Raw genomic sequence first — 72,089 nt, 5'->3', positions numbered from 1 at the left:
ATATTGCTGTATATTCGAATGAATGAGATGAATAATTATTTATCATATATAAATGCACACACCTACACATATATTGTATTAAAATTAAGATGGCAGTGGTAGCAATCGGCGATTGCCAGCTGTTCTACTAGGCATAGCAGCCTGAAGTGGTGTCATGAGATATTGTGAAGGCCTGACTCCAGAATAGACTATGCATTACTCACAAATTTGTATTGGCAGTGACGACATGCAAATCGTAAAACTGACAAATCAGCGAAATGTCTGACGTACCTAAATGAAAATCCATCCCGAAGGGAAAATTATGGCGCCGTCTATACATACTTTACAATTATATTATAATCCAACACCATGTCATTATGACGAAAAGCTGTCTGCAAGACTTAGCGAGACAGACTGGCGAGAGCCAGCTGGCTCAGCTAGTAAATATAAATAATCTGAAAGAAATCTGAAACTAAGAATACTCCGACAAGCGAACACGACAGACGCGTCAGTATGAGCACTCTATAGAGAACAATGACAGGTCATCTATAGACAATGGAAGGGCGTGGGAAATGTAGGACCAGTCGTGAATGTTTCAATGTCAAGTTCAAGTCGGCAATGGTTTGACAGTTTGAGGCTATGAGACTTTGTTTGCAAGTGGGTTTCAGTGGGTGATCGGTTTATGAGTTCAATCAGCAGTTTTATGTCCATTTTGCTTAGGTACAGTGTTGCCATGTCTACTGAAATTTCAGTAGATCTACTGAAATTTTGGTCAGGAAAAGAAGAAATTATGACATTTGAGATGAATGAAAGTCACTTTTTACATGATTTTTTAAAAGACACTTTTGATATTATGTCAGTGTTGTCAACTAAAATTTTCAAAATTTAGTAGATTTTTTGATTTTTTCTTCAAAATATCAGTAGATTGACAAAAATATATGAAAGTCAACGATGGTGTTTGGTGAAAGCGTGCTTATTGACATAATCTTATTCTCACAAGTGTCTTTTAAAAAACCATGTAAAAGGTGACTTTTATTCATCATTAAATATGGGGGCCCGGGCTCAGGAGGGGCCCGGCGAGGCGAGACGACCGGATAAATAAGATAAACACAGATCACAAATTTGCTTCACTAGTAAAAAAGTCGCCTGCGGCGCTATGTTTTTTCAATTATATTATTTTTAAATTATTTGGTTGTATGATACAATTTTTATTTGCTTATCAATACTCAACAACTCCATAATTTAAATGGAAGTATTAAAACATAGGTAGGTACCTACACATTAATTTTACCGCGTACACCATTTGGAAAACGCTACCGTAGAGCGTCACACTGCTTTTATCCTTAGCGATAAATAGGGGGGCCCGCCACAGATCCTAGCCTGGGCGCCCGCTTCAGGATGTAGGGGCCATGGCCCATACAACACATTTTCTTAGATATTGGAGTCATGAAAGGATGATAAGAATAGTGTAAAAAAATGGAGCGGCATATTGGCGCTGCTTAGGGGCGGCATTTTGTCTAGGGACGTCACTGATAGTTATTATTGATAGTTTAATGTCAGCTTTATGCGAAGCTCCGTTTTCCAGCAATGTTGCGGCAATAGGTAATACAATAATAGCAAGGTAATGCTAAATTATCACCTAGGTACTGTCTTAATATTATTTTATTATAAAAGATTTCTTAATAATATTAGGTACTACCTATGTACTTAGGTACCTACCTACTTATTTGAAAGTTAAACTATTCTTGTATAATTTTCCGTTGTCATGTCACTAAAAAAAAACTTTTAAACCCACGCAGTCAGGTTAACTTAAAAATTAAATATCGCTCTGAATATAGGTGAACAAGCAATTGTGCACTAACGTTCACTACCGACGCACAAGTGTTTACAACTTTTTTTTTTTTTTAATCCAAGTTTAGTGACACAAAGTATCCACCCAAATTGAAATTTTAATAACCCCCTTAATGTGCGTGCACAAACGTTCACCAACGATACACAAATAAACGCACTAGGTAAATGGACCTGAAAATTTAGCATTTCTTTCATCCATCGAGCTTATTTTTTTTCACCCTACTGGCATATTTTTGTGAATAACAGTTTGCAACACTGCCAGTATATTAATTATTAGTCTATGGCTCGGGATTAGTGCAGCCAACTGTACTATAATTATAGTATTTTGGAGGTACTATAATTTTGGTCCGCCTGCTATGTACGATAATATAAAACAGGTATAGTACGCCCAGTATACTATAATTTTGAATATCGGAAGAAATATTATGTAAAAATTACTAAAATTTCGATATTTCCGTTCGATAAATTGGTGCTAAGTACCTACCTACTATAATTTCGCAATATTTGGAGAACTTTGAAAAAAAAAATGCTTGAAAAACGTAAAAAAATCCCCCGACTTTGGTTTAAAATGAAATTTCATGAATTCTTCGGTAGCATTTATGGTCGGAAGAGGTAGATACCTAAATAAAAAGAGGTCTCGGAGTTTCTCAAATTCTCCATTATTGTTTTCAACGGAACAAGTAAACCAAAAACTTATAGAAAAGAATACTCAATTAAATTTTTTCAATTTATTTATTTTACATATTGTGGACATTACAAATTATAATTTTAAGACGTTCACAACATGACATGAAACCGTAGGTATCATAAAGAAAATAGAAAAGCAATAAAAGGGATAAAAATGAAAATATAAAAAGAGAACATAATAATATAAACATACAAACGCAGTGAAAATACAATTATACGTCTATAGCATACTCACCCTCACGCAAGTGGAATATATCAACAACCGAAGCAATTTGGTTGAACATAGTTGTCGCCCTCCCAATTATTAGCATTACCAGTGGCAGGTTGGTTCTGCACCTTGGGAGAATATACAACATATGCTCCCCATTTCTATGATAGATATTAGGGACACACAGGTCAACACTGCACAGAATGGCAGAGTTCTCATTTATACCTCGTATAAGTCGAAAAAAATCGTAGACGTAATATGACAATACGACGTACTATGATAAACGCGTACTATATTTTCCACCCAAATAGTATAATTTTGGAGGCTCTGTACTATAATAAAATTCTACTTTGAAAAGATGGCCACACTGCTCGGAATTTTAATGGTCATTACAAAAGTAATTAGTCAATGGTCATTCGTCCTTACCTAGTCTATGGTCCTTACAAAGTATATTAGTCTATGGTCCTTACAACTTGGTAGTTTGGTGTGATGACACGCGTTTGTGGTTTCCAATTTCAAGAGAGCCGATTTATATTGTTAACAATCCACATTACTGGTAAATCTCAACGATTTTTCCTGCCAAGGCTTCAAAATACACGTAAGTACATCCATTACGATGCTACATTTGTATTAAATAATATGATTACCTACATACTATGGCCCGTTTCAGACGGGACACCGGTGTCGCGCTTGATATAATATAGGAGGCCTTTGTATTCGAATAAAGGGCCTTTGTATTATGGTTATGAACGCCCCAGATCTAATGAGTCTACGCATAATTTCGCGTTATAAATTAGAACATAAAACTGGCTGAGGTAATAAAGACAAGTGTATCGGCGGCTTGAGAATGTAGAGGCTGACGGAAAAGTGTACCGGACACGCGTTGACTCATTAGCTCTGGGGCGTTCATAAACATAATACAAAGGCCCTTTATTCAAATACAAAGGCCTCTTATATTATATCGACCTATTGCCCACTGAAGAAGAAAGCCGATACATTACACGACTGGTCCTTCTTTTCGTCCCCTCCCGTTGTCTATGGATGTCCTGTCATTGTCTATAGAGTGCTCATAATGACGCATCTGTCTTGTTCACTTGTTGGAGTATTCTTTCAGATTATTTTAACGTATCTTGGAGACCTTGGAGTTCATCTGATTTAGTGGTTATATTAATAATTGGAAGTGACGATCAAAGTACGTATACTTATTCTATGTATAATAATATCATAATACACTAGGACGTTTGTCAATGTGACAGTCGATTCTAAACGACAATAACTAATAACTTATTTATACTCTTCAGTCATTATAGAATACCAAACTCTGCTTGCAAGTACGTTATCAATTAAGAATATGGCAGTTGACCATTAAAAAAGTTGTGCTCAGGCTTTATTAATCTAAAGATGGCGGTGATCAAATGCGACACCGGTGTCCCGTCTGAAACGGGCCTATGTCGTCCAAAGTATATTATTATTCAGTGACGTCATTTCTTAATCCACATAAAAGACATTAGTAGGTGCAGAAGACAACTATAATAGTCTTTGGTGTTTATTTATTTTTATTAGTCACATATAATATTTTACAGTGTTAATAATAAGTATGGTTCCATAATGTTGTCGAATTGAATATCTACTCCGCTATGTGTGTTTTCGCAGAATTTGCAGAATGTTATTGTGACATGTTTAAGAAACATGCCGCCTGCCGTGTGGAGTCGATAATAATAATTTATATTTGCCCAATGACATTAATATGGACGAAGCATCTGGAAAATGATATTACAGAAGAAATCAACAAGAGATGCGAATAAATGCTACTTTGGTCTGTTAAGACATTTTAAGTCCCGCTTACTACCTCGCCGAACTAAAAGCACTCTTTACAAGACACTTATAAAGCCAGTGCTCACCTACGGATCGGAAACCTGAACATTAACTCTGCAAAATAAACGAGCCCTGAACATCTTTGAAAGAAAAATTCTCCGCCGTATATATGGACCGATCAGGGATGGCACCAATTGAAGGAGAAGATATAATGCTGAGCTCTACGGGCTGTACGAAGATTGCAGCGCAGTTCAATCAATTAAGATTGGGAGACTGCGATGGCTAGGTCATGTGCACCGTATGAATGACAATGAACCGGCAAAGAGAGTGATGTCCAGCAATCCAATAGGACGTAGAAGAAGAGGGAGGCCAAAGATTCGCTGGTTGGATGGAGCTGCCAGTGACTGCCGTATTCTGGGGGTACCAAATTGGAAAGCGGCCACACTGGATAGGGACAGGTGGAGGGAGCTGTTGGAGGAGGCCAGGACCCACACCGGGTTGTCGCGCTCATGATGATGACGTTTGTCGGGTTTGACGAATGGTTCGGCTCGAACGGGTTCGCTCAAATGAACATTGACACTAGAAACACTGTTCTAACGCCATTACAATAAAGGTGATATTGCTATAAATTCCTGATGCGTGATATCGCATAATGGAAATTGCGTGACGTCTACCTATATGTGGGAATGTCGCTATGCGCGAATTTACTTGCTAGCTACTGTATTGAGTGCGTTGTCCATTAATAATGTCATTGTATTTGCCACGTCAAATAATGGTTGTTTGTTCTGTACCAGCGCCATCTTTAGATTAATAAAGCCTGAGCATATTTATCTTTTAGCACAAGCAACAAATGGTCCATTGTTCAGCTGTCAAAATCTGATCCCAGATTGATTTACATATTGATTCGCCCTTTCTCGTTTCGAATTGAATTATAAAAAATTCTCAAATCAAATACAGGTATTAATAAATTATAAACGTTCCTATTATTCATCAGCTGTCAAAGTTAGACTAGGCATTCATACAAAAACCGGTGGTAATGTCGATTTTCAAAAAATATGTAGCATTGATCTATGCATTACATTTGTAGAAGGTGTGTTAATGATAGTGTATTATTTATCACGTAACTCATATTATGATCTAAGTATAAATAATCTGAAACTACGAATACTCCGACAAGTGAACACGACAGACGCCTCAGTATGAGCACTCTATAGAAAAAATGACAGGTCATCCATAGATAACGGGAGGGGCGTAAAAGGAAGGACCAGTCGTGAATGTTTCGGCTTCTCTTGAGTCGGCAATGTCTGTACTCATGAATCATTCATTACGGCCTTCTTTTAATAAACATGGCGTCTGCCGTGTCGAGTTGATACTATTTTATATTTGCCACGTCAAATATGAAATAATAGATGTTTGCTCTGTACTCAAGAATCATTCATTACGTCCTACTTTTGAAAGGTTTGCATGTAATTTTGTCGGCCTATAGCGTCGTGGGTCCCAGGCTCGAATCCATATTATGCATAATATGTATTGTTTTTCAATTTGTGTTTGAGCACCGCTATCTTTAGATTAATAAAGCCTGAGCATAACTTTTTGCACAAGCAACGAGTGGTCCACTGTCATACTATTTATTGATAACGTACTTGCAAGCAGAGTTTGGTATTCTATAATGACTGAAGAGTATAAATAAGTTATTAGTTATTGTCGTTTAGAATCTACTATCACATTGACAAACATCCTAGTGTATTATGATATTATTATACTTGCACAGAATAAGTTTACTTACGTTGATCATACATTGATGTTACATGTCACACGCCAAAAATACACTCTGATCTGATTTCCCAAACGTGCCAAAAGTATAACTTTAAAAAATATTGATATTTTTTCAGAAGTTTCCACAGAAAACTAGGTAATGGCTGACTGATAATGATGATGATGATGTTCAGTTTATAGCTATTTTTGTCTCGGAATCGTCACATAAAAAGTTGGCAACCCAAACTCTGACTCAAACCATTGCCCACTGAAGAAGGAAGTCGATACATTACACGACTGGTCTTACCTTTTCCGCCTCTCCCGTTGTCTATGGATGACCTGTCATTGCCTATCATTGTCTATAGAGTGCTCATACTGACGCGTCTGTCGTGTTCACTTGTCGGAGTATTCTTAGTTTCAGATTATTTTAAGGTACCTATCTCGGAGACCTTGGAGTTCATCTGATTAAGTGGTTCTGTATTATGTTACTTGGCCTAATAGAATCTCCGACTTGCTTATGTGGCGAATTGCAGGATGCCGATCACATCCTCTGGGAGTGTCCCCATATTATGTCGGTTGAAATGAAAGAGCTTCTCAAGTCGGTCCGACTCTCAGTTGGACTGGTCATTGCGACTTGGTATCTACGAGGGAAAACTTCTCAGCCTTTAAAAAGTTTACGGCGAGTGAAAGGGTCTTTTCACATCGAGAATTTACCGTAATACATTATAATTATCGAAGGAGGAATCACGCACTTTCTAGTGCAAGTCAATCAAGGTCATGGAAAGGTGTTTCTGGGACACTTTACGCCACGGTATACGCTTGCATAACGGGTGTGGAGATGTGGCGGGTGTTGGAGGAAAAGCAAGTCTAAATTTAATGAAAACAATTACGTAGACTGATAACATTTAGTGTAGGTACACTATTTATGTCGGATCCAACCTACCTCCACCTTTCGCCACTGGTACAATATAATATATCTAATCTTTGTTATTTGTGAATTTTAATATTAATTGTCTTCTGTTTTTTTTTTTATAGATTTCTCCGAATTTTGAAGACCTGGAAATCTCCATTCGTAGAAAAAAAGAGTATTGCTACTTATATGGCAAATATGGAACCTTCAGGACATACCATGCATATCAGCGATTTACCACGTGAAATATTGTTTGAAATATTCACATATCTACCGTTTAAGTCTATTATGAACATACGAAAAACATGTTCTGTCTGGAGAGAGCTTTCGGAGAGCCGCGCAATATGGGACCGGTTAAGGATTGTTTTGTTTTGTACTAAAGAGGATACGTTATCGAGTTATGATCATTTATACGAAATTTTCAACTGTATACGATACATTACGTTCAATTTTATTGAGGTGGATGAAATATTTAAATACTTCTTAGACAATTGCCCGAATATCAGTAGATTACATTTGATAGAGTGTGATGTCAGATTAATCAAACGTATCAGATGTCTTGGCGGTTTAGAAAAACTGAAATTGTCAGCAAGCAAAAGCTCCGTGTTGAATTTTGACAATTTTGTTGACATTAATTTTAACTTCCATCCTTTATTGAACACTTTAGAAATATCAAATGTCATCTTCAGTGACGATCAATTTGATGGACTTCTCACGTGTCAAAAGCTTGAACATTTAACAATCAAAGGATTGCACTATTTGTCACAGGAAAACTTTATAAAATTAATACGTCAACAAAAGGACAAATTGAAGACACTGTCTTTCTTTGGCGGAGAGGAATACGATGATAACATTTTGAAGTACATTTCAGAATGTCCGAATATTTCTACTTTAGAGATCACGAATTGTGTTAATCTAACAAGTATCGGTCTGAAATATCTGCAAAAAAACCATAATATACAGGACTTTTCATTGGGAATAAACGATAATTTATCCGCCAGCGATTTGATGAAGTTTTTTAAAAATACCAATTTTGACAAGTTAACGTCCCTCGAAATGAGGCATATTAGAAATGTCACTATGCCATTATTGGAACTTATCGCCAATAAGTATCCTGACATTGAGAGGGTTTGTCTTGCAAATTGTCCATTTTTGAAAAGGGATGATACATTTAAAAAAATCCCAGAATTATTTACAAAGTTAATGTTTTGTTAAAATGTTATTCATCGACCAGGGTCGATTCACTGCCGGATGAAGGTATTTACTAGCCCCTTCCATTCTTATCAGTGAACAGCAACTTCTTTTTGAGATGCGAAATCCGTCATAACACTTTGAGGAATAGAGCTGTCTGATTGGTTAGAAAAGTCAAAACTCACATTATTTTTTGAATTATGTGAGTTTTGACTCCAACAGTGAACTTTGTCAACGATTTTCACATAGTTTAAAGTGACTTCTGATACCCAACTATTTTCTGTGTATAGATTTAATGCATATAGAATCACTTGGCATATTTAACTGAAAAATGACAAAATTGCAAAATGTCAATTTGCTCAATTGTTCACTCCAAAATCACAACGGGAGGACAATTATTATTATGCACAGTTCATCATACCATCGTTGTTTACATGTAAATTGTACCTACGTATTACATTTCACCATATGACAGTTCACCGTAACCTGTCTGACATTTTTAATAGCTACCTACACAATTATTGTAAAAATATCTCTTTGACTATTTTCATATTGTATAATCGGTTGTAAAAACATATTAAAACTTATATCGTTAAACTAACGGTACATAAACACCTAGATTTTTTAATAAAAATATATTTTGTATAAAAACCATTATGTATCATTTTATTAAAATGAATATTTCCATTCCTTAAGGGAGAGAGGCATGTCAGCAGAGAACCTAGCGGAAAAATACGAAGCTTGCAATTTGAGATTTTTTTTCGATAATTTATAATTTTAACATTAAAAAGATTTTTTATTTTTTTTAAATTCAAAGATAAAATTAAAATTGTAAAAAATGTAATAAAATGTTTATTCGTTGCAGGCTCACATCGTATTATTAGATCATATTTATTATTAAAAGTTAGTTTATTAAGCTTTCAATTTTTCGTCGTGTAGATTTTTGACTAATTCGTTTAACTATTTTTTATATTTAAATAAGTATTTTAAAAAACATCGATTATTGTCGATATTGACACGCAATATTGTCTGTTGAAGTAGGTATGGCATTTAAATTAGATTTAGTGTTATTTAGTAATGTATCCATACAACACATTTCTTAGATATAAGTGTCATGAAAAGATGATAAAAAATGGGGCGGCATTTTGGCACTGCTTAGGGGCGGCATTTTGTCTAGGGACGTCACTGCATACCATTCATTTCTTATGTGACAGATGGGACGATAAATACAGTAAAGTTAATAATGATACATAGTGGTTAAAAACAATACCAATGGGAAGATTGCTGATGTAAATGTTCGCTTTTCGACAATTTAAAAATACATAAAACATCAGATCAAAGTGATCCAGTGGGTATGATTTCGGTCACAACGTACGTAAACAATTCACCGCAGACACTTATTCGTGCGCCGCAGTACGTGAAACGTAAGTTCGTGTAACGTTTTTTAATCAAAATGACTAGGTAGTTCTTCATTGAAAATTTCACCGTGGAGTATATTTTGTACGTATGCTACAACATGTGGCGAATTTTATGAGATGTCTTTACTAGGTTAGGTTATGGTTAATCTAATTGGAACAGTAGGTACTATTTGCAAACTATCGCCGCATTTTGTAAGATACGTACAAATGTATTCCACGGTGAAATGTTCAACGAAGAACACTCATTTGATAAAATGTTGTACGAACTCATGTTTCACGTACTGCGGCGCACGAATAAGACGTGTCCCACGATGAACTGCATACGTACAACTTACATGTAACCTACATCCTAACCCTGAAGCGGGCTCCTGGGCTAAGATCTTTAGTAGGCCCCTTTATCTATCGCTTAAGTTAATGGCAGTGTTATCCAAATTGTATTCCACGGAGCCCCAGCGTAATTTTTATCTCTCACAGATCTCCACAGTCTTATAGCCAGTCAGTTTAGCTCTGAACTTTTTGATCACCATGTCCTCTATTTTACCACTGTTTCTTAGCTCGTATTCTTGTTTGTCCGGTGGTTGTTTATCCAGTACAAATCTTGCAATCGATTTTAAACTATATTATAATGTTTGAGGCTTTCACGGTTGTTTTTTATCGTGGTAGATTTTTGGGTTTCCACCGTGTGTCCTTCCTTATTTACTCGACGTTTCGGGCTCGTTGCAGAGGCCATTATCAAGATATCATCTCTTGAAGCCTCCTCTGCAACGAGCCCGAAACGTCGAGTAAATAAGGAAGGACACACGGTGGAAACCCAAAAATCTACTACGATTTTAACTAACTTCCCAACTAGCTAGACATTTGAAACTGTTAGAATATATCAGAACACGATGCCAATGCATTCTTTTAAATACTTTTAGCCATCTTTAAGTAGAATTGAATTCATTTTCAGTTAATTCTGTTTTGTATGAAAAGTTATTTCGGAAGAAATCCGTAATCCAATCCACTATTATTGGTTGCTAAGGGGGTGGTCATAGCAACTAAATTATTAGGTAATATGTACGTGCGTTACTATGGAAATCAAAATGACATTTCAGTATTCTATATTTGTTTGCTTGTTGCAAAATAGCAAAAAATTGATTTGTTGACAATTATCTTATTTGTCCTAAAACATACAATTGTCAAGTTTATATGATTCAACAGAAATTTTAAAAACGTGGTAAGTATATAAAAAGTTATTTTTATCTTGTAATTATTAGGACTAAGCACCTTACACTATCGAGATTAGTGTCTAGTGATAAGTGTGGTATCTATTTGTCAAATGTGATACCTACCGACCTGAACTGAACTAAACATTTGGCAAGTTCATATGGTGATTTAGTCGAGCGAGTCATCTTATCTTGTTAATCTGTTTTCGCATACCTACGGTTTGAAGTATTCTCTGTTCATCATCATCAGCCTGAATCTATCCACTGCTGGATGAAGGCCTCTTCAAGCTGCTTCCACTTCTCTCGGTCCTGTGCGTTGCGTTGCCACGTACTTCCGCAGAACTTTATCATTTCATCGATCCAGCGGCCTCTAGGTCTACCTTGCAGACGTTTTGTACTTCTTGGATACCACTGGATGACTAGATTTGTCCAACGATTGTCTCTTCTTCGAGCTATGTGTCCAGCCCATCTCCATCTAAGGCTTTTAATAAACTCTATTACATCGCAAACCCTTGTCTGCTTCATTATCCACTCATTCCTCTTTTTGTCCTTTCGCGTTATGCCCAGCATGCACCTCTCCATACCACGTTGTGCTACTCTAAGTTTCTGGATCTCTCCTGGATTTGGTATTCTCTGTTATTGTTGTGTATATATCTCTGTTAACTCGAAATAAATACTAAAGCCGGAAATGTTTCTATTTTATAAATACTATAATTGACGACCAACGTAGGCTCAAAATATTGTTTCTATGTTATACTAAAATAAATAAAAACCACATATGTATAACGGAACAATTATTGTTGCGTGAAAATTCATAAGCTTCTGAACTTTTTTGATTCACGTATCAATTTGGACGATAAGACGTGTTAACACGTGCATCAGTAAATCCATGCACGTGTAAACGGGGTATAAGGGCAATAATTCAGCGGTTAACTTTCAAAACTGGATATGTCCCATATATGCCGAAAATGAGTTATTATCGGATTTTTTTTTCCGACCATGTCCAATCCTAATAAGATCATATGGACCTCCACAGAGTAGAAGGTTTGTATTAACAGATTTTGTTTTTTACGAGAAATGGATGTCAGCCACTTGCTCAACCTATTAGGTCCATACCCTGACTCACAAATTGAAAAAGAATATGTGTACCATGGCCTCCACAAGACGGGGGCTGACAGGGGTCTAGCCTGGGGGCCTGGCATGGCGGACCGACCAGCCAGGTGAGATAAACACACATCACAAAATTGCACTAATAGTAAAAAATGTCGCGTATTAAAAATACAAAATATCGCTATAGAATACCCTAAAACAACTGTAGAACCTTAGCGATAGGTAGGGGGGCCCGCTTCAAGATGTGGGGGCAATGATGTGTACTTGCCAGACACAGGATTCGAACCTGAGACCCACGGCGTGATAGGTAGTCCAAAGCTTCAGCTGCGCGGCCACCGTGGGTGTACAAATTATCGGAATATCATTCTATAACCTCATACACACTTTGTTGACTTTCAAAAATAACCACAAAACACCAATTTCATATCGAAAAGAGGTTTTAAAAAGTAGGGACACGTCCAACGTTGTTGACATTCAAAATGAGACATATCACTTTCAGCTAATGGCGGGACTGTATTGAGTCACGTGACAAAGTATGTTGTCATACAATCTGACAGTTTGGTTTTTGTCGCGTGCGTGTTTTTATTTGAAAAGTTCATTTATCTCTGAGGAGTGAATAGTGGACATGTCCAGTTTTGAAAAATAACCACTGAATTGAAAGTGTATGCAAATTAGTATTAAAATGAAACCAAGACGTAAGGACATTCATCAGTTTATTATATTATAATAATTGCGTCGTTTTTTTTTTTAGTTTCATATTTCTAAAAATGTGTTAGGTCACAGATTTTTTGTTCGAAGCATACATTGATATAGGTAATATATTTTTAAATGGAGTGACTGGATAGGTACAGGTTTTACATATTGTGTCAAAACCAGGGCTTCAAACCGGAACTGAATCGGAAACCGGAAAAAATGTCGGTTTTATTGGTTTGGTACATGTTCAAACACGCACGTGAACATGATCTTACTTCCCACTTCAGTTGTCGTTCAAGTATATTCTTTTTAAAGACTATTGCTACGGCCGTACGGTGAAACTAACCATTGGTTCTAAATTATGGTAGAAAATTAACTTTTAATACAACTAAACAATAGGAGCTGTAGGTCTATTCTTAACAGTTATCACTCCAGCACGTTTCCGTTATTATCATTGGTAAAAATTAGCACTTTAGGAATTATTGACACTAAACGTGATTAAACGGTTAGTGGTGGCTATCTTTAATTCTCATATTCGGATATGTTCGTGCGGTTAAACCTAAGCGGATAAGACCGAACATGAACGGATAAAGCCGAACAAGCACCATCTAATCGGTAATGCGCCGAACACAAGAATATAGTATTAACATATCAACATAACCTACAATTTTATTAGTCATGTCATATGGTTTTGGTTCCCGACCGTCAAAATGCGCGAAGATATTTCAATAAACATCAAACCGTTAAACCTCAAACACTCAACATAACCTACAATTTTGCCAGTCATGTCAGCCGTACTAGGAGAAGTTGACATACATAATTATTATTCGAAACATCTTGCATCTCAATATGTAAAATTGACGTAGATACGCTGTCTCTTTCTCACGTTAGTACGCCCAACAGAGGCGCAGTTAAAAGATATCACCTTTTGACAGTTCAGACGGTTAACTTTTTTACATAATTAACCGCCGGAATACGTAAAGTGATAAATGTGATATATTTATCACAATTATCTCTTTTTCGAGGTTAAGTGATAAATGTTAGAATAAGCCTGCATAACCGAACCGATTTACTATAGTTTTTACTTAAACCGGAACGAAAAAAATAACGATTCGAAACCCTGGTCAAAATCTAATGTACAAAAAATGTTAACTGAGGGGTTTGTTTTCACAATTATTATTTTTCTAATATGGCACTACATTCCAAATTGAGCACTGGCCTCCGCAATCTTCTGCATCCACAACACTTTGTCAGCTGCTGCAATTATTTTGTATTTTACCAGCACTAACTCCAGCGCATTCCTCCACACATCGTTTCTCCAATCTTCCTCTTTCTTGGAATCCACCAAGCATCTCCCCTAGGGTCATAAAAAAACTACCGATACCCTTAGTGACATCCTTAAGTTAAATGCCGCTCTTACTTATTGTATTTTTTCTTTCAGGTAGGAAAAAATATTTATATATTATATAATAGGGTTATAATATAACTCCTGTATTATTTGTTACCTGTAAAATGTTTCACGGGTATTTTTTAAACAATATATCATCAGATGGACTGTTTCTCCAGCGCACAGGGGCCTTATGTTGTAACATGCGAGTTGAAGTCGCCCGGTCGACATGACGTCATATGACACCATTGTGACGTACTACCGGAGTGAGTCAATAGCATTTGAGAAATTAACGTTACTCTAATACTGGCGTTATTCATTGTCCCCATACACAAATAGGTGTTTCAGCATAATAATATCTATGGTGAGCCGTGTGCTTGGGCGGCTCGCCTCGATGCGTGTATTGAGGTTACGTCACAACTACGTCATGTTGTCGGGTGACTTCATGTCACAAGTTATATATAACATAGGGCACCAGCGTGTACAAACCATAGAATCACACTAATGGGAAAACTTTGACGGTCGCACTGCGAAAAATAAGGTCAGAATTCGATAAAAATTATCGCTCAACTCAAGGCTATAAAATATTCATAAGCTGATTATTTTTTTTGAAGATATTTGTTGTGTTTTGGATCGTCTGACATCACATAAACATGTAACGACTGAGGTCGTTAAGCTTTTTCAGAGTCAGAAATATCGATTCCAAGAACTTAAAGACTTGGCCTCTTCAGAACCAGTTCCAGCACTATAAATGACCAGCGCTCCGGTTCGTAAAAAATTCCATTTCAAGCGCTGTCTATCTCACGCAGTAAATAAACTGAACTGACCAATATCTTAATTAGGTAAGTAATTCTGTTATAAGTGTTATCAAATTGTATGTAGGTAATTAGTAATTATCAATTCAGTTGCTGACTTTCAAAACTGGACATGTCTCATATATGCCGAAAATGAGTTATCGGAATATCATTCTATAACCTCATACACACTTTGTTGACTTTCAAAAATAGCCACAAAACACCAATTTCATATTGAAAAGAGGTTTCAAAAAGTATGTTGACATTCGAAATGAGACATGTCACTTTCAGCTAATGGCGGGACTGTATTGAGTCACGTGACCAAGTATGTTGTCGTACAATCTGACAGTTTGGTTTTTGTCGCGTGCGTGTTTTCACTCTGTGTTTTTATTTGAAAAGATCATTTATCTCTGAGTAGTGGACATGTCCAGTTTTGAAAAATAATAACTGAATTGTTGAAGAAGATTCAAGAAAATGGGGTTTACAACAATTAGTAAACTATTCACACATATATATATACGATATTGATATACGATAGTAGACGTTTGGTACGAGTATAAAGACATAATTATTACAACATGTATTACATAGTAAGTAGCAGGAACAGTCATGGAATTACATATACCAGTGTTTCCAAACGTGTGGTACGCGTACCCCCTGGGGTACGAGAGGAGTTTGGTGGGGGTACGCACTGCGCCGGGCTTTGGCTGCGCCTGGTGCTACAAACATTAATACGACATCAATACAACATCCATGCTAGAAGGTTTATCGCATGCGGTAGAAGAGCAATTGTTGAAATTAGCTTCAGACGGAGTCTCTAAACATAATTTTGGTTGCAAATTCAACATGGTGTGTATCCAGTTTTAACAGAGAAAGTCCTGAAATAAGTCTTGCCTTTTCCAACTTCATATCTATATTCTGAAGTTTCTTTTTCAGCATTATTGTAGACATCAAGTCAAAAAAAGGAACAGGCTATTGGATGTGGTACCGCATCTCAGATTAAAATTAACAACCAGGGAACCAAATAATGATGATCTGTCTCAACATAAACAATTTCATCCTTCTCATTGATTATAATGAATGTTATTTATAATATAACTTTTATTTATATTTTATAATCAATGAATTTTATTTTTCGTTTATTATTATTGTTTATGTACTTACTAAACAAGAAAAAAATAAATATATTTTGATTGTTAGTTATTAAAGTAAATGCAATTTTTTTTTGACGAGGGGAACTCATTACAAAAATTATAGCAGGGTTACCCAGGGGTAGGCAACCTGGTCCCTACCGCCCACTAGTGGGCGTTCCAGCTTTCATGATGGGCGGTAGGGCTTTTAAAAAAATTTTCATTATGTTTTCAAAATGTTTAAAAATTGAGCAAGATATCCAGTATTTAGTTTCGCAGCCTCAGGGATCTCCCTAATAATTTACTTAATTGATTAAATGTGATTTCATCAGACTTCATGCTTATAATATGTAGGTATGCACAGTATAAATAAAAATATATATTTAACGACAGTAAGTTGTCTTATAAAGACTTATTCTGCCAAACTTAGCGACAGTCTGACATAAAGTATTTGGTAAGTAATTATTATTATAATCTTTAATTTTGCTTCATAAATAATTTTATGAAGTAAAGTTATTTCCCTACTTTATAAATCACCATTATTGTGGAACCGGTGGGTGGTTAGAAAATTTTACTACTAACAGAGATACAAAAGTGGGCGATAGGTATAAAAAGGTTGACTACCCCTGGGTTACACAGAAGTTTGGGAAACACTGAATACGATTACATAAAATACACTTTTGCATCAGGAAGTTTTACACTGAGAAGTTCTGTTGCATCGCGCTCTTTCAACAAAAAACATCTCACAAAACTAAGAAACTTAATATCAGGACATTTGCGTGTGACAAGTTCTAATAACGTTATATCCACATGTTTAATTTTTTTCAATTCGAGTCTTATCAATTTCTCAAAATTACCATTTTCAAACAAGTCCATCAGATCAGTGGTCGAAATGTCATCGTTGTGCGTCAACGTGAAGACAGTTAAAAATTTAAGTTTTTTAAGACTTTTCAAACCGGAATATGTTATCATATCAAAATACATAAGCTCCAGTTGTGACATATTTGGACATTCTGAAATGCAGTGCAATATAGTATCGTCGTATCCATCTGTGCCGAAGAGACTCAAAGCTGTCAATTTATCCTTTTGTTTGCTAATCAATCTACAAATCTTTTCCTGGGGCACATTTACAATCTTTTGATACAATATTAACTGCTCAATATTGTCACACATGAGAATTCCATCAAAGTTCCGTTCGCTCAAACCGATATTAGACACCCTTAAAGTCTTCAATAAGGGATGGCATCGGTAATCAATATCAGCATCTTCCGTGGAGTAAGAACACAAAATTGACAGTTCTTCAAGGGCGTCAACACAACGAATGCACTCGAGGGCTTCTAAATTTAATCCACACCCGTAAAAGGTTATTTTTTTAATGTTAGGGCATTGGCTTATTATAAATCTCAGTCGTTCTGAGTTTCTAACGATTTTTACGAATTCAATCACTCTTATACACTTAAATATGTCTCTAAGGTCATTGACAGAAGTCAAGAAGGTCTCGTCATCTGCACATTTCACAGTGATTTCCAATCTGTCCCATATTCGACGACTCGCAGAGATTTCTTTCCATAGTTTACACACCTTTCTTACGTTCATAATAGACATAAGTCGTAGGTAAATGAATATCTCAGTCAGTATTTCTAATGGCAAATCGTTAATCTGCATCGTACCTATGTCTTTAAGACGATAATGTAGTTAAGTACTCTTTATAATTAAGGGGTTTGACAAACAACTCAGCTTCCAATTTCAGAGATAGGTATCTGTAAAAATAAGAAAATTCAAACTGTTATAATCAGAGCGCTGGAGCAGAGCTCGGAATCCAGTGACGTCCAATGACATTAATTTCAATTTTTCAATTTTATTTCAATTTTAATTTATTTTACATATTGTGGACATTACAAATTATAAGTTTAAGACGTTCACAACATGACATTTAGAAACAAAGAAATATTATTAAAACAGTATTATGTACTTAATACTGTAATTATGCAATATTAAGTTATTCTACAGTATAAATGTGTAAATACAAAAAATATGAAGTATATAGGTACAAGGAAGTACACCGGATGAGTTAAGCAGACCCTATTTTAAGAATTTATAAAATAACGTCCATCTATACTCATTCTCACGTAGATGGAATATATCAACATCCGAAGCAATTTGGTTGAACAGAGTTATTGCCCTCCCAATTGGCATCACCAATGGCAGGTTAGTTAGAACAAACAACTGATGCTCCCGATTTCTAAGATAGTTATCAGGGACATACAAGTCAATATTACCAAGAATGGCAGAGTTCTCATTCACACCACGTATTAGTCGAAAAAAATACGTGGCCAAATATTGATATCTTCTAGCACTTAAACTACAGTATGTAAGCATACTTAAGAGAAAATCAGTTGGATAAAGCCACGGATAGTATCCATATAACCTCAAATAAAGGAGTCTCAAAAATTTCTTTTGAACTCGCTCCACCATAAGGTCATATTTCAACTGATGCGGGGCCCAAACAATCGACCCACTCTCAAGCCGGCTTCTCACTAAGGAATTATAAAGAATTTTTAATACAGTAACATCCGAAAAGACCCGGGAAGTACGCAAGACGAAGCCCAACATTTGTAGCGCCTTTTTACAAATGATAGCTATATGACCACTAAATGACAGCTTACTGTCAAAGGTAATTCCAAGATCCCTTACAGATGGTATTCGCGAAAGAACTCTGCCATGCATCGAATATTGGAAAAATAATACTCGCGAGGCTCTGGTAAATGATAAAATATTGCATTTTTCAATATGGACGAAGCATCTGGAAAAAAATGACACTCACTTTTTTGTCGGGTCTGCCGAATGGCATAATCTGTTCTAACGCCATTACAATAAATAGTTAAAATTTGTCGCAATTAGTATGTCACTGCGTAGCATAGAGGTAATGCGCGGATGGGGCGTAAACCCGGGAGATACAGAGTTCGATTCCCTGCCGGGGTGGCTTACTTTTTTCAAAAAAAGATTTTTTCTATTGGTTATAATATATTTTCTCAGAAAGTGTTTTACAAAATTATGTAGGTATGTTCAATAATTAGAACGGTACATTCTTAAATTTTGTGAATTATTCGTTGAATAAAAGAAATAGTTAATTATAAATAATTTTCAACTATAGCTGCGACTAAATTTTGGACTCGCTGGCAATCGGAGAGCGAACGTCGAGCTATGAACACGTCAATTTGTTTCGTGATGGCGACGGGGGTATTAACTCTTAAATGATGTAAAGATGACTAAAAAACGTTACCCTTTTACTTGAAAAAGAAAACATGTCAATGAATATATTATTATTGTTACTAATCAATGACATTAATATGGACGAAGCATCTGGAAAAAAATGACACTCACTTTTTTGTCGGTTCTGCTGAATGGCCATTACAATAAAGGTGATATTGCTATATATTCCCGATGATTTTTGTCGGTCTGCCGAGTTGCATAATTCATATTTTAATATCAATATCGCTCGCTCAAATGAACATTGACACTAGAAACACTGTTCTAACGCCATTACAATAAAGGTGATATTGCTATAAATTCCCGATGCGTGATATCGCGTAATGGAAATTGCGTGACGTCTATCTATACATGTGCGAGTGTCGCTATGCGCGAATTTACTTGCTGGCTACTGTACTGAGTGCGTTGTCCATTAATAATGTCATTGGTGACGTCCCTAGATAAAATGCCGCCCCTAGGCAGCGCCAAAATGCAGCCACATTTTTTTTCTTCTTCTTCTTTCACCCTGTCACGTCCCAACGTTGGGGCATAGGGCAAGCACAAGTTGGCGCCACTTCCCTCGGTCCATCGCCAACTCCTGTGCCTCCCGCCATGTCAGACCTGCAGCACGTAGGTCGCTTTTGTAGCATCGCTGCAGGGTGAGGGAGGGCCGGCCACGGCGACGGAACCCTTGAGGCTGTGCCACAAGGGTACGAAGTGCCGCACTCTTTGGCGGCATCCGGAATACATGTCCCAGCCACGTGAATCGTCTCTTCGTGATAACTTCAATCACCGAAGGCTGTTGTGTCTGCTCACGAACTCGGATGTTTGTAACGCGGTCGTACCAATGTACCCCTAAGATTCTGCGGAGACATCGATTCTCAAAGCTCAAAAGCCGAGACTCTTGAAGCTTAGTAAGATGCCATGTCTCACAGCCATACAGGAGCACAGGTAGCACGCACGCGTTAAACAAACGACATTTGGTCCTCACAGAATACAGCCTTGACCTCCATGCGACTCCAAGTTGGTTGAACGCAGAGCCCGCCACACCCATGCGGATTCCAAGCTCACTAGAAATACCACCATCATCGGCAACCGTGGGCACCCAAGTACTTGAATCTGGACACCAGCTCGACGGGCAGACCAGAAACCCGCAGAGGAGTGTCGGCGTCGATGCAAGCAGCACTGCACGATTTTTTTATCTGTTGTTTTAGGGTGTGTAGGTGATCATCCCACAGCACCCGAGTTCACTGGTGGGGCTGCCACCTTAGGGCCCGTGAACATGCCCTGGTTTTCTGTAGGGGTGTTCCTTCCCGTAGCCAGAATGTACCAGTTTTTAGGCGCTGGTGATTCGCCTTGCACCCTCCTCTATCTGCTACAGCATGCTGCATTGCCTAGGGACCCCCACGGAGAGGTTAGAGGTAGGATTTGTTGGCAGAGCTATCATGGATAGTCGACATACTCAGCATTTCAAATGGAAGCACACCTGATCTGGCATCAAGACATACCCCACTGAAGTCATACCAACCTTTGGCCCCAACATTTTTTTTATAAGTACAATATTTTTATCATCCTTTCATGACTCCAATATCTAAGAAATGTGTTTTATGAATACACTACTAACAAAATGTATACCACTAAATGCCATCCCTGCTTCAATAGACAATCGGTATTGCGAGTCCACGGTTTCAGATACATTTAAAAATACGCCTGACAACTTCCAAAACTCGTGAGTGACTAGCAAACATTTCACACAAAATTGAGTAATTATGTACCTACCTATAATTCAAATATAATTCTCAAATCTGCACATGGCATTGCTGTTCACCAAGGACGTGACGTCCAAAGAAAACGGAAGTAAACTAGACATCGCGAACCTAACAAAACATTATAGTCCTATTACAACTTTTATAGTAATTAATAGTTACATTTTGTGTCCAACCAATGAGATGAACTATTTAATGGAAAGATAGTTCCGTTATTACTTAGTTTAGGTGGCTATTTATATTATATATACCTAATGATTCTCCTCGATTTGTCGCCCTTCGGGTAACTGCCGCCCCCAAGCAACGCTCAATCTGCCTACCCCCACAGGACGTCACTGTCGGAATCAGACATGATGACATGATATTTTCAAATAATAATCTATGTATGTTGAGATATATCCAGTGGCGGCTCGTCCTATGCACTTCGTAACTGCAGCACCCCCAATCAAATTGAGAAAAATGTAATATTATAATATACATAAATTTATGTATATTATATGAAAATATCAATATTGTTTAAACATGAATTAAGCTCGCCCGTGAACCGATACATCCAATAATAAACTATCATACACCGCAGTACTGCGTACCGTTTTCAAACGAATATGCTCGAATGGGCGAAGGAGGGGTGCGGGGAGCGGGGCACGCAGCTGGGAGCTTTATCAGTACTGCCGGCCCGACAGTATTTCGCCGTTTCTGCGTTCGTACTTGAGCAGGCGCAAGAAATATAGCGTTAATGATTTATTAACATTGTTAAAATATATTTCTGCAAGCCATTTATGCAAAGTTCTTTATTTTAATTACTTATTATTATAATTAATAATTTATATTTAATTTTGATGTTAATAGTAAAATATAATCCAAATAAACATTTATTTTTATTTTCAATCAACCGCAGCACCCCCAGATATCTTATTCACGACCCGCCACTGGATATATTAAATATATAACAGAAATTAATCACAACCCAGTAATTGTTTTGCAAAGCTACCTACCTATTAATTATTGTCTATGTAGGTGGATATCTCATCTTCTACATCGCGAATAAAATAAGTACCTAATATTATATCACATTAAGTAATAGACAATATTGGATTTACTTACGAAGTCTTGACAGGAAACAATCGTTGGAATGAACCAGTGGCATCAACACTGTTAAAATAATATCGTAAAATTATAAACTAAACGGCCCAGACAAACACTGACACTCGGGCCGGTGTTGCGTGTTGCAAGCAAACATTGTCTAGCCCTGACAGTAGCAAGTAAACAAATGTTTAAATGCTACCAGATAAGATAAAAATATTCCATAATTGTATTTTTTTAATATTTTTAAAAACCTTTTTGTTAAAAACATTAATATTTATTTGGTATGTAGTCAAAGAGATTGAGATTAGGTACCTAGTAGATTAAAAAAATTACCTTTATTAATTATTTAATAAGATAAAGGTTAGGAAGATAGGTACTTAGTTTACTTATAATAATTACTCATAAATATGGAAAATGATAATTATTATTATTAGGTATACTGGAATCATTCCTCAGTGTCACAATGGGCGATTCGCAGCTGTATATTGGCTTCGCTTGTTTCAATGCTAGCAAACAATACCACTACAACTACAAATGGCTTTTGCTGTACTCTTCGTTACCTTACTTTGAAAAGGTTCCAATTGCACTTGACCATGACGTTTTGAGCTATGAGCGTTTGAATTTTGAAATGGTCATATTTTCAATATAAAAATACATGTAGATAAAACTCCGGCATACTGCTAATTCCCATATTTGACAATAAGTGACTCTGAAATGAACGTACATGATAGAATATGGCTAATGGAACCTTTTCACATCAAAAAGTCATTTTAGGCCAAAATTTCAGTTAGAACCATTTCAAAGTAAGGTAATGAATTTTCTAAAGATACTTACAAAGTTATCAAAATTTTATAAAAAATAAATGTGTTAGATTTTCTATTACTTATATTATAGCCTATCTAGCATTTAGCTCAGACGGTCAAAATATTTTTTCCATGAAACAGATATAATTTTACCAATTTCACTAGCCGGAGCTCCGATCCAATTGGAGCCCTGCTCATGGTGCAAATATAGAATGATTGAAAAGTGGGCGGTAGGTATAAAAATGTTGACTACCCCTGATGTAAATCATTCTCAGTGGCACCGTGGTATGGCAAAAACGATTTGCAGTACCTAGTATTCGTAATGTAACCTAACCTAACTTAACATTGCAACAGGCACTGTAGCAAACAATACCAATACACAATACGCAAAATGTTCATGACAGTGGCGAGGGGCGGAGGTAGGCTGTTAAGATTCGACATAAATAATAGTCCATACTAAACTTTGTCAGTCATACTTATTTTATTTTCATTAAATTAATACTAATACAATTTGCAGATAATGCTGGTTAGTTTTTAAAATTCAATTAATCTCTGCCTAAACCAAACCATAATAGTTTAGTATTAGATAGCCGATATAGTATGACCGCGCGGCTTAAACGTAGGCCTATAGTGTCGTGGGTCCCAGGTTCGAAACCTGGGTCTGGCAAGTACACATATTGTTTTTCAATTTGTGTAGAGTCAGAGTATTGACCTAATAGGTTGAGCAAGTGGCTGACATCCATTTCTCGTAAAAACAAAATCTGTTAATACAAACCTCCACTTGACAGGCCCATATGATCTTATTAGGATCGGACATGGTAAAAAAAAAAATAGCACCTATTATAAATATATATAAAAAATAATATATACCTACATTATATTCTTTATAACACTACAACAGGCCCAATGACAGAAGTGTATTTAGTAACAGAACTGAAACAATCACAAAAACCCACGCTTGGAAAAAATTATATAAATATATTGTGACCTCACCGGAAATCAATTGCCGAGCTCTCGGATGAATGGCCAGCGCCTTAAGGTGATACATCAGTGAAACGGCAAATAATTTTCAACTGTAGGCGCAACTAAATTTTGGACTCGCTGCCATTCGGAGAGAGAACGTCGAGCTGGAAACACGTCAAGTTATTTCGTGATGGCGATGGGCGTTGATTCTTAAATCGTGTAAAGATGACTAAAAACGTTACCCATTTACTTTAAAAAGAAAACATGTCAATGAATATATCGTCACTGTTCTGGCAGAAGACACTAATTCGAAAAAATGACATATTGAGTTAGTTATACCAAAATGTTCCTTATTTCAAACTTTGCCGTCTGGAAACCTTCTTAATAAATAAATAGTCTTTATTTTAAAATCATCCTTTTTATGATTACTTAATAAACTCACATGATAGACCATTTCAAACATTTTAACAACTTCAAAGACAAATTACTCAAAACTAGTATTCTCCAGTTAGTGTGTTCTGCCAGAACAGAGACGATATTATTATTGTAACTGATAGAACAATAAACAGAACATTAAATGGACACATGTTGGATTTTTATGACAAATTATATTTTGTTTGACATGCGTCATTTGCACCCGCGACCCGCAATCCGCGCATCGCCTAGCCACGATATTTTTAGACCGTGCCTCAACTGAGGTATAGCCTTAAGCATCCGACAAAAATAGTGCACACTAAACTCTAGTCTGTCATACTAATTTATTTTGTTGAAGAATACATATTATTACAGATGGTGCTGATTAGTTTTAATGCCACAATTTTAGATATTCAATAGATAAATGAATATTTTTTTACGATTATCTACTTTGGCTTGGATATGGCGGGGTTTAATTGAATTTGAAAAACTAACAAACGCCATCTGTAAATTGTAGTCTTATTTCAATGAAAAGAAATACGTCTGACTGACAAGGTTTAGTGTGCACTATTCAGTGACGTCCCGTGGGGGTAGGCATATTGAGCGTCGCTTGGGGGCGGCAGTTACTCGAAGGGCGGCAAATCGAAGTGAATCATTTGGTATATTTATAGAAATAGCTACCGAAACTTAGTAATAATGAAAATATCTTTCCATTAAAAAAATCAGCTCACTGGTTGGAAACAAAATGTATTCATTAATATAAAAGGTTCAACTGTACTGTATTTTTTGGCGGATTTGCGATGTCTAGTTTACTTCCGTTGCCCTCCGACGTTCTTGGTGACTAGAAATCGATTTAATCATGCCTAAATCTTTGCGATCTCAGGCTAAAAATATCATTACAAAAGTTTTGTGAAGAAGAAAAGCGACACAGATCGCCCTTAAAGTCATCAAGATAGAGAAAATTAGTGTACAGCAAAAATGGGCATCGTCCAATCTGCAAAAATTACATGCAAGAAGCCACTGTATTACTAATGTCAAAAAAATGGGTAAAAAATAAATTTATAGATTTAATTTTGTATTGTAACGCAAAAACTAAACGTTATAATCTAATAAATAAATTAATGAATGTCTGATACTCATGTGAATAGTATGAGGCTAAAGGATGGATACCGCCTGTACTTACGCCAGAGATGATGCTCCTGCCGACCACGCTCTCTCATCCACCCAATTTGCCACCTTTCGGTGTAGAGCATGAGGTTCTCTTTCTCAAAGGGAGTGGACTCGGGCGCTATTCAAAGCAGCTAAACCCACGCCGGGAAGTGTCTCCCATGGCGTGGACTCCCAGACTCTTATGGAGTCCGGAATGAGGATTGCATGTTTCACTGAACCTTTAAACAACCTCCATCCACCAGGATGGACGCCAGCAAGCTTTTCTTTGTGAGGGAAACAGCTGCAAAAGACAATGTGTTTAACGGGAACTTTAAGTAATTAATTAAAAGATGATTTAGTAAGTTAGGTCGCTGTAATTTACAACATTTAATTGGACAATAATAATACAGCGACGGCTTATAAGCAGTTATAGGGAAAGATAAATGGGACAGAGATCGTCTCACGCGCATCCCCATCGCCAGCAATTAAATTAAACCTTAAGAAAGTATGATAAGAATACAGACAACTTCTTTCCTTTTTTCTTTTGACCATGTCCGATCCTAATAGGATCATATGGGCCTCCACAGAGTGGAGGTTTGTATTAACAGATTTTTATTTTTACGAGAAATGGATGTCAGCCACTTGCTCAACCTATTAGGTCCATACTCTGACTCATACACAAATTGAAAAACAATTTGTGTACTTGCCAGACCCAGGATTCGAACCTGGGACCCTCGACACTATAGACCGACCCTTAAGCCACGCGGCCATCGTGGGTGTATATACTGACAACAATGGACACATATTTACGTGCATCCGTATGCAGTGGCATTACGGAGCTAATAGAGTCCTCCTCCTTCGTTTGTCCATTCCAACTTGAACATCTTAGGGTCTTCACACTGGTTAGTAACTTATGCTCAGAACACTTTTCACAAAAGTGCGCGTGCCCGGAAATACAGACGCCATTGCGCCCAGGCGGGCTAAACGCACGCAGACGCGTCCGTCTCTCGCAACGGCTGGCAGTAGAAGAAGGCAGAAGAAGGGGAATGGCTTTGCTCCCGCCGGCTGCTCCGCGTCCCCCCACCTATCCGACCCGGCCGTCATACTTTGCGGCCAGTCATGTTTGTACGTGATGTTGAATTTTACCAGTAGAGGATGATTTAATCATCCTTTATGTGACGGTTGTCTCGTTACAGTATGTTTTAGTGGTACTAACATAATATTTTGTTAGTAATGTATCCATACAACACATTTCTTCGATATTGGAGTCTTGAAAGAATGATAAAAAATATTGTACAAAAAATGGGGCGGCATTTTGCCGCTGCCGTGGGCGGTATTTTCTCTAGGGACGTCACTGGCACTATTTATGTCAGATCTCATCAGCCTACCTCCACCCTTCACCACTGTCACAAGGTATAAATGGCGGAGCTACGGGATGCTTATTTGCCAACTGAAGCGCGGACGATTAAGATAAATAATAAAAGTCGATATTTTAAATCAAATAGTTTATTGCAGTTTTAATAGTCTATGGAAAGCATGACATTTTGTATGAAAACATACGTCTGTGAGGAGATAATACATTCGTACGTATATTGAACATGTAACATAATAATATTATATACATAAAAACTATCTTACATCAATATTTATACAAAAAACTATATCTATACTATACAAAATTGTTTTTTCCAATGAAAAATGGTCCAAAACTATTAGTGCTCACAATTATATACATACAACAGGCATAATATCTAATAACATGTAGATCACGGTCGACCCAGTGACGTCTCTGGGCAAATTGCCGCCCTTCAGCAGACTTAGAACGCCGTCCCTTCCATTTTACAACGTTTTTATTAGCTCGTATTCTTGTTTGTCCAGTACAAATCTTGCAATCAATCTTTAACTAACTTCCCGACTAGCTAGAGATTTGAAACTTTTAGAATATATCAGAACACGATGCCAATGCATTCTTTAATACTTATAGCCATCTTTAAGCAGAATTGAATTCATTTTCAGTTAATTCTGTTTTGTATGGAAAGTTATTTCAGAAAAATTCGTAAAAAGCAAGACTATTATTGGTTGCTAAGGGGGTGGTCCTAACAACTAAATTATTAATATAAACATGCGTTACTATGGAAATCAAAATGACATTTCAGTATTCTATATTTGTTTGTTTTTTATTTACTTCATATCAAGTACAAGTTTGAGCATATTGAGCATAATAATTCAACACAAAACTTAAAAACGTTGTATATAAAAAGTTCTTTTTATCTTGTAATTATTTAGCTTCAAATTGTCTCAACATTTGTTAATTCGATTCAATTCAATTTATTTATTTTTACATATTGTGGACATAACAAATTATAAGTTTAAGAGGTTCACAACATGACATAAAACATTATTATAAAGAAGAAAGAAAGTAATAAAAGGGATAAAAATGAATGAATATAAAAAGAGAACTTAATAATATAAACATACAAAAGCAGTGAAAATACAATTATACATAAATAAAGAAGTACACCGAGTTTGCTAAGACCCTATTTTAAGAATTTATAAAATACCGTCCACCTAAACTAACCCTCACGCAAGTGGAATATTTCAACACCCGAAGCAATTTCGTTGAACATAGTTATCGCCAACCCAATTGGCATTACCAGAGGCAGGTTAGGTCTGTACCTTGGGAGAATAAACTGATCCTCTCTATTTCTAAGATATTTATCGGTACACAAAGGTCAACACTTGCTTTTCCCTCCACCACCCGCCACGTCTCCACACCCGTTATGCATGCGTATACTGTGGCATAACGAACAATGGGCGCTGTTCAAATTTGTGCTGAAAGTGTCCCAGGAGCAACTTCCCAAGACCTTGGTTGGCGTGCACTAGAGTGTGCGTGATCCCTACTTCCATATAATGTGTTACGGTCAATTTTCGATAAGCAAAGACCTTCTCGCTCGCCGTATAATGCCGCAAACTTTTCAAAAGCTGCGAAATTTTCCCTCCAACCGAGGGTCGGACCAACTTGAGAAGCTCTTCCCTTTCAACCGATATGTGGGGACTAGGGAATCCAATCCCGAGACAAAATTCTGATCCCGGGATTTCGGGATTACAATTTGACAATCCCGGGATTGGCATTTTTTTCCATTGTTATTATAAAAATTTTATATTTACAAATAACATTGATAAAATCGGTCAAAAATAAATCTAGTATAATTTATACTATTGAAGACATTTATTGTTAATATTGTATACGTTCAATCTTGGAAATACACAAGTTTAATGGAGTAAATAATATTGTAATATAAATAATAATGTGAATTTAATGAGATTGCTGTTTCTGATAGTAAAGACATAATGAATGGATTAGCGAGATTTAAAATAGTAAAGCAAATAATCATGGCGTACGTATGGCCTTTCCGCATCATAAATCTAATTAGTCAGCCAAATATGAAACTGCCGTAAAACGTATGATATCATGGTAGAATTACTTTGTTAAAAGTGCGAAGCATTGTTTTTTTCAAATCTTCCTCATTTTTAATAATTCATGTGAAAAAATAAAATGAATCGGCAACCTACACATGGGTATAAATCAAACTTCATTCAAACTCAGTTTATTTCTAATGTAGTTATTTTTTTTAAAAGTATTTTTTCCGTTTTATTTTCGCTTTTATTTTATTTTCCATAAAAATTGATAAAAAAATCAATCCCGAAATCCCGGGATTATGTTTATCAATCCCGGGATTCATAGGTATCGAAAATAGCTCTGGATCCCGGGATTGGAATCCCTAGTGGGGACACTTCCAGAGGATGTGATCGGCATCCTGCAATTCGCCACATAAGCAAGTCGGAGACCACAACCTACACACAACTTACAAAACCACTGTGTCCGTTAAGGTCAACACTGCCCACAATGGCAGAGTTCTCATTTATACCTCGTATAAGTCGAAAAAAAATACGTAGCTAAATAAAGATCTGTTTTAAATTGCAGACTGCAGTATGCAAACATACCTACTACCAGCAGTAAGCTTCTAGGATTCATCATGCGACAAGCCATTGCCGACTGAAGTAGAACGCCGATACATTCACAACGATTGGTCCTACTTTTTCCAACCCTCCCGTTGTTGTCTATGGATGACCTGTCATTGTTCTATAGCGTGCTCATACTGACACGTCTGTCGTGTTCATACAGGGAATGGTTTGATTTGAATATATGAGTTACATGATAAATAATACACTAGCATACACCTTCTACAAATGTAATGCATAGATCAATGTAATTTTTTGGAAATCGATATTACCACCAGTTTTTGTGTGAAGGAGTAGTCTAACTTTGACAGCTGATGAATAATAGGAATGTATATTATTTATAATTTATTAATATATTTGATTTGAGAATTTTATATAATTCAATTTGATATGAGAAAGGGCGAATCAATATGTCAAGCAATCTGAGATCTGATTTTGACAGCTGAACAGTGGACCACTCGTTGCTTGTGCAAAAAGTTATGCTCAGGCTTTATTAATCTAAAGGTGTCGCTGGACAAGCTAAACCATTCAAGAATCCAAATATCATACGTACACTCTACGTCTCGTTGGTGCGTAGTATTCTTGAATATCGATCTATTATTTGGAGTCCTTATGAAGTTTCCTACAAGCTTATTCTAGAGCATATTCAGAATAAATTGAAGAGTGACATTCCAAACCGGCCTTAGTCCAAAATTACAAATTTTCATGTTTTGATGGAATCCGATAGAGTGTGCTGAGATCTATATTCTCACTAAAACTTATATTTTACAAAAAATCCTAAGTCTCTTAAATTTGATGTCGAAATGTGCCTTTTTTTCTCAAAACAGCACTAAGGTAACGGTTGATTCTTTCCAAACTGGCCTAAGGTTATATGCGCATGCGCAGTTGAACTTTTTTGCAACATTTACGCTCCAAGCGGCCATAATATAATATTGTAACCCGTCAGATTAGAAATGTCAGACGAAATATTAGAGAATTTGTGTTTTATAAGTTCATGTGCACATCAGTAAACTATTTTTTTTATTGAAAATGATCCTACATTGTAGTATTATTATATAATATATTATTTTGCTGTAAAAGTTACAATGTTTACATTTTATCAAAAAATGCAATAAAGTGAAAGAAATTTTATATTATTTTTATTCACTAATCATCCCAACAGACCTGTCCATGACCACATTCTATTACACAATCATAATTGTATTCACAAAAGACACTCAACTTTACTTTATTGTGTCCCAAACTGTACCTAGTACAGACTTAGGGCCATTTTGAAAAAAAAGTCAGTTTTTGAATGAATTTTTTTGAAGTTTTACTATACTTTTTAATGTTATTTATATATTATGTTTTCGAGTCTTTGAATTTTCTATGAAATTGCCAAACATTATAGTACCGTAAAATTAAGAGGTAAATTGCAAATCACAAAAATATGATTATCTCAAAATCAGATTTTTAGACTTAGGCCGGTTTGGAATGTCACTCTTCAATTACTTCAATGTCTTTATTTTATGACATAATATTGTCACTGTTCTGGCAGAAGACACTAATTTGAAAAAATGACATATTAATTAGTACCAAAATGTTCCTTATTTCAAACTTTACCGTCTGGAAACCTTCTTAATAAATAAACAGTCTTTATTTTAAAGTCATCCTTTTTACGATTACTTAATAAACTAACATGATAGACCATTTCAAACATTTTAACAACTTCAAAGTATTCCTAGTATTCTCCAGTTAGTGTGTTCTGCCAGAACAGAGACGATATACACCAGTGGCGAGGGGTGGAGGTAGGCTGTTAAGATTCGACATAATTAATAGTGCAGACTGAACTTTGTCAGTCATACTCATTTGTTTTCATTGAACTAAGAATACAATTTGCTGATAGCGCTGGTTAGTTTTTAAAATTTAATCAAACCCTGCATAAATCAAATCATAATAGTTTATGTATGCTATGGGCGATCCGACAAAAATAGTGCACACTTTTTCAGTCATAGATACTTATTTGTTTTCATTGAATTAAGAATACATATTATTTCAGATGACCTGCCTAAACCAAACCATAATCGATGATAAAAAATTCTCTCATTTATAAAATACTATGTCTTGGATTAGGTCAATGATACTCAACCTTTTTTTTTCTTCGGGCGAAATACATATATTTGTAAAGTAACGTAGGCCGCATCACTACTGGTATGACGAAAAAAATTACGAAACCCCCCTTTTTTACAAAACATTTTTAACAAAAATTATGCGTGTTTTTTAAATTAATCATGTGCAATAGCAACACTCTTATACCAGATCTGATGTGAACCATAATGACAATCCTCTTCGGGTGTCACTATCTGTGCGTCAAAGTCGAAACGAATCTCAAGATGTATGAAATTCCTGATAATGAGTGTGTTTCGGGATGCACATAAAAGCTTAAAGGGCCGCAGGTTGAGTATCGCTGGATTAGGTAGAACTAACAAACACTATCTGTTATACATGGAAACTTTGCTGGTTGGAATAACTTTTCATTATTATATTTAAAATTTTTGTAATCAAAATGTTACTGTTTGTTTCCTTAATGAATAAAATAAAAATTTTGTCATTGTAGTCTTAGTTCAATAAAAACAAATACGTATATTTGTCGGATCTTGACAGCCTACCTCCACCCTTCGCCACTGATATATTCCTATTTTCCGACTTTCTTTGTATAGGCTTTCTCTCGCTGATCACTCTCTTAAATCTCGTAGGTCACTTCTGCTCTCGAGACATTTTTGAATGATCTCACGAGGAATGACATCCAATCCCGAAGTCCTAAAAAATCAGGGCGTTTTAGCGATTTTTTAACACATCGAATTATGTAATTGCCGAGTATCAACACAAGACAACCAACAATTACATCGCACAACCGTATATTTTTAAATGGTAACAACCCGAAGTAAAATAGCGACTTTTTTCACTGTTGAGCAAATTTAAGATTTTATGTGTTTATCTCATTTATCTGGCCACCCCCCCCTTTAGGCTAGAGCCCTGTCAACCTCCCCTTGTGGTGGCCATGACATAGGGGTGAGGCCATGTGCTGATTGTCTTTCCCACCTAAGTGGCGATACAAATGAGCGAGAGAGGGACAATGTGTATGGCGCAGTTCCCATCGTAATACATAGCTGACTGCTTCTCTATTTTACTTCGTCTGTACGCACAAATCATTATGCAAAGAAATTCATATAACAACGGCAACTTGTTACGCATTTCATTGAAACTTAGTTTGAGAAATATTTCATTTCGGAGTCCAATATTAAATTTGAGAGGCAAATTTATAAATAATATGACAAAAAATCCTACGCAAGCTACCGAAAATGGCGCCGCGAGCTACTGGCAGCTTGCGAGCGACTGGTAGCTTGCGAGCGACCGTTTAGCGATCACTGGTCTGGACACAACTCGGAGAAGGGACAATCGTTTAATGATTATTAGTCATCCAGTGGTATCCAAGAGGCACAAAACGTCTGCAAGATAGACCTATGATATGATAAGCTTCTGCGGAAGTATGTGGCAACGCAACGCACAGGACCGAGAGAAGTGGAATCAGCTTAGAGAAGCCTTCATCCAGCAGTGGATAGATTCAGGCTGATGATGATGATGATGACATAAAGTCGCTGTAGGATTGGTTTGTCGAAATGTTCAGGAGACAAAAAACAAATATCATTATTCTATATTTAAATACACTGAAGTATTTAAATTGTTGTTTTTACAGCATATGAATGTTGCATTCATTACAAAGTGATTTAAAGATAAGGATGGTTCTGGTCCATTTAGATACAAAAAATCATTCTGCATTAAAAGGTCGATTTCGACAAACCAATCCTATAGCGACGATAAGTTGAAGGATGGCCGTTATAAACACTGCATATTTGGCACTTCAATCCAAACAGAACTAATCAGTGTTCCGTCTATATTAATCTTGCCATCGTCTTGTTCCTGTTTTATATTCATTTTGCGGTGTCAAACATAAACTATGTAGTGGAAATATTTGACGCACAGTAATGCCATAACAGAAAAACAAAGAAATTTTTAGAGACTGCGTATGGTACGTTGTTATGTGCTCTCAATTCTTTTCTATGGTATGGAAGTATGGACGCTAAACCAAGAGATGTCACGGAGACTTGAAACTTTCGAGATGTGGCTGTGTAGACGCATCCTCAAAATTCCTTGGACTGACCGGGTGACAAATGTTGAAGTTCTCAATCGAATGGGGAAGGACCGAGAGGTTCTACGTAGTATCAAAACCAGGAAACGACAATACCTCGGCCACATTATGAGAGGACAAAAGTACAGCGTTCCCCAACTTGTCATTCAAGAAAAGATCAATGGGAAGCGTAGCAGAGGACGGCGCCGCATTTCGTGGCTTAAGAACCTCCGTGATTGGTACGAGTGCAGCTCCACCGAACTGTTCCGGGTTGCAGACGACAAAGATAAGATCGCCTTGATGGTGGCCGACCTCCGCTAGGCGATGGCACAATAAGAAGAAGAAGAAGTAATACACAACAGACAGACGACAGACGCAAATAATGTCATATTCTTAAATTGTTCTGTGGATCAATTCGCTTCGGCTTTAAATAATCGCCTAGTATGGAGTCTTCTTGCAGGCATGATGCGAAGTTTCTGGGACTTACGATTATACTCAGCCAAATACTGCCGATTCTGACGGTGCTGCTTTACGGTAGCGAATCATGGCACCTTACGAAGGCTCAGAGCAACCGTATACTGAGCTTCAAAAACAGATGTTTGCGACGGATACTGTGTAAAACTTTAGGAGCAACGAGGAGATAAGGGAACGCACCAAGTAGCCTCTCATTACGTTGAGAGTGAAGAGGCGATGCTGCATGTACTGCGGATGTCAGAAGAGAACCTCAACCAGGCTTGCTTGTTCGTCAAGCCGACCGGATTCCGGCGTCCTAGAAGGCCGCTAAATACTATCTATAGAGTGTATACGGCGGAGCTACGGGGTGCTGGTTTGACCTGAAACGAAACAAGAAGACTGGCGAGCGACAAGGATTCTTGGAGGCCCCGCGTGGTGTCCATATGTTCCAACTAAGGGGTGGATATGGGCGAAGAAGAAGAAGAATATACCTAATTGAACACATGATTGATAACTATTTATAAAGATATAATACATAATAATTACAAATAAATAAAGCAATGATTGTAAATTATGCAATAACATAATAATGATTTTTTCTTTTCGACCATGTCCGATCCTAGTAGGATCATATGGGCCTCCACAGAGTAGAGGTTTGTATTAACAGACTTTGTTTTTTACGAGAAATGGATGTCAGTCACTTGCTCAATCTATTAGGTCCATACCCTGACTCACACACAAATTGAAAAACAATATGTGTACTTGCCAGACCCAGGATTCGAACCTGAGACCCACGGCGTGATAGTCCGACGCTTAAGCCGCGCGGCCACGGTACGTGGCATTAAAATAATTAATTAAATGAAATACGCTCTATTTCACGGTAACACCTATATACGAATTAGGAAAACTATGGCGTCTATTTGAAACAAGCAAAATGGCAAAGAATGAAGCCAAAAAATTTCAGTGTTTACCTAAATATCACAGTCATCAAAATGTTTATTTTGTTATTTCTTAATTAATTTTTCTGATTGACGAGTTTTGAATAATTGAAACTGGTCATAATTATCCTAATCCTCATAACTATCCAAACATTGTAACATTTTAGTGGTATGTCATTTGGTTACATACATTCATAGGCGGATTAATCCAAATTGCTAAGTTTCAAAAATGGCTTATTCCAACTGTCACTTTCAAACTCGGCTTAATCCAAACATTAATTGTGAATAGATTCTTTATTAATAATATAGAAATTAATGAGTTTCCTTTTGTTACCTATTTTAAATAATTATGCTACGCTACAAATTAACTAAAAAAACATACAACTTAGTCTTATATTTGTCTGTATAACAGTTTATTGTATTTTGCCGCAAAATAATATGTTTTTGGGAATGAGCCGGGTTTGGAAATAGAAGCCTCATATGTGTGCTTGCTCTTGATGGAAGCCTCCCATTTTTGTTTTGAACGTTTTTATCTAGGGGCAGCAGATTATATGAAAGTATGGTGAAGCAGGCAAGTATGGTGAGGCGGCAGTGGCGAAGGGTGGAGGTAGGCTGTTAAGATCCGCCATAAACAGTGCACATTAAACTTTTTCAGACATACATATTTGTTTTCATTGAAATAAGACTACATTTTACAGATAGTGTTAGTTAGTTTTTAAAATTTAATTAAACCCTGAGAAACCAAGCCATAATAGATAATAGTCAAAAAATACATGTCAATCTATAAAATATCTAACATTATACAATTAAATCATACATAACTTTGAATATCTTATAAATAGAATAATATTTTTTATTTATTATAGTTTGGTTTAGGCAGGACTTAATGAATTAAAAAAATTAACCAACAATATGTGTAATATGTATTTTTAATCCAACGAAAACAAATAACTATGAATGAAAAAGTGTGCACAATTTTGTCGTATTGCCCAAATTAGACCAAAACTATTATGGTTTCGTTTAGGCATGGTTTAATTGATTTTTAAAAACTAACTAACACCGTCTGTAAATTGTAGTCTTAGTTCAATAAAAACAAATACATATGACTAAAAAAAGTTTAGTGTGCACTATTTATAACGAATCTTAACAGCCTACCTCCACCCTTCGCCACTGTGAGGCGGGCTGGTAATCAATTTGCGGCAAAATTGCCACGTTAATATTATATTATATCAGTATGTAATAATGACGAAAGTAAATCCTCCGTGATGCCCTGCATTTTTTATATCGCGTCGCTATTTCTCGTAAGTTGTCGGCTATTGTTGGCCTGCTTCATTCAGTTGTATGAGAAAGCCGATTCCTTGCACCTCTTTTTATTTAATACCTCTATGGTTTTTATCATTTTCTAGATGTCTACACATTCGAATCATGTCAAAATGGCACTATGTATTTTCTATAAGAATATTGTCCATTATCTATAGTCTGCAGGTTGAGTTCTGTTCAAAATATTATGTATGGATATAATATTGCAAGTAATTTTAACATATGCACATGTAGAAACTGTTAAAATTAATTGAAATTAGCATGAATAATTAATAATAATTTAAAATACTAATACATTAGAGTTGGCACTCTTTACAATTGAATTTACAGAGGTGGTGATCGTTCAGAATATTCTGCAAAATGACAAAACTATAGACTAAATTTGTCACTGTGACAACGTGACAGTGACGTGGCATGCATCTCAATTTGATCAGAACTTTAGTAATTTTGAACAATCACAAACACCCAAGCTTTGAGAAAAGCACATAAATATTGTGTCCTTACCGGGAATCGCACCCAGACCTATCGGGTGGAAGGCCAGCGCCTAACGCACTGCACTACGAGAGACATATCTTAAGATCCGTAAAACGGTTTTGTCCACAAGCTTTTGAAAATCCTCATACAACGCCTGATCACTGGAGTAATCAATACATCGAAGAAGTAACGTATACTTCAAGACGGTCTCAACCCGATCTACCTTTTTTCTACCCAATAAAAAAAATTTGAACCTTTTTTCACTGGAAAAATAAATATTTTAACAAATCATTACCTTACTTTGAAAAGGTTCCAACTGACTTTTTTGTGTGAAAAGGTTCCATTAGCCATATTCTATCATATACATTCATTTCAGTCATCTATTGTCAAATATGGGAATTAGCAGTATGCCGGAGTTCTATCTACGTGTCTTTTTTATATTGAAAATATGACCATTCCAAATTTCAAACGCTCATAGCTCAAAACATGGTCGAGTGCAATTAGAGCCTTTTCAAAGTAAGGTAACGGAATATACCCTAAAGATGTATAAAACTTTCTTAAAAATTAATTTAACTATATATCCGAGAATTGATGGGCTGAAGGTTGAAGGGATCCAAGAGCACATGTAACCAAGTTGAATTCAACATGCAATTATAAATTCTACACAACTGTTTTTAACATTCTGTAAATGAGATCATGTTCTTAAATGAAACATAATTCCTTAATTCATCAATATTTCTTAATATCTATTAGCGTTTAAAGGGTTACAAGTCAGGCATAAACATTCAAATTATATACACTGCTATGATTATAATGAAAACATTTTATGTACAGAAGTTCATGGAATGTAACCCAATTCTAGTCTAGTATAGATCAGGGGCCTTATATTGTAATTTGTGAGTTGAAGTCACCCGGCGACATGACGTCATATGTCATCATTGTGAGTCAATAGTATTCGAGAAATTAACGCTACTCTAATACTGGCGTTATTCATTGTCCCCATACACAAATAGGTGTTTCAGCATAATAATGGTGAGCCGTGTGCATTGGGCGGCTCGCCTCGATGCTGTATTGAGCATACGTCACATTTACGTCATGTCGTCGGGTGACTTCATGTCACAAGTTACAACATAGGGCTGCAGTGGCGAGGGACGGAGGTAGGCTGTTAAGATCCTATATAAATATTGCACACTAAACTTTGTCAGTCACACTTATTTGTTTTCATTAAACTAAGACTACCTGGTCGGGATATAGCAGTAGCGAAGGGTGGAGGTAGGCTGTTAAGATCCGCCATAAATAGTGCACATTAAACTTTGTTAGTCATACGCATTTGTTTTTATTGAACTAAGACTAAAATTTACAGATGGTATTGGTTAGTTTTTTAAAAATCAATTAAACCATGCCTAAACCACACCATTAACAGTTTTAGCATACTTTGGGCGTTACGACAAAATTCTGCACACTTTTTCACTAATACTTATTTGTTTTCGTCGAATTAAGAAAAATATTACACATTGTTTGTCCATTTTTTTTAAATTCATTAAGGCTATACCTCAGTTGAGGCATGGTCTAAAAAGATCGTGGCTAGGCGATACGCGGATTGCAGGTCGCGGGTGCAAATGACGCATGCCGAACGAAATATAATTTGTCATGTAAATCCAACATGCGTCCATTTAATGTTCTATTAGTAACAATAATAATATATATGTTTTTTTCTTCAAGTAAATGGGTAACGTTTTTAGTCATCTTTACACGATTCGAGAATTAATACCCCCGTCGCCATCACGAAACAAATTGACGTGTTCCCGGCTCGACTTTCGCTCTCCGAATGCCAGCAAGTCCAAAATTTCGTCGCGCCTATAGTTGAAAATTATTTCCCGTTTCACTGATGTATCGTCTTAAGCCCTGCCTAACCAAACTATAATACCTAGATAAAAAATATTATTTTACCTATAAAATATCCAAAGTTATGTACGATTTAATTGCATAATTTTAGATATTTTATAGATAGACGAGTATTTTTTTACTGTCATCTATTATGGCTTGGTTTTCGCAGGTTTAATTGAATTTTTAAAACTAACCAACACCATCTGTTAATTGTTGTAGTATTGTTTCAATGAAAACAAATACGTATGACTGACAAAGTTTCTTTCTTTTCTTCTTTCGACCATGTCCGATCCTAATAAGATCATATGGGCTTCCACAGAGTAAAGGTTTGTATTGACAGATTTTGATTTACGAGAAATGGATGTCAGTCACTTGCTCAACCTATTAGGTCCGTACCCTGACACACACAAATTAAAAAACAATATGTGTACTTGTCAGACCCAGGATTCGAACCTGGGACCCACGGCGTTATAGTCCAATGCTTAAGCTTAAGTTTAGTGTGCATTATTTATGGCGGATCTTACCTTCTTCGCCACTGGCCTATAGTGTTGTGGGTCCCAGGTTCGAATCCTGAGTCTGGCAGGTACACATATTGTTTTTCAATTTGTGTTGAATCTACACAGCCTACCTCCACCCTTCGCCGCTGCTTAACACATAAAATTTCAGTTCTGATGTGACGGCTTGTTTCCCTTTAATCCTCAGCCCTTCAATAATTATGATTTAAATTAGTCAGTTGATTATTTAGGTAGTACTATTGACTATGTAATTTTTTCTAATTCTTCACAGTTCTTCACATCTGTCACCTGTCACTAATCACTAGTAACGATTGAGCGCGTTTCATTGGAAACGATCTCAGATTCTTCGTCCAAGCAATTCATCTTCTTCCTGCTCCGTATTTCACTTGGAGAATAAAACACAGCACTTCAATTTGTCACTCTCTCCCGCACTAATGTACAACAGTTCAGACAATAAATATTTACAAATTCCGTTTCGTTTTAGCTTTCACCACAGTTATCATAACGCAGAGATTCGAAGCAATCACCATCATATTAGAACCGCGACAACCGGATGTAGGTCTGGGAATTTTTCTACAAAGTCTAATAACGCCTGTACACGTGCATGTATTTATTGGCACCAATAGTGTGTAATAATAACTGTTTTGTCATTAACAGCGAACCAATTGAACGTGTGACCCATTATAACATTATAACCTTAAACTGTCAAACCCATTGTCTTTCCTACGTCATTCTAAGCTTTTTCCGTAATATCTTTATGGGAATATTCTGGCAGCCTGTAATTATACAGGCAGGAGTATTTCTCAACATCTGCCACATATTTTAAATTAAAATCGGTTTGCCCATCTTTAACATATGACGTCTTGACTTGTTATTGCTTTAGTTCAATTCAGTGCTACCAATTTTGTTAAGAAATATGATTATTCATCAAATCTACTGATATTGGCACCACTGTTTTATGGGAGACCATCACGTCGCGTCTCTTCAGTTTAGTAGCGAACGTTTTGAAACTGAGAGATTCCAGTCTTGCCGTGAGCGAGCTGCCATTGAAATACATTAGCTACATAGATACTGGCTGGAATTTTAGTTTCAGTCTCGTCTTCTTCGAGTATTCTCGTGAGTGGAATGTCTTACAGTTGCAACGTAACTGTCTGCGATAAATCCAATAGTTTCATTTGTTTGTCACCGTAGTCACTTCCATAGTTGAAGACGTCACCTTAGATACCATATCTTGTCAATTTTTCATCATACATTCATTGATAATTCAAGCCTGTCGAATTATTCATGTAGCCCAGTGGTGGCCAAACCGTGGCGCATTGCATCTTTGCGCTTATTTATTCTTTTGAAGTAGGCGCCTTAACTGAATCCATCTTCAATTTGCAACACCTGAGTGGTGATTAAAAGCAAAACAAGGTCGCGAATAACTGATTTAAATTTGAAGAATTCTCTGCTGCTCTCAGTAACAAATTGAACACCAATCATTGAAAGACTAGCGAAATCCAAACGCTCAAAAGCTCTCAGTGCTCTCTCTCTCTCTCTCTCTCTCTCATCACATCCAACAACTGTGGTTCAGAGTTATCTTCACCAAACGAGACTTTCCGGCAGCTGTAGCACCATCAGTGGGATCCAAGACAGCGATCACCCTCTCGTCCAAGAGATCATTTCTGACTATTGTAGATTGGTGCTCCAATAAACATGTGTTTTTTGAACTGGCATAAATTAATTAATTGCGTGATTGAGTTATTCCTTTTCCTCCTCTGAGCGAAGCAGATCTTACCCCTATTCCTATTTTCCAACCCCAACCGTGAATGTAAGAAGGTAGAAAAGGTGCTTGAGTTGTATGGCGCATCTGAACTGGTCTGTGAAAAAAATTGGCGCATGGTATGCAAAAGGTGACCATTGAAGTACACACTATTTGGCCTCCCCTAGCTTCTTCCAACTCTCTCGGTCCTGTATCATTCGCTGCCACGTATTTCCGCCGAACTTTACCAGTTCGTTAATCCAGCGGCTTTTAGGGCAACCCTGTGGCCGTTTCGTGCCCCTTGGGTACCACTGGATGACGGCATTTGTCCAGTGGCCGTCCTTTCGGCGAGCAATGTGCCCCGCCATCTCCATTTCAGCTGTTTGGCAACGTCTATTACATCGAGTACTCCTGTCTGCTTCCTAACCCATTAGTTTCTCTTACGGTCCTTTCGCGTGACGCCCAACATACACCCTTTCATGTCTCGCTGTGCGATTCTTAGCCTTTGGACATCTCTCGTGTTGAGGGTCCACATCTTGCAGCCTTACGTGAGCACGGGTAGCACACATTGGTTGAACACCCTACACTTGAAATTGTATATTGTATACTACGGACATGCATCAATGTATCTTCAATTTGAGGGTTTATCTTTATGTGGGCATAAAAACCGACACGAGAAGATGCATGATTGTTTTGTTCAAATATCGTCAGAAGCATGACAACCTAATGTAAATGATTCTGGCTTTCTCCAGCAGCTCTGTCCTTTCTGACGGTGACCACTTTCCAGTTCGGTACTGAAGAATATGGCATACATCTGTTACAGATCTGGTAGCTCCGTCTACCAAGCGAACTATTGACCTGTCTCTTAAATTGAATTGGTCAACGTTTCACTCTTTTTCATGACTTACTTAAAGCAGTCTCCCAATCTTGATTAACTGCGCATATGCGCATTGCATTGCAATCTTCATACAGAACATAGAGCTAAGCTTTGTTGAGTGTTACTGTCTCTAGGCTCGTTCATTTTGCAGAGATAATATCCACTTTTCCAAGGTGTAGATGATCACAGGCTATGCAAGTGTCTTGTAAAGAGTGCTTTTAAGGATTTAATATGCTCAATTGTCACCATAGCTGATGTGAGGCTGCGAGACCAAACCTCGACTAAACATTTCCCATTTCACCCCCGAGCGGGCCGTTGCAAGCCTCCTGCATGACGTGCGAGGACGCCAGAAAATTCGCCAGAGACATCGAGTCGGGGTCCGCGAGGGAAGTGGAAGACTCCGCCAAAAGTGCCGGGTCTATGAAATCGTTGTGAATCACCCTGTGACGCTTCATCGAGATGGGCGATCTACACTCGTAATGGCACTCGGTGCACTGTAACAGATTCAGATTGTCGTGCGTGGTCTTGTGCTTGCGTAGATCGCCCCGCCGCCTGCAAACGTACGCGCACGCGTCGCACTTGAAAGGTTTGTCGTCGCTGTGAATCATTTTATGAATTTTCAAATCGCCGGATCGTAGACATGAATACACGCACTGATCGCATTTGAAGTCTTTCGTTCCGTTGTGTATTAAAAGATGCTTTTTCAAATCGCTCGATAGACGGCATCGATAGTTGCAGAACTGACAGCTGAACGGCATTATTCCGCTGTGCTTCATCTCGTGCAACCGTAGAGATTTTAAAAAGCGGCATTTGTAACTGCATTCTTTACAGTTGTACCTCGTTTCTCCTGTATGGATCATTTTGTGTTGCCGTAGATAATTGGGCGCTTTACATTTAAAATTACATACATCGCAATGGTAGGGTGTTTCAGTTGAGTGCTTTCGTCTGTGTTTTTTCAGATGGCCCGTACTATAACATATATAGTCACAGTCGTTACATATATACTCGATTTTTCTCAGATACTTCTCTTTTATCTGCGCCAATCGTGTTTTGTTAAATAACGTCGCAAAATCGATCAAATGACTTGACTTATGCGCCTGCAATGCGTCTAAACAGTCGTAGATCGCGTAACACGTGCCGCAGACAAAATTGCGTCGAAAGTACGCGACTCTCGGCAGCTCTACGAAAGCAATATTCTCTAAAATATCGCGTATCATATCCTGGCGTGACATTGTGTTTATGGTGACTTCGGGAAAGTAGTTGTTAATGTCTATAGACGGAGGTTGGTCAGCGGGTTTCTCGATCGGGCCGGACATATCGTTCGGTCCGCGTCCGTCTTGCGATAGGAAGTTTCGAAACTCCATCTTTAAGGCTTCGTACGGATGATTGTACATGATATTCTGAAATAATTAAACAAAAACATGTAAATAACCATTTAAATAGATATTATTATCAATCAGTGGCGAAGACTCCATACTAGGCGGTTATTTAAAGCCTACCTTCTTAAGAAAAATATTTTTTAATTGCATATTTATATACTTAATCACTTCATTGTTTTATGTTATATAAAAATAATTTATTTTGCCAACGAGAGATGTCGTATATGTAGGAATGTATTACAGTATTACACAGTTTACAAAACAATCTGCAAAGGTATTAAAAAATATACCACAGCGCGCCGTAAATAAATAATAAACGCCGCGACGTTTAGACGTAAATAAATTTCCGATTATGTGTGAAAGAATTCTGAATTTTTTTCGTATGGACTTTATGTCTCGTAACCTCAGCAAGTCTGCTGATTTGTACGAAATAAGGTAAGCTCCTATCGCAGAGCCTAAAACATTCGCGCATAATATTGTTGTCACGACTGCGCACTTTGTCCAAAATCAATAATAATTAGATAATTAAAAAAATAATTTCAACAGCGTTTAATCGAATATTAATAAATAAGTAAGTATAGATTGTTTTTAAAAATAAAAATAAATTTTATCTAATGATTTTTGATGGGTATACATGTTTTGAAAAATACGTAATTTAAACACATCGCTCATTTTTATTTCATCAATGAGTTTTTGAAGTTTCATTGAATTAGTGTGTCGTTGTCATTTATTAGTGTGTGCCTATTCACTAGTAGTAAATATCGTACTATTCTCGTAAGTATACCTGACAAGTGTGCTCTTTTTATCAGATCTCCACAGCTTACCTCTTTCCAAAAGTCACCCTTCGCCACTGTTATCAATGAATAACACAGGATCTCGCCCAAATTATCAAATGTGCAGACTGACCCCGATAGGGTATTCACACGATAGTGTGATGCAGAGTGTCTGGGACTCATGACTATACTCGACATTGGTGAATAGTGGAGGTAGGCTCTGGAGCTCTGACATAAATAGTACAAACTAAAAAGCTTTGTCAGTCGTACTTAGATATCTGTTTTCATTTACCTAAGAATACAAATTGCAAATGGTATTAGCCGCGTACTAACTGAGCGAGCAGCCTCCCGAGGCTACCTCGGGCAACTGCCTCGCGACAATTGCCACGTGAGGCAGCTCGGAACAAAATTAACGTTACGCGAGGCTGCCGCGCAGAGCAAGGCCGAGCCATAAGCCGTCCGAGCAATTTAGTATAACGCAAAGTCGAGATGAGGCCGCGCGTGCGAATTGCTGTCGCAGCTACTGCGTTTTTACTAATTCATCGACTTGTAATGAAAAAGAAGCAAAAATCTAAAAGCTTTTGGGTACGTAGAAAGTAGATTACAATACGGGAATAGATTATTTGAAGAATTAGCTTCAAATATTGATATTTATCCATTATGCGAGCGAAGAAGCAAAATATTACTGTCCTGTGCAATATTGCAACAATATTGAGGCACCTTTGAGCATCGACAAGAACCGACGACAAGTTTTGGATCAGCCGTGGCAACGCTCGGGCGAGGCGGCGCGACCGTTTGCCTTGGGCAAGCCGCATACTGACTGACCGAGCATTTGCTCGCTCGCTCAGTCAGTACGCGGCTATTGGTCAGTTTTTAAAATTAAATAAAACCCTGCCCATAGCAACCATAATAGATATTAGTATAATTTTAGACATTTTATATATAAAAGATTATTAAATTTCTTTTGGTTTTGGTTTGGTTGGGCGTATGCAATTGTGCAATACAAACTGAAAAACCATCTTCAGTTTGTATTCTTAGTTCAATGAAAATAAATAAATGCGACAAAGTTTAGTGTGCACTATGTATGTTGGATTTCCGCAAGCTATCTCCAACCTTCACCACTGATAATTAGTTAAAAGCAAATGCCGCCTATTCGACGCTTGCATTCTGACAGCGAGTCATGGTGCCTTACGAAGGCTCAGATCAACATACTGAACTTTGAGATGAGATGCTTGTGGTGGTTTAACTTCAGGAGATGAGAGAGCGGACCGTGCAGCATCTCATGATCTCTCGAAGACCGCTAAATACCATCTATAAGGTATATATGGCGGAGATACAGGATGTTGGTGTGATATGGCAAGACGCAAGATGACTGGCGGGTGACAGGGATTCTTGGAAGCAAAATGTGGTGTCCATATACTCCAACTGAGGAGGTGATATCGTCAAAGAAAGAAGAATAGATTTTCTACCATTTAGCTTCAAAAGGACCCAACGGTAATATAATATTAATACTATCGACCGAAGGTACCTGATGGAATTTGAATTTAAATTCTAACGGATCGTTTTTTGCGACCTCGGTTTTGCCTTTCGGCATCTTCAGGCGCCGTGCACACGGTGTCAGTGTGTGTTTACCTTTGGTGAGTGTACACGGCGCCTGAAGATGCCGAAAGGCGAAACCCGGGTCGCAAAAAATTACCTAATTGGAATAGTACAAAACTTAAATCCATTAGAATTCAACTGTATTATGTATTTTTTCATTTCTGCACTGAATTTGAATTAATTTGTACATCTCCACGCATATCATACCATTAATGTTCCCTGAAAGGGGTGCGCATATGCGCGCGCACACCTACCAAAATATGTCCGCATACATGTTTTCACCCCCCGCATAGTCCTCACACAAAAATTTTGAAAAAGTTTCCTTTGCCAGATTTTAGTTTCGCTCGAATGCACGAAACCATCACATCCACAATTCTTCGACACTTCTCAAGGTGGTCAAGTGCGACTAACGCGAGCACGCAAGTGAAATTTTATATCGGGCGGAATCACTATATTCGTCCCGTTCTATTGCGTGCCAAAGTACCTACCTATACGAAAAGAAGATACGTGTTTTAGTGTTTGTCAACGACCACCTATGTGCCTATACTATTAAATATAAAAAAAACATTCTGCAAGTTTAGTATTTAACACAATCACTGCTGAACTTTTAATTACCTTTTAATTACCACATTTAAATAACACGTTAATTATATCTAATGGCCAAGTACTCCAAACGTGCCAGTCGCGGTGTTAGCACTAGATGCGTTTTTTGTTAAAACACTTTTTTCTTTATTTCCTATTTTTTTTATTTAGGTAAGTACTTCAAAAAATATCGTTGTTAGTTATAATAATTACAAGATAAAAAGAACTTTTTATATACATTTTTTGAATTTTCTGTTGAATCATATAAACTTGACTAGCTAGCTTAAACGATCAAAAAAATTTGTACTTGATAGAAATAATACTGAAATGTCATATTGATTTCCATAGTAACGCACGTATATATTAATAATTTAGTTGCTAGGACCCCAGACCCCTAGCAACAAATAATAGTGGAGTGGATTACGGATTTCTTCCGAAATAACTTTTCATACAAAACAGAATTAACTGAAAATGAATTCAATTCTACTTAAAGATGGCTAAAAGTATTAAAAAAATGCATTGGCATCATGTTTTGATATATTGTAAAAGTTTTAAATGTCTAGCTAGTCGGGAAGTTAGTTAAAAATCGATTGCAACATTTGTACCGGACAAATAAGAATACGAGTTAATAAAAACGTTGTAATGTAAAATGACTTAAATTAATGAATAAGTTTCAATGAATAATTGTATGTGTGTTTGTGGGGGGGGGTGTAAATTTACCGCACCGGATGGCAGGTGACACCAACCCTAGTGCACTGCTCAGATGCATTGATGATCTGCACATACAATAGAAAAATTAGAGGGAACGTTGCATACCACCCCAATACTATATATTTTATGATGAATTTTAGACGGTTTTTTGCTACCTTATTAATTCTAAACAAGTATTATAATAAACTGCAAAAATTGCACTGAGATTTTCCTTTTTGACGGAACAATGGATTGTTTTATCACCTCTGCCTCGTTGGGGAGTATCGCAGAGTCGGAGAACTGGCCAAACTCGGGGGCGATCGGATGCTGCTCAACGTAGACGGGCATTGCTTCTTCTTCCTCCTCAACCAGCGGGACGTCCTGACCTTCCAAATCCACCTCCGCTTTGATATTGGCCTGAAATCAGAAAACACATTTAGTAATGCCAGAAGAGAACTTCAACCTGGCTTGCCTGAAACCAATCGGATTTTGGTGTCTTGGAAGGATGCGCCATAGCCCCCACAAGGGAGGGGGGGCTGACAGGGTTCAAGCCTAGGGGCCTGGCGTGGGTGGTTGACCAGATAAGTATAACGATAAACACATCACAAATTTAATCTAATAGTAAAAATAAGTCACTATTTCCCTTCAAAGGTATTTATTTTTTTTCTACCATGTCCGATCCTAATAGGATCATATGGGCCTCCACAGAGTGGAGGTTTGCATTGACAGATTTTGATTTTACGAGAAATGGATGGCAGCCACTTGCTCAACCTATTAGGTCCATACTCTGACTCGTACACAAATTGAAAAACAATATGTGTACTTTGTCAGACCCAGGATTCGAACCTGGGAATCACGACGCAATAGGCCAACGCTTAAGTCGCGCGGCCATAATCATTTAAAAATATGTTATGTGATACAATTTTTGAGTATTATATTATATCAATACTCGACAACTCCATAATTTAAGTGGATGTATTAAGACATACAAATAATCGCTAAAAAGAATATACTTCATTTGACCTCGAACATCATTTGGGAAACGCTACTGTAGAGCATCATATTGCCTTTAACCTTAGCGATAGGTAGGGGGGCCCGCCAAAGATCCTGGCCTGCGGGCCAGCTTTAGAATGTGGGGGCCATGGGATGCGCACTAAAGAAAACAAAAAGTCATTGGATAACTTCAGTACAGTACACTCTCAGTAATATACCGCTCGATTATCCAACAACTATTATAATCTGCCGGTATTCGATTGTCAAATCCAGTAGTCCGCCGAGTACAAGTATACAATGCCGATGAGACGGGTTTATTTTGGAAACTTCTCCTTCGTAAAACGTACGTTCATCGCGAAGAAAGTAATGTACCAGGGAGGAAAGTGCTCAAGGACCGCATCACAATTATGCCGTGCTCCAATGCAACCGGGACATACAAAATGAAGCTTTTGGTCATAGGGAAAGCCAGGAATCCTAAGCCATTCAAGAATATCTGCCTTGGTGAACAACTGGTTGCGTCAAGTGATTTACTGTTTAACATTTAGTTAACAAACTTTGTTTATAAATATGTATAATTTAGTAAATACATACTTGATTTTGATTATAAATAAAACCGTAATTTGCTAGTACAAATTTCTCAAAAAAACTATTTTTACGAAATATCTGTTTTAATTTAAACCATATTTTGTATGTATGCACTGTAATCTGCCGCTTTCACTAATTGGACACTTGTCTGGTTTTTGGGGTGGCGGATTACTGAGAGAGTATTGTATTTCGAATGTGTACCTAACTATTTGCTTTAAATTATAAAATGACAATGGATTTGCGGATGACAGTTGATTTAGTAGGGTGCTAATATTTTCTGCACATATTTCTCACCCTACGATGTCAGTCGGAAGGGATAGTTATATAATTAAACCATACTTTTTTTTTATTGTACGAAAATCAAAGAACACGCTTGAACCGTTTGACATTTGACATTACAAAATCATTGTCAATTTTCAAACAAAACAAAATTTACCGAAACTATGCAATTCTAAGCGAAATCTTTATGAAACAAAATATAATATGGAATCGCAAGTAACTTTTAAACATATTCACAATGTCGCACCGTGAGTGTAAAACCAAGGCATCACCAAGAATAAATGCAAAACAACTGCAAAAGTCGTGAACTTGATAATGTAAAAGTGAAGTAACTGAAAGAACATGCTCATGACAACTCATCTCGCGTAGGTTTGAACATCAACGAGAAGAAAACCAACGTTTTGTGTAATAGCACCTGTCCTGATCCAGATTTCCCTTTGATTAGCGAGGGGCAATACATCGAGAGCGTCGACAGCTTCAAATACCTGGGGGTACACATCACGGGAGATGGCATTTTGCAGAGAGAACTCGCTATCCGAATTGGAATGGTTGGAGCAACATTCAACTCGATGCGGAGTGTCTGGGACTCACGATTGTACTCTGTCAAAACCAAATGCCGCCTATTCGAGGCTTGTATTCTGACGGTGGTGAATCATGGCACCTAACGAAGGCTCAGAGCAACCGTATACTGAGCTCCGACGACAGATGTTTGCGACGGATACTGGGTGTGCAGTGGTATGACTTTAGGAGCAACGAGGAGATAAGAGAACGCGCTGAGAGTGAAGAGGCGACGTTAGACTTGGTTCGGCACGTGCTGCGGATGCCAGAAGAGAATATCAACCTGGCTTGCCTATTCTTCAAGCCGACCAGATTCCGGCGTCCTATAAGGCCGCTAAATACTATCTATAGAGTATATACGGCGGGGCTACGGGATGCTGGTTTCACCTGGAACGAAGCACGACCCGCGAGCGACACGGATTCTTGGAGGCGCCTTGTGGTCTTCATATGCTCCAACAAAGTGGCGGATATGGCTGAAGAAGACCTACGTAATTAATTAAATAAAACATGTCAAATTATGTAGTACTATTTCCACTTATTTCAATATTAGTCAGGACCGGTTTCGTCCACTTCAAATGGACATACCTACGTAAGATGATTACAAAATAAAGTTTCGATTTATACAAAATTCAGATTATTCAAAAAAATACACATACAATAAACTAAATTGGATGTCATGACAATGAACCGGCAAAGAGAGTGATGTCCGGCAATCCAATGGGGCGTAGAAGAAGAGGCAGGCCAAGGATTCGCTGATTGGATGGAGCTGCCAGTGACTGCCGTGTTCTAGGGGTACCGAATTGAAAAGTGGCCATACTGAATAGGGACAGGTGGAGGGAGCTGTTGGAGAGAGAGACCAAGACCCACACCAGGTTGTCGCTCTCCTGATGATGATGAAATTGGACATGTCACTTGATTATAAGTTCCCGTTACATCGCACCGAATTGTCATTATATTTATTATATTGTATCGATTGTACCCTTGTAATTATTGAAACAGTGAAGAAACTCTCGCCTCCTGCATCATCACAAACAACTACTACCGTCTTTCATCTGCAACACCTATCCTCCGCCAAAATGGAATACCTACATATTCAGATATTCAGAGAGGGATAAGTGACTTTCTATTTATCGGCGAATATTTATTTGGCAAATCACCTCAATATTCATTTTGATTTTTGACAAAACCAAGCGAAATTTAAAACTCGCACCTTGATAACCTGATAGATTTATCAATATAGTAGAGTACAGTGGAACCCCGATCTACCGTTCTCGTATAAATCGTTTTCCTGCATGGATCGTTCATTTTTGAAAGTCCCACCAAACACCCATAAGAAAAATGTTAAATAATCTCGCATTAACCGTTCCCCGATCTATCGTCTAAATATTATGGTCCCGTTACCAATGTTCCCTTTAAGGTGTGCGCACACCTACAAAAATGTGTCCGCACCTTAGACTATAGATACATCTAGACGCCACCCATTGCATTGCTAAATGAAGCTGTGTGCCGTGCGTTTGGTTTGTGGGCGAGCGAACGCATTTGTATTCAAATGTTCGAGACCATTTTGCTAGTGCTCGCACTAGACGCTCAGAATTAAAATATATTTTTCTATATTTTTACGTTATATAGTATTTTTAAGCGGTCAAAATGCAACCATTAGGTAAAAATATTCATAATTTAAGTTATTTTAAAGAAACACGGTCACTTGATATTAAAATATATAATAATATACAAATAAATTATCACGAACATGTATCAACTTACCTATGAAACGTAAAACCATCTTCTTGCTTATCAGTACGGCTACCACATTTTAATACAACACACCGAACCATCTTTTCTACTTAATTAACTAAAAATATTTACCACTGACTTTGTGTTTAACACAAAAATAGCTATTTTAGCAACACGGTTATCAACGCATAATTAAGCAATAAGGTAAGATTTGGCGGCTACACCGAGCAAACCATCTCCCGAATCTGTAAACCTTTTATCTTACTCTAGCGCGTGTCGCAGAGATTATAAGGGTGCCGAATACTTTCTCACTCGCACTTATGCATCGTTTTGTTCAGGCCTCGGTCTGCACACTTGTTTTCATCCCCCGCACAGTCCTCACACAAAAATATTGTAAAAGAAATTTTCCTTTGCCAGATTTTAGTAATAACTACAGGTGCGTTCAGTGTACGTAACAAACAATTCAAGTGAACCATACGATTGCTTACACAGTTACGTATATAGTACAATAATTATGAAAAAAAATGTCAAAAAGGAGTGGATTTCAAATGCGAATATTAAGAAGAAATTCTGCGATAAATTTAAATTGGAATGGCTCTCTGAAATCGTCGAAACAGAAATGCCATCTTCAATGCATTCACGATAAATAAGAATTGGTGATATATTTGTATATTCGGAAACAGCTGATGATTGTGTCAAATGCATAATATGCTTTGCAGCAAATATGCAAGGAGAATAATGCACGTCTGGAAAGAAGTGGATTGAATGGAGGTTGTATCTTTTAAAAAGGCATTTAAGTCAAACAATACACCGGGATGCTATTACGAAATTGAAAACTTTGAAAAGAGGTGGACTTTTAAAAATAATGGCGGAAACATCCGAAGAACGAAAGAATAGGATTGAGATCGCAGAGCGCAAAAATCGGGTTGCAATCTAGTTAAAGTGTTAATTATTGATAATGTACTAGGTATTGGTTATAAAAATAAATGCTCCTATGCTTTATGTACAAGATATTCATAATCATGTATCTAAATATACAGAGATTCCCGAAAACTGGCGAAGTAAAAATTATGCGTTCGAATTTGTCGTATTGTATGTATTAATGAAGTCCTTAAAAAAGAATTCTTTTGACGAATTACCGAAGTCTCAGTTACATACGTTAATTGGTGACGAAAGTACGGATATATCTGTGCAAAAATATGCTAATTTTGTACGTTAATTACGAAATTACTAAATACGTTAAAAATATAAGTTTTCATGAAAAATTGTATGTTTGTGTTTGTGGGGGAGGGTGTAAATTTACTGCACCGGATGACGTGTGACACCGCTCAGATGCGTTGTTGATCCGCACACACAATAGAAAAATTAGAGGGAACGTTGCCCGCCACATATATTATCCTAATTGACCATTTTTGTTGAATATTATTTATTTCGCTGTCATAGAATTATTGTCTATGATACTTTTTACGATGCATTATTGCAATTATTAATATTATAGTTCCTTCACAAATATTATCCAATATTATCCCGATTGACCGATTAGTTTTTTTTTTAAAAACAAATTTATATATTTTTATATATTTATCGTTTCCCCCATTTATCGGTTTTTCACTGTATACGTTTTATAACTTTGCACTTATTATACACTGATATGCCTCTTTGCCTGACTACCTCGCATAAAATTAGATGAAATGATATTCACTTGTATTAACCGGATAGCTACCAATGACGTCTTAAGACGCGAACTTTTCCGTGAACCGAACGCCGCTCATACAAAAATGACGTCTTTGGACGTCCTGCTTTAAACAGGATTTTACTAACGTAAATCAATTATTTTAAACATACAAATATGTTGTACACACAACGACATATATTGGGAATATCGTCGATATATTCGAATATCAGAATTTGTTTTATCTCTTGAAACATAAATTGATTTTAATTTTTATTTTTGCAATAAAATTCGCGGCGTACAAGGTACCGCCATACATACACCTACCGGCAGTAAAAAGGTTAATAACATCATCATCATCAGCCTGACTCTATCCACTGCTGGATGAAGGCCTCTTCAAGTTGCTTCCACTTCTCTCAGTCCTGTGCATTGTGTTGCCACGTACTTCCGCAGAACTTTATCATTTCATCGATCCAGCGGCCTTTAGGTCTACCTTGCGGACGTTTTGTACTTCTTGGATACCACTGGATGACTAGATTTGTCCAACGATTGTCTCTTCTTCGAGCTATGTGTCCAGCCCATCTCCATTTAAGGCTTTTAATAAACTCTATTACATCGCAAACCCTTGTCTGCTTCCTTATCCACTCATTCCTCTTTTTGTCCTTTCGCGTTACCTCTCCATAACACGTTGTGCTACTCTAAGTTTCTGGATCTCTCTTTTACTTAGGGTCCATGTTTCACAAGCATATGTGATCACGGGAAGCACACACTGGTTGAACACTTTGCGCTTTAGGCACAGTGGAAGGTCACTTTTGAAGATATTATTCAGGCGGCCAAAAGCACTCCAGCCTAGCTTTACTCTGCGAACAATTTCATCAAATATACATCCATCTATAGACACTTGTTGTCCCAGATAGATGTAGCTTTTCACCTGTTCGAGCTGAGTGCCATTGATGAGGATCTCTTTTTGGCCTGCAAAGCAGTTGAACATGACTTTCGTCTTTGTTACATTTATTTTCAAACCTACTTTGTTGCTTACTTCAGCGAGTTCCTGCATTCTGCTTTGGAGGTCTTCTGAGTCTTGCGAGAAAATTACTATGTCATCGGCAAAGCGCAGAGGTTAATATATGTAGTGATAAATAAATAAATAGATAATATATGTAAAAAAAAGTATTTTTAGAATATATTATATCATTTTCATCCCAGAGCCGGAGTGCAAAGTTATGTAGCATATACTCTACGTATGTACTTTCAAAACTAATCGGCTAGAGCAGGCTTGGCGACAAAGCAGGCTTGGCAACAGAGCGGGCTTGGCGACTCATTTGTCCGCTGATATACCTTCTCTTCTCAATCTTCTCAAACCGGAAAACCTAGAGAGACGGGTGGTTTTGGGTAGCCTCTGGGGAAGGTAAGGCAGAGGAAGAGCATCGGCACCACCACGTGAAGTAGTTGACTATGGGCAGCCATCACTCTGCTCTGAAGTCTTAGTCTCTCAGAAGATGACGGAATTTCAAGATGGTCATGATCCTCAGCCATGAGGAAACGATCAAGAAGATGGAAGATAATTCTGTTATTAAGTATATTATCTATATTACGTTGGTTTACAAAAGATCCAAGGCAGACAGAGCGAAGGATGTAAATTTAATCAAAATATTGATTAAATTAAAATTAAGGCTATACTTCAGCTGGGGCACGGTCTAAAACGATCGTGATTACGCGACGCGAAGATTGTGCAAATGACGCGTGCAGAACAAAACATATTAATTTGTCATAAAAAGTCAACATGTGTCCATTTAATGTTATGTTTATTGTTCTATTAGTAATAATAATAATATATTCATTGGCATGTTTTCTTTTTTAAGTAAATGGGTAACGTTTTTTGGTTATCTTTACACGATTTAAGAATTAATACCCCCGTCGCCTTGACAAAACAAATTGATGTGTTCACAGCTCAATTTTCGCTCTCCGATTGCCAGCCAGTCAGAAATTTCGTCGCACTTATAGTTGAAAATTATTTGCCGTTGTCTTAATAATGTGTTGAGAAAAATTTATAAGCTGATATAAAACGAAGGAGATAACATCATAGATATATCTGCCACGAATTGATGTGAGAAAATATTTATGGAAAACAAAATAAAACTGACTTTTTGCAAGAAAGATTGATTTGACACGACTGGGAATAGAACCCTGGACATTGCTGACGCTAGGCGTATGCGTTAGCATCAATCTTACTCTGTTATATGTATATTTCATAATTATTTATAACGATTGTGGCAAAAACCCATTTTACAATCAATAACATTTAAACAAAAGAAAATATAATAAAAAATGATTGGAATCAGTATAACCTTAGGTTATATAGTTAAATAATAAAATAATTAGCCGAATTTGCTTATAATACGGCTTAAATGTCACATATTATTGGTGAATGTCATAAAAACAATAATAATAAAAAATAACCTCCAAATGGTGCATAAGTTGGGCTTCTGCTATACTCAGCGGGTTCATTGGCATGTATTGGAATGCAGAAGTCGACGGAGACATTTGTGGGCCGTTTTCCACTTCCTCTGGCTCCATTTTGAGGGTCCAGACGGTGGATTAAGATCTGGATAATGGACTTGTCAGGTACTTGACGAAATGTCAATATATACAAATAGAATCTATAGTACATAGATGCTTACCAAAGACAATGACAAAGAAATTTAAAAAACCTCTTTAATAAAAAAAATATGGGTAAATTTTATACCTAGAATAAAATATATAAATATTATTTCGGGCACCATGACGTGAAAAAATTGTTTTTTTTAATATCCATTATCATCATCAGCCGATATCAATCCTCTGCCGGATGAAGGCTTCTCATGAGAATAATATCGACATTTTCATACCTACCTATCTAATAAAAAATATTATAAATTTCTTTTCTTTAGCTGGCGCTTCAGAAAATTAAGGTCCATGGCCGATTGCACAACCATTATATAGGAATCTTTATCCTGAGCTCTCTCATTTCCGCATCCCTCTTAACATTGTACGCCCTTCTTCCCCAGGGTCTAGGTACCTACTCAGAATCCTTCATTAACCTAACGGAGAGTGCCATCACTAATTATTTAACAACGTGAATAATTAATAGTCCATCTAAGTCTTCGCGTTATCTAGACATTAACTACCTATTATACTTATTATGGTTTTTCTTTTCTCTTGACCACTTCCATGGGCGCCGCCAGGATTTTGTGTAAGGTGGTGCATGTAAGAAAACCCATATTCTGATTCCACCAAAATATGTTGAATATTGCGCATAGGCGTCGCAGTTTATAATAAATTATTTGCAGCCACACCATAGTCCTCTGTCCCTTCGACATTCACTTAATCTATATACTAGGTATTATTCTATATCTAATTACTATAATCAATGGTACTGTTTAAGTGGCTAGTAATTCATACCTAAACTATAACCATGAATATTTCGTTTATCACAGTCGGTACCTTTAACATGTTATAACTTTTTCTAAACCAAAGGTGGTGCGCTTGCACCACTCTGCCGGCGCACATAACCGTTTCCAATTATTATGGGAGGTTTGTATTAAGAGATTTTTTGTTTTTATGAGAAATGAATGTAAGCCACTTGCTTAACCTATTAGGTCCATACTCTGACTCCAAGCACAAATTGAAAAACAATGTATTGTATATTTTGCCAGACCCGGGATTCGAACCTGGGACCCACAACATTGAGCTTGGTTATTACGATCACGGATATAGCGAGATCTCGGATGTAATGAGGAAACATTCGTTGACATTTTAGTTTATGATTTTCTCCATACATTTATTCACTTTTATAACAAGCTCCTTATCAGTTATACCGAGCTAAAATATAGTCAAATTTTTTCTTAAAACTGTTTATGTGTCAATCGTTTAAAAACATTTCGACCCTAAGCAATAAAATCCGACGGACAGGATGCCTTGAAAAATAAATCCAAGATTTGTGAAGTAGGTAGTAGCGTTTATTACAATAAACAACTTCTTTTGCAGTTATGAATGCCATGCTTGTTTCGGAGAAAAATTCTAATTGTGTATTTTTGTTTGAATTGCGACTTTTTATGTTATGCGACCGCTCATTTAAAAATACCTATTCTCTGATATAACGAGTAATGCTTATAACGAGCAAATTCAGTCGGTCCCATCTTCCTCGTAATAACCAAGTTCGACTGTATGTACGTAATATTAAATTTACTACGATAGGTTTTATTCAGAGCTTTTGATTCTTGTTGTATTTACTCGCCTTTAGAGGAATGAAAAATGAGACATCATATGAGTTGTGTTTACAAATTTTATTATAAAATACAAAATTAGGAACATTAATATCAAAATGTAATACTTTTGGTAAATGAATGAGCTTACAGATAAACAAAGACAAAACAAGATATAGATATACCTCTCTTTGTCACACAAGATCCCAAACCTCAATTGGAAATCGGTACATACATGTTTTATACAGTAATGAATACGTGTATTAATTAAGAGGCTAAGTACCAAAAACAAAAAAACTGTCATTTTTATAGAAAAGTGTTCTACATACTAACGCCAATAACTTCAACTATGGTCTAAGTGCCTCAAGCAAGTCAAAAAAATACAGCAAAATATTTAAACCTGTCGACGTTGTAAGTCCGTTGGCCTGTTTTATTTATAATGGTGTAAATAGCACTACAGTGGTCAACCTCATTCAATATAAATTGGCTAACGATGGTGTGTTGACACTTGCGAGTTCTTAATACCTAAAATCATAGAAGCTGCCGTGATTGCTTCACACTGTAAAACCACATTTTTCAAAAGGTCTGCTTCATGAAATTTTACGGCAATGACTCGGTATTTTGTAACTACAGGCAATACTACTTTTTGGTAATACACGTATTCAGTTGACAGTTTCATCAATCTTAGCCGGCTCTCACGTCTAAACTCGCCTCGTCTGCCGCACAGCCATAAATCAAACCTTCTAAGAACGTCCATCCAGTGTTGCATAAGACCGCGCAGATCTACCAAGCGACAGTAAGCCGGTATAGGAATGACCGATTCGTAGGTGTTTGTATGTGTCCTGGCATGTTCGACTCGCAGCCTGAGAAGTGTGCACCTTCCTGATTGCAACACAGCCGCATTCGACCAATATGCGGAGCTCCATTTGGCAACGTGTGTTTTGTGAATAATGGTGACATCACATCGACGTATTCAACACGTTCCAGGCGAGACGAGTTTTGATGTGAGAGTCAACTAAAGGAAGGAAATGACACATGTTTACAAATTTTATTATCACATACAAAAAACAATAATAATTATTAGACACATACATAAATTGGTTACATGTAAATTGTACGTAAAACATTTCACCGTGAGCTTTCTTATCGGAAAGAGATGACCGTATACTATACGGTCTCCAATTTTAAGATTCAATATGAACATTAAGTCAATTTTCATAGCTGATTTTGGCAAAATTCATGAATTCAAGAATGAAAACCTAACCTAATCTAACAAATAATCCAGTATATTGACTATTTTCAAAACTTGTTTGCCGCTGGCTTCCAGTAAAGTGTAAACCGACAAGAACTGTGTTTTATTTAGACATGAATTTAATCTCAGTACTATACGACCCAAAGAGGTTGGACGTTCTTTAATATACGGCCATATATTTCCGATACAACATTTCACGGTGAAGTGATACGGCGAACTGCATACATACAAGTTTCCGGACACGACGTAAAATTAATGTAATATTTTTGCTTAAATGAATGAGCCTAGGTATACATAAACAAGGACAAAACAAAATAAAGATATACCTCTCTTTGTCATACAAGAGCCGATACCTCAATTGGCAATCGGTACATATAAGTTTTATACAGTTGACACCTTCATCAACCTTAAGCCTCTCGTGAGCCAACATAATGGTATCACGGAGATGGTAACAAGAGAATTATGTCAGCAAACAAAGTGCTTTGGCCAATAACACATTGTTTACTTCTTTTTGACCATGGCACATGGGCTTCCATAGAGTGGTTGTATTAACAGCATGAACTCACAAGGCAGCGGCGAAGGGTGGAGGTAGGTTGTTAAACTTCGACATTAATAGTGTACACTAAACTTTGTCATACATACTTACTTCTTTTCATTGAACTTATCCACGATGGCCGCGAGGCTTAAGCGTTGTGGGTCGCAGGTTCAAATCCTGGGTCTGGCAAGTACACATATTGTTTTTCAATCTGTGTATGAGTCAGAGTATGGACCTAATAGGTTGAGCAAGTGGCTGACATCCATTTCTCGTGAAAACAAAAATCTGTTAATACAAACTTCCACACTGTGGAGGCCCATATTCATAGATTTCAGAGTGTTGGTTAGTTTTTAAAATCAGTTAAACCCTGCCTAACCAAACCATAATAGTTTTGGTTTGCTATGGGCGATCCGACAAAAATAGTGTACACACAAGGCCTGAACAAAAACGATGCATGAGTGCGAGTGAGAAAGTATTCGGCACCCATACAATCTCCGCGACACGCGCTAGAGTAAGATAAAAGGTCTACATATGTGTGAGCTAGTTTCCAAAACAATCGCCGGAAAATCGGGGCGAAACGCTTCACATAGCGTTGATAACCTGCGAGCACGTGTTGCTAAAATTGCTATTTTTTGTGTTAAACATAAAGTCAGTGGTAAATATTTTTAGTTAATTAAGTAGAAAAGATGGTTCTGTGTGTTGTCTTAAAATGTGGTAGCCGTACTGATAAGCAAGAAGATGGTATTACGTTTCATAGGTAAGTTGATACATGTTCGTAATAATTTATTTGTATATTATTATATATTTTAATATCAGTGACCTAGTGTTTCTTTAAAATAACTTAAATTATGGATATCTCTATCTAATGGTTGCATTTTGACCGCTTAAAAATACTATATAACGTAAAAAAATAGAAAATTATATTTTAATTCTGAGCGTCTGGTGCGAGCACTTTGGGCGACCACTAGCGAAATGGTCTATGGTCTCGAACATTTGTAGACGAATGCGTTCGCTCGCCCACAAACCAAACGCAAGGCACGCGGCTTCATTTAGCAATGCAACGGGTGGCGTCTAGATGTATCTATAGTCTAAGTGTACACATTATAGACATATTTATTTGTTTTGGTTGGATTAAGAATACATTATATCGTCACTGTTCTGGTAGAAGACACTAATACGAAAAAATGACATATTGAGTTAGTTATACCAAAATGTTCATTATTTCAAATACCGTCTGGAAACCTTCTTAATAAATAAACAGTCTTTATTTTAAAGTCATCCTTTTTACGATTACTTAATAAACTCACATGATAGACCATTTCAAACATTTTAACAACTTCAAAGTCAAATTACTCAAAGCTAGTATTCTCCAGTTAGTGTGTTCTGCCAGAACAGAGATGATATGAAGCGCTTAGTTTCAAAAGCCCCTAAAACGGTTTCTATATGATGGCCAAAGATTGAACTTTAAAAAACTAACTAACTTAAACTGTCAATACGTATGATCAAAAATTAGGGTAAAATTCAAAACCCGCTAAAATGGTTGGGTGTGCTTTTCAAATACCCCTACAATCAATGACATTAATATGGACGAATCATCTGGAAAAGAAAATGGCACTCACTTTTTGTCGGGTCTGCCGAATGGCATAATCTGTTCTAACGCCATTACAATAAAGGTGATATTGCTATAAATTCCTGAAGCTTTTTGTTGGGTCTGCCGAATGGTGCGGTTCGAACGGGTTCGCTCAAATGAATATTGACATTAGAAACACTGCTCTAACGCTATTACAATAAAGGTCATATTGCTATAAATTCCCAATGCGTGATATCGCATGACGCATAATATCGAGTGACGTCTACCTATACATGCGAATTTACTTGCTAGCTACTGTATTGAGTTGAGTGCGTCGTCCATTAATAATGTCAATGCCTACAATGGAAAGCTAGAATTCTCTTTAGAATGTAACGAATTAAAAAATAAATATACATAAAGTTCACAGATTTATTAGATATGATTTTTTCTCATTTTTCTCAAAACTAACTAAAACCGTTTTTCTCGTTCTTCTCAGAACTACCTAAAATCATTTTAGGGGCTTTTGAAACTAGGCGCTTCATATTACAGATGGCGTTGGTTAGTTTTTTAAAATACATTAAGCCGTGCCTGCACCAAACCATAATATTTAATTAAGATTTTTTTTTATTCAACGAATAATTCACAAGATTTAAGAATGTCACATTCTAATTATTGAACATACATAATTTTTATTATAACCATTAGAAAAATCTTATTGAAAAAGTAAGACTAAGCAGGAATCGAACCTGCATCTCTTAGGTTTGCAGGTTCGATTCCCACGGGGTGTCTTACTTTTTTCAATAAGATTTTTCTATTGGTTATAATAATATTTACTCAGAAGTGTTATCAAAATTATGTATGTTCAAGCCATAATACATAAAAAATATTCTTCTATCTATAAAATATCCAAAAGCATAATTTTAGATATTCTATAGAATGATTATTATGGCTTGATTTACGTAGGGATTAATTGAATTTTAAAAACTAACTAACACTATCTGCAAATTGTAGTTTTAGTTAAATGAAAACAAATACGTATGACCAACAAAGTTTCTTCTTTTTTCTTTTGCCATATCCGCCCCTTAACTGGAGCATATGGACACCACGCGGCGCCTCCAAGAATCCCTGTCGCTCGCCAGTCTTCTTGCTTCGTTCTAGGTCAAACCAGCATCCCGTAGCTCCGCCGTATACACTCTGTAGATTGTATTTAGCGGCCTTCCAGGACGCCGGAATCCGGTCGGCTTGAAGAACAGGCAAGCCAGGTTGAAGTTCTCTTCTGGCAACCGCAGCACGTGGCCGAGCCAGGTCCAACGTCGCCTCTTCACTTTCAGCGTGATGAGAGGCTGCTTGGTGTGTTCTCTTATCTCCTCGTTGCTCCTAAAGTCATACCACCGCACACCCAGTATCCGTCGCAAACATCTGTCGTCGGAGCTCAGTATACGGTTGCTCTGAGCCTTCGTAAGGTGCCATGATTCGCTACCGTAAAGCAGCACCGTCAGAATGCAAGCGTCGAATAGACGGCATTTGGTTTTGACCGAGTACAATCGTGAGTCCCAGACATTCCGCATCGAGTTGAATGTTGCTCCAGCCATTCCCATTCGGATAGCGAGCTCTTTCTGCAAAATGCCATCTCCCGTGATGTGTACCCCCAGGTACTTGAAGCTGTCGACGCTCTCGATGTTTTGTCCGTCGCTAATCAGAGGGAAATCTGGATCAGGACAGGTGCTATTACACAAGACATTGGTTTTCTTCGCGTTGATTTTCAAACCAAGGCGAGAGGAGTTGTTATGCAACCTGTCGATTGTCTCTTGAATGCCCTCGATTGAGTTGTCGAATAGGACAGCGTCATCGGCGTATTCTAGGTCGCATAGCTTCACCGTGGGGGTAACAGGTATGCCTCGGTCGGGTGGTATTGACTTCCGTAGTATGAAGTCAAAGAGAATGATGAAGAGAAACGGTGCAAGGACACAACCCTGTCTGACTCCGGTTGTGACCCCGAACCATTCCGTGACAGTGTCTCCAATTCTGACACAGCATTCGTTACTCACGTGCAGGCTTTTGATGATGGCAATGATCTTGGGAGGGATTCCGTATGCTCCCAGTATCGTCCAGAGGGAGGGGCGGTGTGGACTGTCGAAAGCCTTCTCATAATCCACAAAGCAGCAGGCCATCGGACTGTTCAGCTCATGGCTCTGCTGGAGAAGACATCGAAGGTTGTGGATTTGGTCTGCACACGCTCGACCAGGTAGAAACCCGGCTTAGTTTTTCCTGAGGACGTGCATTATTGGGTCCCTTATTCTCATCAAGAGGATGTTTGCCAAAATCTTTCCCGGAACACTGAGTAGCGTAATGCCTCGGTAATTGTCGCAGCTTAGAGGGTCACCTTTTTTGTGAAGTGTGATGATTTCACCGTTCACCCAGTCCCTTGGACAGCGCTCTTCTTCCCACACCTTTGTCGTCAAATGAAACATAGGGTGCAGGATTGCGCTCAGGCTGTACTTGAGGAATTCAGGATGAATCCCGTCTCCCCCCAGTGCCTTTCCGTTCTTGAGCCTTTGCACAGCCGATTTTATCTCGGTGTGCGTGGGCGGGCAATCGGAAATGTCGGTCGCTCGGGGAATGTCCAAAAGTAAAGCTTCCGCAGATATATCAAAGGGATCCAAAGGGGGTGGGCGGTTCAGCACTCCGCAGAAATGATTCTTCCAAATCTTCTTGACACATTCTGCGTCAGACTCTATTGCTCCACTGGGACCACGAACCGCAGACTTCACGGGTGATTCGGAAGAGTTTCCTGGTGTCATTTCTGCTTGCTGCCACCTCTGTCGCTTCAATTTGCCGGTTCATAAAATTGCGCTTGTCCAACCGCACGGATCGTTTGACTACCCTGTCTTGGGTTTGGTAGTCAGTCCGGCGGTCCTCGGTTCGGTCGGGGTCTGTCTCCTCTTCTCTCAGGGCTTTCAGCCTGGCTCGTTTTCCAATTTCAGCCCACGTTTCGTCAGACATCCACTTTGGCTGCTCACTCCTTCTGGTACCAAGAACGGTACGGGCGGACGACACAATCGCACTCTTTATGAGGCTCCAGTCCGCCTCAATGAGGTCGGATTCAGATGTGTGCCGCTCGTAGATACGATCTACACTATCTCGTACAGCAGTTTCGAAGTCGATCCGAATTCTGCGGCGTCGGAGCTTCTCAATGTCAATTTGTTCGCGTTTTGGAGGCCTCGCCTGGCGACTGAGTTTTACTCGGATGTTTCCAATGAGTAACTCATGATCGCTATGGATATCAGCGCCTCTGTAAGTGCGCACGTCGAGAAGTTCCTTTCGGTGCTTCAAGCTGTACAAGAAGTGGTCAATCTGCGTCCTAGTGCGTCCATCAGGAGACGTCCACGTATATTTGTGAATATCTTTGTGGGGAAAAACAGTGCCTCCGATGGCGAGCTCGTTCAGAGTGGCAAACTCTACGAGCCTCTCACCATTATCGTTGGGGTCACCGAGGCCGTGTCGTCCCATCACCGTAGGGCCAAGCACCGGGTCTGCTCCTACTCTCGCATTATAATCCCCCATTACAATCACGCGGTCTCTTCGGGGGATGGCGGAGACTGCCGCGTGGAGAGAATCGTAGAAGGCATCCTTTATCTGCGCGTCGGCATCCTCAGTGGGGGCCTAGCACTGAAAGACGGTCAAGGAGCTATCTGGCGTCTTGAAGGAAGCACGTATCAGTCTCTCCGAGATTGGTTCCCATTTCACGAGGCAACGGGCCGCTCTCTTTGACATCAACACTGCCACTCCCTGGCGATGATATTGCTCCTGACCTGAGTAGACAATAGAGTAACCCTCGATCAACTTTCTCCCGGCTCCTTTCCAGTGCACTTCGCTCAACCCTAGGATGTCCACACCATAGGTGTGCATGATGCGTGTGGCGTGCAGGTCCTTTCCGGGGGTACGCAGGGTGCGAACATTATATGTCCCAATGCGCATACTCGAGTTGTTAGAGGATTACTCTACCTGTTTCATTGTCCATTTCCATGCAAGGTCGTCGTTTTACAGAGCCGGTTGTCGTCCGAGGCTGCTGTGTAGGTGTTGTTTTAATCTGTTTCGTTTAAGGAGGCAAGGTGATTAGCCCAGCGCTCCCGAGGCCTGAGCCACGAGGGCCCTGAGGGTCGGCTCGACCGGGTTTTTCTGTCGGGGATTTCCTTCCCTTAGCCAGAAGGCCAGTTTTATGGCGCCGGTCACTCGCCCTTCGCCCCCTGCTGTTAGCTACAGCTTACGCTGCATTGCCCGGAGGTCGCCGCGGGGAGGCCAGCAGATGGGACTTGTTGTCAGTTTGGCATTTCCCAACTTTTGCTATGAACACATCTACTGGCGTCAATGTGTCCACTTGGGGCCGACCAGCCGTTGAAGTTTAGTGTACAATATTTTATGTCGGATCACCATAACCTACCACCACTGCTATGGACCGAGGAGAGCGACAGAAGCCATAGGAAGCCTTCGTCCAGCATTAGATCGGCCCTCGGTGACAATAATATATATTTTTTAAAGTTTAGTATAAGACTTATAATCGTCATGGTAATCCGTAAAATAATTATTAAAATAATCGTTGTCATCTTTAATATTAGAATCCTGAGTATTCAAATTTGTAATATTCAACATAGCATTTGGAAGTTTCCTCGACAGTAGTTCAATTGTTGCTTTCCTGTTCAACAATGGACACATCGAAAGATGAAGAAATTTAATATCGGGACACTTATCGGTGACAAGTTTCAAAAGTGACAAGTCGACATTTTTAATCGATACAAACGCTAACTTAGTTAACTTTGATAGATTGCCGTTTTCAAATAACTCCATTAAATCATCGACAGTGAAAATATTGTTTTTTCCAAGTTTCAGGATTCGTAGGTTATTTAGTTTATTTAAATGTTTTAGACCGGAATTAGTCGCGGTTGCGCAGTTGAAGATTTCTATTTTGGAAATATTCGAACATTCCGAAAGAGCCTGCAAAATTCCATCATCGTAAGCGTTCTCGCTGATCAAATGCCAAGTTTTCAATTTGTCCTTCTGTTGGAGTAATATCTTCATTATAGCTTCCCGGGATACGTTCATCATATCGTTGATAATCAAATGCTCCAACTGGCGACACGCGATGAGCGCTTCAAAACTCCGTTCGGTCAACTCGACGTTTGCCAATTTTAAAGTCTTCAATTGCGGCAGACGGCGGAAGTTAATGTTATATTTCGACGAGTCAAAGATTACCACGTAGGCTTTCATCGTGAGTTCTTCCAGAGCGCTTACGTTTACAATGTGTTTTATCATTTTTGAATCTAACATGCACTTCATAAAAGTCAGTTTACAAACGTTGGGGCATTTGTCTAAAATGCGTTTCAACTGTTGAGGTTCTATTATGAATAAGATTTCCACATCTCTAATGTGGATAAAGACTTCTTTGAGGCTGTCAAGAGACGCCGAAAAGCTTTCGTCATCTGAACAATCCACAGTAACCTGAAGCTGATCCCATACTGCGTGACTCGTAGACACTTCTTTCCAGGACTTGCATACCTTTCCAGATTTTATAACAGAATCATACGGTAAATATGTGAATATTTTCGTTAAAATTCCCTTCGAGAGATCATTAATATTCATCACTTGTCCTGAAGGTTTCATATTTAGCAAATAAAACAGTCAGTAATACGAATATGAAGGGTTTAGGCCATCAATACAGCTTCCGGAATCAGAGAGAGGTATCTGAAAAAAAATAACAAGAATTAATATTGTATTTTACGCTCACGACGGCCAAGCGGCTTGCGCACGGCCCCCACATCCGGAAGTGGGCCCCCAGACGAGGATACTTGGAGGGTAACCCTACCTATCGCTAAGATGAAGGGCAGTGTGAATTTTTACATTAGTGTTCCCCAAATGATATTGATACCGGCCTTTCTCCGTCAAGGAGAATGGTGAAGGCCGTATCACTAGCAGGCCAGAAGCGGGGTGGAATGAGAGAAACGCACATGTATCTATGCTGTTGAGGCTGGTGTTTATTATATTGTCGCAGTTAGTTATTTGCAGGGTTCAGGGTATTGTCGTTGGCAGTTGTAGACGCGGTTTTTGCTGGCTATTGGCTTCACTGCTGAAGGCTGCTTTTCTCGGCTGAAGGCTGAAGATGCTTATGCTTGGGGTCCGAGGCAAGAGAGTCAGGGCTCGCGGCTTGCCGATGCCGTCTTTTGGCTGGGCTGGAGGTGCTTGTCACTCGGCGTCCGACTCCCGAGGCGAGAGATGCTTGCTGGGCTGGAGAATCTGGAGATGCTGGCTTGGCTTCGCGTCCGAGGCGATGCTAGCTGTCCGGCATCCAATTGAAAAGAGCGATTTTGGCGGTCGATGCTGTTCGTTCGGCGTCAGGGGCAAGAGAGGGATTTTCGCGCGCATCCAACCGTCAGATTCGGTGTCGTAGCGCTCTCGGTAGCGAACCTCTATGTTTTACCGACGGATTGAGTAGTGGCGGGGCTATCGGTAGACTGCGTATGTTTTGGCGGGAGCGCGGACGAATTTGAATTTTGAGGCGGGCTCCGCTCGGCCGAGGGCTGCGAGAACCGCGAAGAGTGGACGTAGGCTGTGGTGGTTTGGGAAAGACGATGGTTCGGTCCGCCCTTTGAGGTGGTCTCCTGTGGGAGACCTTCACCTGGTATCAATATTCCACGCAACCCTAGGGTTCTTTGAGGTCATTTGTCGTGAATTTTTAACGATTTTTGTATTTTTAAATGAATCCACTTGATTTATTGAGTTGTCGGCACTCAGCTTCCTATTATGAGGCACTAATCGCCACCCCTTTGTGGTGGTCAAGTAACATGTGACCTTTCGACATGCCCATTGGATAAATGGCCATTTTTATAGTGAGGGAACCAAGGCCCCTAAAGCGGGCCCCCAGGCTAGGATCTTTGGCGGTCCCCCCTGCTTATCACTAAGGATAAAGGCAGTGTGACGCTCTACAGTAGCGTTTTCCACATGGTGTACACGGTAAAATTAATGTGTAGGTATATTTAGTGTTTTGTAGTATATTTCAATACATCCATTTGGATTATGGAGATGTCGAGTATCGATACACAATTAAAAATTGTGTCGTACAACCACATAATTTTAAATAATATATATAGCACCGCAAGCAACTTTTTTTTACTATTAGAGAATTGTGATGTGTGTTCATCCCACTTATCTGGTCGAGCCTCGCCACGCCGGGCACCCAGGCTAGAGCCCTGTCAGCCCCCCCCTTGTGGGGGCCATGGAGGGAACACACTAAAAATAATTATAAAATAAAATTCTGCACTTGAATTATCATTCAACTAAGTATATCAATCTTCGTATCAAATCAAATTGCATCGAAGCTCCGGCACATTTTTTTTTTTTTGACCATGTCCGATCCTAATAGGATCATAATGGGCCTCCACGAAGTGGAGGTTTGTATTGACAGATTTTGTTTTTACGAGAAATGGTTGTCAGTCACTTGATCAACCAATAAGGTCCATACTCTGTCTCATACACAAATTGAAAAATAATATGTGTGGTATTTGGCAGACCCAGAGTTCGAACCTGGGTGTCATCATCAAACAAGCTAACAAGCAGATTGTAAACAATCTACCGAGAAAAGTTGGAAGCCGGTCAACTTTACACGCTACACGCTGGCGTGTGGGCATACTGCGTCTGCGCAGTAGCGACCTTCCGGTAAAAAAACGAACTACTCAATACGTCCTGTCAAAATAGTATAAAAAATGCTAGCTTGTCGGCTTCTGAGCGAGTGGAAACTTTTTTTTGTCATCATCACAATCGTACTAGCTGATTCTTTTTCCTCTTGCTTTTAAATTCCTCAACAAGCAGCTTGTAAAGTAGCTTAATAAAATGTCATTGAGGCTTAACGCTGAAGCCGCGCGGCCATCGTACAATGGCCTATAACAGTGGTTCTTAACCTGGGTTCGTTGAGTCAGTCTCAGGGGTTCGGCGGAGGTCAAGACACACACCCAACTCATATGATTTGTGATGATACGCCCCGCTTGGCCATCATTGGCTGCAGGTGATCACGCAACATCGCTTGGCCTATCTGTGCTGAACACCTCGATGAAATCATTGAAATTCAGCAGAGCCAGGTTCATCAGTAACTCTTCAGAACAACAACGCTCTCAACGTTTTGGTGTCAACAAATGATAACGTACCCTGTTATTGCTAAGAAAGGTCTGGAGATTTTCATACCGTTTGTTACAACATATCTTTGCGAGCAATCTTTTTCGAGGATGCTTGACATAAAAATGAAGAAAAGGAGCAGACTTTGTTGCGAAAATGACATGAGAGTGGCACTTGCCAAGGTGAAGCAGCGCATTTCTCAACTGGTCTCTGAAAAGCAACAGCAGATCACACTGATTTGCAGTAAATATTCATTATTATGTTTTTGTTTTTGTGTGAAAATCATGTTTTAACAGTGATGTTGATGCACGGTTCATTTTGTGCACCAGTAAAAATATATACCTATGTTTTGAATTTGAAAAAAATTAAATTTTATTTTTCCAATTAATAGGGTGTTCATCCAAAATTTTCGAATGCGATTTTACGCCAGATATATAATACGCCCGTATAATTGCGTTCATCCAAATTTAGTACATAAGCATCTCGCCGAACCCGAACACCTAATGCCCCTCTACCATAAGTTTAGCGAACCGATTGCTAAATTCGGCAGAGTCCATTTTTGACAGATCGCAACTGACAGCCCGCGTTTGTTGATAATTGTCATAGGTACTTGTTTTCTTCCGTATTTCATTATGATTCAGTGTATTATTTTGATTATTGTCTAATGGTACTATCTATTTTACAATTGATTCTATAATTGGTGCTTCATTTTATTCAATCATGAATGCTTTATTTATAGGTTTCGTAGATAAAGCTAATCTACAATGCCGCAAATTTCGTAAAAGAGGCGACGCTTTCAAATTTAAGAGTCTCGTTAGTAAATACACATCAGACGCAGATTCATGAAATCAAATAAATACAAGTAATATAATATTTTGAACTCAATTCACATGATTATGCTGGAATCGATTTATGCATAATAATTATATGGTAGGTAGGTATACTATCACGATAACCATTTACTTTCATTTGTTTATATTGTAATGATTATTTATTCAATAACGTTTATTCGGCATTCGGATTATCCGGCCATAATGTAGTATTAATCGAAAAATAAAAGAAATAATATGAAAGTAAATGTAATAGCGAGTTCAAAATATATGGACCACTAGGGATATCTAGCGGCAAAATGTGAGAAATTGTCATTTATTTGACAGTTAAGTGCCCATAGACATCAAAAACTGACCATAGAGAAAAAATATTTTTCTGTTTTAATATAAGGAATACTTGTTTCAAATAGGCGCGCATGTACAAACACCGTTATTTGAATAGAGCATAATGGAACACGGCGGCGCCCGTATATACAACTCCGAAGCTAAGTGGGTGAACACTCGACAAGTTTTATTACGGCAATAAACGGTTTCGGCGTAAGGTGAGACCGTCATAAACCATTCGGTTCGGCTTATTTCCATGGAAACCCTATAAGAAGGGTTCGGTGATGCGCATATATATGAAACTGGTGGGGGTCAGTACCTCCAACAAGGTTAAGAACCACTGGCCTATAAGTGTGCCAAACGTTCTGTCATGTATAATAATAATATTAACAAGTAAAATATCAACATACATACCAATTTAATATTAACACTGGACAGTTGAATACTTATTGTATTGAAATGTCTCAAACAAACAAACAACACATCGACATAAATGGACTAATATAAACGACAGTATAACAGTAAAATAAGTTTTTAGTTCAGATCAGTGTTGCCATATTTTGAAAGTGGAATTATAGTACAGTGCCTTCAAAATTATAGTATTTCGGCAAAAAATATAGTACGCGTTGAGTGACCAATAATTTTCTGCATTTAAAAAAAATTAAACGTGGGGTAAGTAATTAACGTCTTGTTTTTTTTAGACAAAATATCCATGAAGGGTAATTAACGTCTTGTTTTTTAGACAAAATTAAAATGTTAAGTCAGTGGTTTCCAAAATTTATGTTACTACGCCTCCCTTTTAAAAAAATCTAATCTAGGTGCCTTCCCCCCCTTATTTCATTAAACCACCTTTTTAAATAAACAATGTACCTACTTCTGAATACAAAAATGAAAAAAAAATAAACAAGGTTTTACTACTTATATTACATTAATTTTTGACGAATGTGCTTGTTTATTAGCACAATCAATTTCAATAGTAGTCAATCCAAATTCATCTTCGTTCATTGACAAATGGATTCTATCATGGACCCCCCCCCGGGTGAGGATTTTTCTACCCCATATTTAAAATATCTAACAGTATCGAAACAAAGCAGCGCCGCAGGCGACTTTTTTTGCTATTAATAAAATACCTAATGATGTGAAAAGTGCATTAGCAAACTAACCAAGAACTCAGTAAATAGATTTTTGTTTGTTTCAATATATCTGGCGTAGAAATCATTTAAAAGTGGAGACATGGCAAACTCTTTTTTGTCATTTTGATTTCCTAAGCTCCAATTTTTTTATGAATGCCTTCGTTTTAAATCAGTGAATGCATTAGTGGTCCTTGGATTGATTTATTCACTCATTTTTTTTTCAAATTTCAACCAAATAAACAAGTTTAACAACGAAATTATCGTTCCTAAACAAATTTGCCTCAAATTTCAACATTTTGATTAATTTGACCCTTTTATTTCATTTTTTTACGAGATAGCCATTGCGTTTCACAATAGTATAAAAGTGAGGGATTATAAAATTAGTCTCCATATTTGCAGAAAGGTTTGCAAACAACCTTTTATAAGACTGTTTTTTTGTGTAGTTTATAACTAGCGGCCGTTTTATAAACTATGCATTTGCAAACTGCAAACCTGTGGCTACATTAATTGTGTTAAACTTTTCGCGCCTCCCTTTGCAATACTCCGCGACTCCCAGTTTGTAAATTGCTGTGTTAAGTAATTAACGTCACCCTTTTTAGACACGGGGATTATTTTTTTTTTGCTTCTCACGGATTATTTTGGCGTTGTTTTTCTTCTATTGGCAACTTTTTTTCCGATTTCTCAAAATTATAGTATTTTGGGCGTACTATACCTGTTTTATATCGTACATAGTACGCAAAAGAAAAATATAGTACAAATACTATAATTATAGTACGGTTGGCAACACTGGTTCAGATTATTGTCTATGATTCGGATGTCCTTGGAGAATTTCAATCAGTGTTACCATCTTTGTTTTGTCAAAAATTCAATGGTTATTTTTCAAAACTGGACATGTCCACTATTCACTCCTCGAAATAAATGAACTTTTCAAATAAAAACACAGAGCAAATACACGCACGCGACAAAAACCAAACTGTCAGAATATTGTATGACAACATACTTGGTCACGTGAGTCAATACAGTCCGCCATTAGCTGAACGTGACATGTCTCATTTCGAATGTCAACAACGTTAAACGTGTCCCTATTTGAATGTCAACTTACTTTTTGAAACCTCTTTTCAATATGAAATTGGTGTTTTTTGACTATTTTTGAAAGTCAACAAAGTGTGTATGAGGTTATAGAATGATAATCCGATAATGAAAGGAGTTTTACCTACCAATAAAACTCTTATTATTCA

At 37.8% G+C, this 72,089-nt stretch overlaps 1 protein-coding gene and 1 long non-coding RNA gene across 2 annotated transcripts; one reads left to right on the top strand and one right to left on the bottom strand.

Moving 5' to 3' along the window:
* The first annotated feature begins 3,189 nt into the window (after window positions 1-3,189).
* Window positions 3,190-9,051, top strand: LOC147077520 (uncharacterized). The gene is made up of 2 exons (XR_015069474.1): window positions 3,190-3,323; window positions 7,331-9,051. It is a non-coding gene; the product is annotated as an uncharacterized LOC147077520 (long non-coding RNA).
* Window positions 9,052-39,598: 30,547 nt separating this feature from the next.
* On the bottom strand, window positions 39,599-55,467 carry LOC147077519 (uncharacterized). Its single transcript, XM_085940860.1, has 3 exons — window positions 55,264-55,467; window positions 47,247-47,399; window positions 39,599-43,359 (listed from the first exon to the last, which is right to left on the bottom strand). Exons 1-3 carry the CDS (start codon window positions 55,378-55,380, stop codon window positions 42,241-42,243), a joined length of 1,389 nt encoding a protein of 462 aa, XP_085796986.1. The 5' UTR covers window positions 55,381-55,467; the 3' UTR covers window positions 39,599-42,240.
* Window positions 55,468-72,089: the final 16,622 nt, after the last annotated feature.

Source organism: Rhyacophila brunnea, unplaced genomic scaffold (genome assembly GCF_057557595.1).
Source record: "Rhyacophila brunnea isolate RB1 unplaced genomic scaffold, BYU_Rbru_1.0 scaffold_13, whole genome shotgun sequence".
Classification (NCBI taxonomy): domain Eukaryota; kingdom Metazoa; phylum Arthropoda; class Insecta; order Trichoptera; family Rhyacophilidae; genus Rhyacophila; species Rhyacophila brunnea.
Note: the sequence above shows the minus strand (reverse complement) of the source record. Positions and strands in the feature narration are given on the sequence as shown.

Excerpts from the sequence above, each read along its gene's own strand:
- LOC147077519 (XM_085940860.1), bottom strand. The coding sequence starts at position 55,380 with ATGGAGCCAGAGGAAGTGGAAAACGGCCCACAAATGTCTCCGTCGACT. Across the intron at positions 47,400-55,263 it reads AACTTATGCACCATTTGGAG|GCCAATATCAAAGCGGAGGT; the intron begins GTTATTTTTTAT and ends TTCTGATTTCAG. Across the intron at positions 43,360-47,246 it reads TACTCCCCAACGAGGCAGAG|AATATCATGTACAATCATCC; the intron begins GTGATAAAACAA and ends TAATTATTTCAG.